A 72,089-nucleotide genomic window follows, 5' to 3' on the forward strand; every position below is an offset into this window, starting at 1 on the left:
TTTCAAGTTATCCCCTCCCCCCTCCGAGGCGCACTTTAGAAATTATAGATGTGTAATATATAAATATAAATCTCCGATTTAAGATGTGTGGAAAATATGCCCGCCCTTCGTTTTTATGAAATTTCTTATTTTTATTAAATAATATCCTCAAAATATTTAAATTTAGGTTATAAAGTGTGTTGAAGCTTTATCACCCGATTAAACAGTATCTTTGAGCAAGAAAATATTCTCAGCTTATCAATTTATTCACACATAAATTTTTGTCTCATAATTATTGAAGATTTATAAAATCGTTCGATGGCCTCCGAATTCTCTCAATCTAAATCCAATAGATTATCATATGTGAAACGAGTTGATGATTTTAGTAAAATAGGCCACTACCTTTTAGTTCTTAAGACTGGAAATATAAAATCGTTAAATTTGGCCTGTAATTTTGCAATTGGTGTTCGATCAGGGGTAGAAGAGATAGTCAGCTATTAGAGAAGAAAAAGGAGGACTGATCCAAGACAAGTTATATTTCGTTAATTACATTTATATTGATAGTTCTATAATTTATTTAAATAAAGATTTCAAAGTATCTCTCAGTTTTGTGATATAATTTAACAGGGAAAAATTTTAAAAATACCAGCGTCTAGCTATATTTCAACACAATGGGAACCCACTTAACTTGTTTTTAATAAAAGAAATATTAAAAGCATTGATTTATTTTTGTCAAATTTTCGTATTTCTCAATTTTTAAAAACACTGGCTTTGTCAAATTTAGAGAATGAGAATCTTAAGTTCCACACAAACTTTAATAAAATACGAAATTAAATCAAGTACGTCACTCATCTTTACAATCATAGGGGGTTCAAAAAATATTTTTAAAATTATTTTCGAAATTACCTTATTTTTCTTATCTAACATTATCCTAAAATACCATTTTTTAGTGATATAAAAAAAGGGACTCTTCAAAATATTCAGGGGGCTCGACCCCCTCATCCCCCTCTATCGACACTACTAAATTAAATTTGAAACGAGACGCGTTTTTTAAAACCAACGATTGGTTCGGGCCACCCAGTATAGTTAGAAATAAAAACGAACACATGTCACGGTAAGTTATGGTAAATAGTAAAAAAATTTGTTTAGAAAAATACCAGCTTTCGGCTATAGTCCAACACAAAATGGAAATCTATCTAGCCCGTTTTTTTAAATTTTTTGTCGAATTTAGCTATCTTTGATCTCAATTTTCTACCGTCTATTTAGAGCTACTTGGCATATTAAATGGAAAACGGATATGATTCTTATCGGCATTAATCCGATTGTACATAGACCATGTTACGGAACAATTGTAATTAATTACAAAGGATTAGATGATGTCAGTAAAGATTATAAAAAAATATAGATAGAATTAAACCCTAAATCGCAATATCTGAATAAATAAGAATGAATTAAAATAGTGCTGAAATGGGTGAAATCGAAAGTAAATAAACAAAACCAAATAAATCAAATATAAAATACCAATAAATTAATATTATCAATTACCTGTGATCATAGAGCACGCTAAAACTAGTGTTATTAACAAAAAACGATTCATTATCATAGTTTTTATTATAAAAAAGTTATATATTAAATAGTGCTTGCTTATAAAAAGAAGCCTATATATATATTTTTACTATAGACATTTTGGCAATTTAGATTATAAAATTGTTATTCATTAATATTTTAAGAAATAAAATTATAGATTACAAAAGGCCATCAATAATTATCATCAAAAAAAGGTATTTGTTTTTCCAAAATTGAAAAATTGGAACTAAACTAGATATAATTCAAAAATAAAATTTACATATCATAGTAATTTTCAGATCATTTTTGAAAATGAAATTTTCTATAAAATAATATTAGAAAATACGCACATAGATACATACCTATGAAACTGAGAATGACGCACATTGATATTTAAAAATTATGGTAATTGACAATATTTATATGTTCCAAGATTTTTTGTAATCAAATTTTTGTCATGCGATTTAATTTCTTTACTTATTATATATTGATAACGATTATTTTATTGTTTTAATAGCAATTTATTTAAAAAAAACTTTATAAGAAAATTTGAGCAAAACATGATTATCCATGAGAGTAGAGAAAAAAAGGAAAGTAGGAATATGTGATCTTAAAGATAAAAAAGAGGGATCGACTAATTTAGAGTGATATATTCTAACAAAAGCAAAATCATCCATTGGAATGGCTGATATCTATGGTTCTCATCGTGCCTGATGAGTTTAAGTGTTTTAGTACCGAACACATCAATGGCTTGGAGACTGTCCCCGTCTCCCGTATTTGTTTTATTTTTGTTCTTTGCTCTAGCAGAAAAAGATATATTTGGTTTGGTTTCGAAGCCGATGCCTATGTAGTCTCACATCATCGAAAAGTCGTTTAATTGAGAGATAAGAGTTATGCTGTTAAAACCCATAATTAGTTTATGAGTACCACTTTCGAAGGCTTATTAACATTTTTTGAAGCAGAAACTCATGGTGGATGGTATGACGACATTCCAATACGATGGATATGCGTAATCGTTCTTGTGCATAAAAAAAGGCTTAAATCGCGATGGCCCAACTAGTGCTGTTAAAAATCTCATTTTTGTCAAAAAATATCATGTATCTTTAGATTTTCCCAAAAGATAGCATAAAGGTTTAACTCTTTTTTAGAAGGATAGGCTTAGGTAATATTGGTTTAAATTCTTGATATTTTTTTTAAAAAAATCGAGATTTATACGAAACTAGACCAGAAACTTTCATAAGCTTGTAAAGTCCGAGGCTCATAGGTCCCTAATATTATATTTTCTTACAGGCCTAGGTTTCTGAAAGAAGATTTTAAATCGGCTTTTGTTTAAAAAATTTTCATTTAAATTTAGCTTATTTAAATAAAAAATATTGCAATTATTTTTTTTCTAATAATAATAAATCTCAATATTGCAAACAAATTGAATGACTAAATACATGAAATATTGTTTATTTTCATTGAATATAATAAATTAAATATTTGGAATATGGGCTTGGGAAAAGATTTTGAAACTTAGTATGGGATTGAACCGGACTTGAGAATTTTTTAAAACATTAAATATGGCCTGTTACTGCGGGTTTAGGCTGAATCAAAAAATAGGTCTAAGAAAGTCTTTGACCAGAACGAACATGCGATATTAAGTTATTAGGATATTTCTCTAAATATAGGTTCTAAATGAGGTATGAAACGGAACAGGTGATCAGAAAGGCATCCCTGTGCTCTCTGCAAATTTTTTATATATATGATTATCTTTAAAATAAGAATATAATTCCCTATAATTGCATAAAATGTGTCACACTTCAACCTTTACTAATATAAAATGGTCCTTATCAGGGATTCGCCTTTATAATATTTGGTTGGATAGAAAACCCTCATTGACCAATTTTTTTGCTATTCTTGCCAAATTCAGTCGTATAAAGTTCTTCTTGTTTTTAGTGTTCAAGAATTTGGTAAAACAAAATATCTTGATTTTTTTATTTCTAGAATGTTTTATTTCAAATTTATATTTCAATTGCTTAATCATTTCACATTTATCGTTAATATTATAAATAACTGAAGAAGTTTTGAAAATATAATATTAATTTTTTCTTAGATTTTTAATTTTTTTAAAATAGAATATTTTTTTCCCCTTAAGTATTTCTTCTTAATTGATGCCTCACCCTTTAATGTTAATAAATCATTTAGATGTTCAATGGCAGCATTGGATGTCGAAGGAAATGTGATACAATTGGGGGCATGTAATTTTTACGGCAAATATTACAAATTTTATTGTTAGTGTTAATATTTATTCTGGTCAATCAACCATATAAGTGCATTTCTTAGGCCTTCACAACGTATATGTTTATCCAAATACTGTTTAAAAAAAAAGAAAAAAAATGCGAATATTAGGAACGCAGTAAATATATTATAAAAATTGACAATAGCAACCCCCCCCTCTCCCCACATACAATTTATTCAATCTATTATTTAAATACATAAAATAATAAATATTTAAAAGTTTTAATTCTGAATATATTACAATTAATGATTTATCAAAATATTTGAATTTTTACAATTGACTAATGATTAAAATGCTATATCGCCTAAACCTGTGATCGGCCCAACTTGATATTTTATATATTTATTAATTAACTCTATAGCTGAAAATAAAAAAATTTGCGATTCTAGTTTTCTATTTCCGGTTTTGGCATTTAATTTTTATAATGAGATAACTTTAATAGCTTGCCATTAGGATATACAAAAAATTTAAATGAAGCTTCTAGCACAATTATATCCAAAGAAATCGAAAATTAAAGGGAGTGCATTTTGCCTGAAATGCTCCATTTTTTCGAATTTTAGAGACCCGTCTCTCAGCCACTGTAAGTAAAAATTTCAAATCTGAGGGAGTGAAGTTGAAAACTCAGGTTATTTAGCTTCTCTACTCTCATACATTATCGTATTTTGCTCAGATTTTCTTATATTGTTTTTTTTAATAAATTTTGTTTTAAAAATAATAAGTCATTGAAAAAAATAAAATCACCGTTATCAATTTAATAATTTTTTTTTTTTTCTCTTTAGCTTTCACCTTTTCTGGTGGTAAGCTCCTTCAACATCTCTCTCCACTTTATGTTATTCGTACAATCTCTTTTATCTATTTTATACTTCTTTATATTGGCTCTAACTTTATGGCCCCATTGAAGTTTTGGCCTTCCTCTTTTACGTTTGCCCATCACTTCCAATCTTTCAACTTTATTTCCTATGTAGTTCATAGGCCTTCTCATTGTGTGCCCATACCACCTAAGTCTGTTTACCATTAACTTAGTCTTAATGGGCACTACCTTTAAACTATTTAGTATTCTTGTACTGCGCACCTTATCCTTTCTTGTTACCCCAGCAATCATCCTCAGCATTCTCATCTCCATAGTTTGTAGACTTCTCTCGTCTGATTCTTTGGTTGGCCATGTTTCCGAACTATATAGAATAGTTGGTTGTACTATGGAACTGTAAATTTTTCCCTTTAATTTGTGTGGAATTCTTTTGTCAAATAGCACTCCAGATAAAGATCTCCACTTTAACCACCCTTGATTAATCTTATTCTTTATCTCTTTTTCTATTGTGCCGTTTGTTTGTATAGTGGAGCCCAAATATTTGCAGCTTTCAATTGCGGATATCTGCCAATCATTTATATCAATACTCTCCGTTTCATCTCCTCCTATCACCATATACTCCGTCTTTTCTCTATTTACTTTTAATCCGTGCGTTTCTAGGATATTTATCCAATTCACTAACCTTTCTTTCATTTCATCCTTGGATTCGGCAAGTATCACAATATCATCTGCAAATATCATATTCCACGGGACTGTTTGAGGTATAGACTGTGCTAATACATCTATTACTGTAATGAAGAGAAGTGGGCTGAGAGCCGACCCTTGATGAACTCCTTCGGCTATTGTGAAGCCTGCTGAAGTACCTGTTGTGGGACCATTGTTGTATGTCCCATATACATATCCTCTATTATTCTTATATATTTTTCGGGAACTTTTTTGTGGCGTAGCGCCCACCAGATAAGTTTTCTTGGGATTCTATCGAAGGCCTTTTCTAGATCGAGAAAGACCATGTGTAGCTTTTTGTTCTTTTCCCTGTATTTTTCACTCATTTGCCTAATTGCATGGATAGCATCGGTTGTTGATCTTCCAGGCATAAAGCCAAACTGTGTCTCTCCTATTTCGATTATATCTCTTAATCTTTTTTCTATTATTTTTTGGTATAGTTTTAGACAGTGTGACATTAGTTTTATGCCCCTGTAATTTTGACAATTGTGTGGATCCCCTTTATTTTTGAAGATAGGAACTAGATAGCTCTGCCTCCATTTTTGGGGGACCTCTTCATTTCCAAGTATTTTATTGTACAGATTTGTGAGGAGATGTATTCCATCATCTCCTAGTGCTTTAAGGCTTTCTATTGGAATATCGTCTGGACCCCTAGCTTTGTTGTTTTTCATATGCTTGAGGCATGTGATTATTTCTTGTTCTGTTATAGGTTGTACAAGGTTTTGACAAGGGGAGTGTTCGTCGAGATGCAATATGTGGGAATTAAAGTTGAGAAGCTCCTGATAATATTCTTTCCATCTATTCATTATTTCTTTTTCCTTTATTATCAATTTCCCATCTTTATTTTTGATTACTTTCGGAGCTCCGTTTATATCCCTAGAGTTCTTTTCTCGCTGTTTGGCTAACTGTATATTTTATTTTGCCCTTCTTTGGTATGTAGATCTTCGTACATGTCATCGTATGCCATAGATTTGGCCATAGCCACCGCCTTTGTAGCTAATCTCTTGGATTTTTTGTATCTTGACTTGTCATCTGCATTTTTGGATTTGTACCATATTTTATAAAGGGCTTTTTTCTCCTGTATAGTGGTTTGTACCTCTTGATTCCACCACCATAGTTCTTTGTGTGATTTGTTGCCTCCTCTTGTCAAGCCTAGGGTCGATTTTGCAGTGTCTATTAATCTGGACGAAAGGTCTGTCCATATTTTTTCACTGACTTGTGAGCAATTTATTGTTTCAATGTTTGCATTGATTGCAAAGGCATCTGTCATTGTTTTTAATTTGCCCCATTTGATGCATGGTTCCAGTTTTATCTTATTTTGAGTGGATTTATTTGAGATTTGTAAATCCATGATTAGTAGCTTGTGTTGCGCGGCGATATCTTCTCCTGGGATGACTTTGCAGTCTATTACATCTTTTAATCTTCTGCGAGAGATTAGCATGTAATCTATCTGTGTTTTCCTAGTACCACTTTCATATGTTATTAAATGACTATCTTTTTTCCTATAGTAGGTGTTGGTTAAGGCAAGGTCGAAGGCTTGCGCAAATTTCAGTACGTGCTCTCCTTCATCATTTCTTTCTCCGTATCCAAAACCACCATGATGCCTTTTGTAGCTATCTCTTGCTTTCCCCACATGCGCATTTAAGTCACCACCAATTATGACTAGGTCATCCTTAGGGATTTCCATTACGGCTTCATCAAGGATAGCTCTAAAGTCATCTTTCTCTTCTTCCTTGGAACCCGTTTGAGGAGCATATACTGATAGGATGTGTAGTATTGATTGACCAATGCAGAGTTTTATCTTCATTAGTCTATCAGAGATCCTGTTGACTTCTACAACTGAGGAGGTTAGATCTTGACTGAGGATGATGCCGACACCGTTCCTATTGCTAACAAGTCCATTATAGTACAATTTATACCCATCTCCAATCATCAAAGTCTTCTGTCCTTTCCATTTCGTCTCTTGTATGCACGCTATATCAACTTTTCTCCTGTTCAACATTGATGCCAATTCTCTCGTCTTACCTTTAAGCGTCCCAATATTCAAACTTGCCAGTCTTGTCTTCTTTGCTTTGACCTTTACTTTATTTTTCACAGGATGGAGGTCTACACCCTGCGCGTCGCATGGAGGGAACGCCCTAGCTTTCATATTCATATTTTCATTTGTGTCCTTCATTTTGTTTATTGGACAGGTATCCTTAGCACCCGGCTGTCCAGGCCTGTCGGTGACCGGGGTGTCATCTCTAAGCTCCGAAATTCATCATACCATATGTCTTTACACATCAGTCATCGAAGAGGATTGAACCCGCGTCCTTGTTCATGCTCGTGTTTCCAAGCCTACATCTTACCCATTAGGCCACCCCGGCGATTTATCAATTTAATAAATATAAAAAAAAAAAAAAAAAAATTAAATCCTATGACTAAAATTTGAATACAAAATATCTTAGAACACATAAATATTGACAATTAAAATAATTTTAAAATATCATTTGTGCGTCATTCTCAGTTTCAATGGTAAGTATCTAGGGTATTTTCTAACATTATTTCATCAAAAATTTCATTTTAAAAAAATATTTGAAAAATTACTATGATATATTATTAGGGTAAATTTTATTTCTTTGAATTATATCTAATTTAGTTCCAATTTTAATTTGATATTCTTTGGAAATTAATTGGTTTTTAAACTATCTTTCAAATTATTGTATGAATTATATCATTTTTTTATAGGCAAGCACCATTTTATATTTAACTTTTTTATAAATAAAAACTATGATTAATCGTTTTTTGTTCATAACACTGGTTTTTGCTTGCTATATTGATAATATTAATTTATTAGTATTTTATATTTAATTTATTGATGATTTGCCATTTAATGTTTCTAGGATCTCTATATTTTTTTACTATCTTTTCTATACTGGTATCGTCTATTTAATCATACGTAAATAAATACAATTACTTTTCGTAACATGGTATATGTACAATCAGATTTATGCTGATAAGAATCATATCCTTTCGTTTCATTTAATATTTTAATATACCGGGTAGCTCTAAACATTGGTCGAAAATTGAGATCAAAAATGGCTAAATTCGACAAAAAAATGGCTAATTCAACAAAAAAATTTAAAATAACGGGTTAGATAGATTCCCATTGTGTGTTGGACTATTGCCGAAAGCTGGTATTTTTTTAAACAAGAATTTCTATTATTTACCATTATTTACCGTGTTCGTTGTTATTTTTAATTAATATACAGGATGGCTGGAATCGTTGGTTTTAAAAATTTATAGCTCTAAAACGCGTCTAGTTTGAAATTTAATCTCAGAGCGTTACAGGGGAGGGGGGTGCGCAGGGGCTCTAGCCCCCTTAAAATTTTAAATTTTATTTATACTACTAAAAAAAAGTTATTTCGAAAATAAATTTAAAAAAAATATTTTGAGCCCCCTGAGATTGTAAAGACTAGTTACGCGTTACGCCCTAATTAATTTCGCATTTTATTAAAGCTTGTATTATAATACAAAACAGAAACATACTTTTGTAATAGATTTTTATTATGTTAGTTTTATGTTTTACTTTGTGTGGATTATTTTAATTTTTCTGATTTTGTTTTATTCATAATTTTAGGAGTATATTCAGTGTCCCCTACATTTTCTGAGAGAATGAAGCAGAATACCCCTTGAAAAGTACCCCCCCCCTCCGAAAAAATGATAATTATTTTATGACACCCATAAATTTCAAAAATAATTTTTATTGCTATATACTTTATAAATATTATTTTTAAATTAATAATTTAGATAAATTAGGGGAAGAGAAAGCGAAAGAATTTATGATTTCATCAATATTTAATTATTTTAAAAAAAATTTCCATTGGTTAAATTATTGAGAAATGAATCTTTCATGGTACTACGAAGTCTTATTTTAATTAATTTAATTTTACTCATGACTCTTTCGGCAGTACATGAGGTTGTAGGAATGGTTAATAAATATTTATATAAAATTCCTAAATTAGGGAAAGCAGAAAAATTTTAAAGTAGACGATAAAGGAAAATAAATGAATAGATTTTCCAATCTGAATCGTAAGTCCCTGAATTATCATCATCATCAGAAGAAGCTAAATAATGTATTGGTAAAAATATTTTAATTAAATAAATCAATTCTCAGAATCTGACAAATCTTTAGATTCTTGAACCTCTAGTCATGAGTAATAATTACATTCCCCATTTCGGCCATCTTGTAAATATATCTAAACTTCAACATTTTTCGAAAATTTGACTTGAATTTAAATTGTAAAATTCACAGATATCCTCGATATCAATTGATTTTTCTGCTATTCCCTTTGGCTTAAAAAATGATGTTTGATGTAAAAATTTCATCGAATCATCATTAAATCTTTCGTTAAACTGCATAATAATTAAATCGAGTGCAGCATAAAACACACCTTTTTAAAGCTAAAAATATTTCTATATTTAATTAAAAAAAATTTTTTTTTAAAAAAAAGTACCCCCATTCAAATTTACTGAAGCAGTTGCTTCAGACCCCCCCCCCTCCCCCCGTTGTAGGGGCCACTGAGTATATTATTAAGTTTTATGTTTCGTACAATTTGGAGGAATATACAAATGTTGATAAAGGATTATATTATATAATATTGCTTTTTATATAAAAAAAGATTATGTTATGTTTTTATTTATAAAATAAAGTTAAATTTATGTTAAATTAATTCATTCAGTTCAGTCCCTATAACTTTGAAAACATACTTTGAAATCTTTATAAATAATATAATTATCAAAATTAAGTATGCATGTAATTAACGAAATATATCTTATCTTGGATAGGCTTTCCATTTTCTTCTATAACGGCTGACTATTTCTTCTTCCACTGATCGAACGCCAATTTTAAATTTACAGGCCATATTTCACGAATTTATATTTCCAGTCCTAAGATTCAAAAGGTTGTAGCCTATTTTTATATACTAAAATCATTAATTCGCTTCACACATGATAATCTAGTGTATTTAGATTGAGAGAATTAGAAAGCCACAGGGCAGATTTTATTAATCTTCTAATTATGAGAATTTATGTATGTATAACGTACTATGCCAGGGAGTGTTTTCTTTCACAAAGGCAATATTTAATCGGGCCATAAGGCTCCAGAACAATTGTTAACATTAATTTTAAAATTTTGAGAATATTATTTAATAAAATACGAAATTTCATAAAAACAAAGGGCGGGTTTTATAGTTATGAAGACTTCAAAAGCGGTATTTTTGGGCACACTCGGTATATGTCACACATATTAAAATTTTTATCGTGGTCGGATATTTATATATTATACATCTGTAATCTCTAAAGTGCGCCTCAGAGGGGAAGATTTGAAAGCGAAGAGAAATATGATTTTAATACAAATTCATTTAATTAAATCATTAATTCTTTGCAATCGATTTCTTAGAGAAAAGGCCACTTCTTGTGATGTTAATTAAAATCAAAAAGAGTACTCCGCCTTAAGGTGGATCATCGTAACTCAAAACGTATTTAAATGTGAACAACATATTACTTTTGAGATTGACATTTGTCATAACAAACCAGCGCGACTAGAATCTGACTCCAGTTACAATTTTAAATTATGACTAACAATTAAACCCAGAAAAATATTCTTAATAATTTTTTAAAAAATTTTTAAAATAGAATATTATGGCTACAATGAACTTGACAAAAGGTATTTTGGAAAAGATGCAAGCCCTTTAGACGTATATGACGAAGGAAAAGGTGAAATTTGGGATAAATCACATACCGGTTATTTTGCAGACCAGAAGAAAAATGATGTAAATGGTTTTTGGGACGATCTGGATAATTCACATGTTGGAAAAGAAAAGGGAGATAAACGAAATCGGGTAAAGAAAATTAAATAATATTATTTTTACGATTATTTACGAATTGTATTATATAAAATAAAGATGTGATGAATTTCTTATTTAATTAAATTTTAGAAATATTATATCATTTATTTTATCATTCAATTTATTTATTTATTAAAATTTTTTTTTTAGTTTAAAAAATGGAAATATTGGTAAATTATTTTATTTCTGATCCTATAGCAAAATACACTTATTATATAAATTATAGGGAATGAAGAGCAATAGTAGATGGCGCTGAATGTTCATATATTCCCGATACTATTTGCGACTGGAGAGGAGAACGACTTAGGGGTCTTCCAGGATCTGGGTAATATTAAAATATTAATAAGTAATTATTTAACAATACTATTTATTAATCTATATATTATATTATATACTAATATAATGTATAGCCTATATACTATATTTGTAGAAAATTTATAGATTGTATTACTCCTTATAAACCGATTTTCGGATGCGGGCCTGGTAGAATCTTTCATCAAGGAGTTCAGAATTGCAGAATGATTAAAAGTAATTTTAAATGCCGCTGTTATACAACATATATAACAACTACCTTGATTGCAACCACCACTACCCCGATCCTAACTACCCCTACTCCGATCGCAACCAGCACTACCCCTATCGTAACTACCACTACACCGATCGCAAGCACCACTACCCCGATCCTAAATACCCCTACTCCGATCGCAACCACCACTACCTCGATCGTAACTACCACTACACCGATCGTAACCACCACTATTCCGATCCTAACTACCTCTACTCCGATCGCAACCACCACTACACTGATTGCAACCACCACTACACCGATTGCAACCATCACTACTCCGATCGTAACTGGTATTACTCAGTTCCATTTTAGTAGCGGTTGCGCTGACTTAACCACCCTTTTTTAAACATCAATTCCATTTGGCAAAATTTATTATCCACCTTACCTTTTTCATTTTTAGAATAGGTGGGCTAAAGGAAAATATTTTAATATATTATAGTCCTATTATTTAAGTCAGTCATAAATATATATATATATTTCAAACTTTAATATCGTTGGTTTAACATTTTTAAATATAATATATTCAATAATAGTTATTATATTTTTGTATTATTGTGATTTTATAATTAATAATAAAAAATTTATATCTAATAATTTTATATTTAAACAAGAAACGATTTAGTTCTGGAGAAATAGTTATCATGGATGAATTTTTTTTGCTTATCAAATCTTAGCACGATCTAGCAACCTCATTTTTAAAGAGCTAAATTGGCCTACTATAGATTTAATTAACACTGTCATCAATTTTTATATTACCTTTATTTTTTTATCACATGCTCTCCGTCTATCCATTAAGTAATTCCATTGAATTAATAATTATTTCATATTATTTAAATGTTGTTTTAATCATCAATTCTCTTTAAATAGGGCAATATTAATTTTTGTTGTAAGTTTCAAGTAAATTAGGCGAAATATTAATTAAGAACTAACATTCCATTAAATATATATCTGACATATTTGAAAATTTTTTTTATACATTTTTGCATGTATGATAAAAAATTTCTAACTTGTTTATATTTCTTTTTCATGTGAAATAGTAAATTAGATAAATAGGGTAAAATATTATATGCAGTGATTCCTTCAGGCAAAATGTTTAAATAATGGAGAAAGACATAAAATCCAAGCGTTATTTCAAACAAAGGGGACATTTTTCTAGAAAATGTAAATGAGAAAGATATGTGGATAACTTCTAAAAGATGTAGATGAAGGAAAACTGATGATGGGAAGAGCTCGACTAAATCTTATAGGTATTAAGCTAACATAGGTTTTTAAGCCGAATTATTCCTAAGGAAACGCGTTATCAACACTAATGTCCATGGTGGGTAGAGATCTACAATCCCAGTGGATGGGGTAACGTTGAAAATAATTTATTTGGTCTGGGGAAAAAAATAGGCAATATGTAAAGATGAACTCCACCTATTAGAGAATAAATAAAAATTATTCTAAAGCCAAATTTTGTTAAAATAATATTTTTTTATTTTGCTTATAATTACAATGAAAAAATACCTGCTACCATGATCATTTATAAATAAGCTTTTCCTCCTTGATCTTTATAAAATTATGAAACAAATTCTCATATGTGTCCATATGAAATATTTCTTAAATTTTAAAAACCGAACCTGCCATTTAAAAATTGAAACCGTGCGGCCGTGGTAATTTGGATGGGCGGGCCTGGTGAAACCTGAATCCCAACCAAGCTGGGCGGATCATAAATATCTTGCTATTTGCAGACCTCTAAATAAGGGTAGGTAGCATTATTTTGTATATTCCTATGTCACAATTATGTTTGTCGGTTTTATAGGTCAGAAAAATTTATAGGGAAATTTGAAAATCTGCGTCATCATAGCGCTTATAATACCGTTGATTAGATTGATTGAGTTGTCAGGAAAAGTAGGCCCTAGATGAATTGTTGAAATATATTTTCTAAGATGGCATATATAATTTAAAATCCTAAAATTAAAAATCATATAAAAATAATGGATTTATATATATTTCAAGAATATGTTTTATTTAAACATAAACACAATAAAACATATTTAACTGTCAATTAGTTGTGTTAGTTTGTTGTGATAAATATTTAGGGGAGCCCAGGGCACATATTCAAAAGGTATATAATTGAGTCTTATTAAAACTTATTAAATGTAAGACTTGAAATTTAATCACATAATAAATGGATCAAATCAACATAATATACATCTATAAAGAAAATAATTGCGGTTACATATTCGTAACTATTCAATTTAAATTTATTTATTTATAAAACGTTAACTTGTCCATTTATATAAAAGGTTTAAGGCGATAATGTAAATAGTGTTATATTAAAAAATAGAATTAATTTTAGATATATATATATATATATAGAGAGAGAGAGATTATTTTAGATAAAGAAATATATGTAATTCTTAATTTATATGAAAAATGCTTATGTTGATATTCTTTTTTGTTAAATAGTTAAATAATAAAAAATACATTTCAATAATAAACTACTACCGACGACAAGACAGTCTAAAATAATTTAACGACGACAATCGACTTATTATTATCATGGTGGAGGATAGAAATCACATAAAGGTCAAGGTTCTACTAAAACATTGAATCTTATATTCCTACCGGAGAATATTGTTGACGAAGCTACAAAAACAAAAACTAAACGAAACAATTGACAAAGAAATGGCCGTTAGTATTATGGACAACCTAGATAGTTATCTTAACAGATGAAAGATTTGATAAAGAAAAAAGTTGAAATAAATCAAAGCACGCATGTTTTTATTGTTCTTTGCAAAACCTGACAGACTTGCTTCCAGAGAATATCTGGATAGACTTAGCTTAAACCATCCTATGTTCCCTCTGTAATATCCGCATTAGGTAACTTTGATAATATATCTCTTACTTAATAAAATATCTCTGGTGACCTAAAAGAGTATTCTTACCTTCATCAGAATAACGCATTACCTCGAATAAAAATAAAGATCAATGGATTTATATGAGCTCATGAGAGAATTTTTAACTGGCTCGTATAAAAAATAAAGTTCGAAGATTTTATATGAACCATGTGTTTTTAAACATTCTCTTATTTAACTTTTATTTTTTTTTGAATTGTATTATTTGTAAAAAACTTATGTCATTTGAGCACTAATTTGAAATCAATTTTTTTTTTCAATTTCCGATTTCTGATGAAAAAAAAAATTAAATTATTGATCAATTATATATTTTTTATAAAAAAAAATTAGAAAAATGGTTTTATCCATTTTTATTATAATAAAAAAAATAGGAAATGGTGTAAAGGGGCGAAATAGCAATAAGACCTAGTCAGTATTTGCTCACGCGGCTGAGAGAAAATTCGATTTTTGAGGCGAATCAGTAAAAAAAATGAAAAAATTGGCAATCAGAAAAAATATACATATATTTTTTTAATACTTATGACTTTCTCTTTTCATATATTTTAAAATTTTAATTTTTTCCAATTTTACATTTAGATTATCATATCAATACATTTCTTGAGGATTATTATTTAGATGCTATTATATTGGTATATTTTTCATTTTCTTAAAGAAAACGTTTACGTTTAAATGAAAGTCAAGTTTTGATTAATATACATTTTTATATTATAACTTATTAATAGAAATATAAAATTCAATTAGCTTTAAAATGCTAAATGAAAAAAGTCGAGAGATTCGTAATAATATAACCATATAACAAATATTTTAGATAGATAATAAAGATTTTATGTTAAAATTTTACGAAAGGATTAGACCACCATGAAACACTAGCAATCTTGAAAATGGCATCTGAATCATGGAAATTTCCTTGAGATGTTACAAATTCCAAAAAATGATAAAATACGTAGCATTTCGAAAAGACTATAGAAGCAAACGTAAAAAAGGAAAACTGAAATTTCCCGATATATCAAAATTCAAGGGAAGAAGTTTTATAATAATTTTATATCAAAAATCGTTTATAGTAGAATGCTGTTCTAGGTAAAAATAGGAATTTAATATTAAAAAAAGGAGATAAGTAGGAAACTAAGTTTGCAAATATAAAGTACAAGACAACAACTACTCCCGATCTCTTCAACCTTATCAGTAGTTAAATCATTGATTGAGAATAAGCACAAATTTAAAATATTAAATCCGCTATGATTTTTGAAATAATGGGCAGCCCTCATTATATATTTAAACTAAAAATTTTAAAGATTTATCAGTTGGGAAAATGAAAATCTATATCTCTTATAATCTTTACCTCCATTCAAAATACAGTCATATAAATGGCTACAAATAATGAAAATACTTCTGATTTAAATCTGCCAGATAACTGGATTCAAAATGAAATGCTAAAAACTAAAATATAAGAATTTTATGAATTTCTTAAATGAATGAATTATGATTATGTAATGGTTCTGATATTGAATGAATTATAATAATTGCTGACAAAGACAAATAGGGTGATGAATGAATTGACAAATGGAAGAAAATAATAAAATAAGAAATAGTATTTGGTACAAATGAAGAATGAATTAAATAATTATAAGATTAAAGGATAATGATTCGGGATTTTATTAATTATGGAAAATATTTAAGAAAATGAAGAGCCATCTGGCATGACAAAAGTGGAATTTATTTAAATATGATTTTAAGATTATGGACAATTTGTGATAATTAATTTGGGGATATAGTTGAAATAAACACGACAATAAATAACTTAAATAATAATCTTAATTTAACCACGTTTCGATAAAAACGAAAATAAATAATAATATTTTAAAAAAATCTTTAATTTTAATATAAAGTAACGCATTACTTATGAACAAATTTTATTATCGTTTCTTTCTTCTTACATTATTATAATACATATTAACTTAGTTTTGCTTTATTAACACTAATTTTAAAATAATAAACATTGTAAAGCAAAGCGATTGGTTTTTTTAAATATTATTTTAGATGATATATAAAGGACGGTGAATTGAAAATAAGTGGCACAAAATGTAATTTATCAATAAAGTATGATTTTAATGATGATATTTCTATTCACAATATTCACTTTAATTCTTAAAATATGAAAACATAGATAATATGATGACATTTACATGGTAATTTGGTTTATAGATTATAATTATAGATCTTAGATAATTTCGATAGGAAAAAAGGTTAATGATAAAAGAACCGAGCCAATTTGAATATTTGGACAAAGGTTACTAATAATATAAGCTGGATAAATAAGGCATTGGGAAAAATGTTACTGATAAAAGATCCTGATTAATTTGAACATTGGGAAAATGGTTACTGATAAAAGAATCTGGCTAATTAGGTATTATAAACATAAAGTTTGAATATCTTGATAAACGTAGTAACCATAGTTTTCAAGATAAATAGAATCGATGTTGTCCATCGAAGATACTTGTGGGTAGTTGCCCAGAAGATTTATGTTAAAAGGGGATAGTCCATCGATGAGGCCCATCGAAAGGACAAGTATGATGACTATTCAGTTATTGATAATAAGGAGGTTTGTGTGATCAATATTGGTTGGGGTTGGTTTGACCATATGGTGGTTTAAGCGATTTGATCATGGGCCTTTCAACGTTTAACACCTCGTGGACTGTCTACGTGGATACTATTGGTGACAATGGCGGGTGAAGAATTCGTTGTCTTGACCGCGATGCCGTCCAAGTGATAACGGGATCCTTAAGAACCGTTCTAAGTTTAATGCCATTGTCACCATCCAAGGTTGGCGATTCAGCGAGTATATTTTGGACTGGATAAAGGAGGTGGGAGGAAAGATGTATTTATTAGCTACTGAACACTTGAATTGACAGACAAAATGAATCCATATCATATGGTTTTGGAGATAGAAGAAATTTTGAGAATGATTTCTAGGGATTATGAAATGGGATGAGGATTTTTATAATGTATTTTTATGGTTGTTATCGAATTAATTATAATTAATATAATTTTTATAAAAAGTTTATTTGATAACAAAAAAAATAACATGTAGTCCAATTTATATATTTATATAAGCTATAGCCTCCATTTTTGGAATAATTAAGTTCCTTTATAGCTAGCAAAGATATTTTGTTAGAATTAATACTCAAGGTTTTCTAGAATGAATTCATGCAATACTGAATGGCTTATTTATTTTTAACCATCTTATATTTTATTTTTATATTCACTCACTCCTTTTGAGTCGCCAAATGATATGCACATGAATTTGTATATACATTATAACAATTTACTTCTGATTTTTTTTATTATAGAACAACAATAATTATTTTTCGCCAAATAAATATAACTCCACTCTACTATTATACAATATATTTTGGTAAAGCTGGTTAACAAAAATTTTTTAAGGTTTACAATTTTGCCAAATTTCTTACTATTTTGTTTTATTATTCAAATTGAATTTAACAATTGATGTTTAACTTAAAATTATTTTCTCTTAACTAGGATTTTATATAATAATCATATTTTATTATTCACATTTAATATTTGAAAAACCTAAATAACCTTATATTATTTTTATTCATTTTATTTAACCTTATTAGTTAATTATACAAAATGTAATACTTCGATTTCAGATAAAGAATGTAATATAATATATAAAAATTTAATATATAAAAAATATATATCTAAAACCCCTCAACATCCTATAATAACTATGCATTCACATATAATATTATACAATACAATGTAAAACTATTTATCATTATTTTATTTTTATTCTCATATAAAACAATTTGCATTGACATTCCCTAAAATTATAAGTAGATAGAGCTTAAGGTCTCTAGGAGCTATCCATTGCATTCAAAAATGCAAGAACTCATAGCGAATGTAAATCATCTACATTTCGATGTTGAAGAAGCTCTTGACACCCAAATGTGGTGCCTACCTTTACCCTTTATTGGAATGGACAGTAAATTTTAATTTTTATGCTATTAGTATTATCGAAAATCATATATTTCTCTGTGAGAGTCTGGATCTGCAGTATGCATAAATTTTCGTGATACAGGCTTATGCAAATTAGGTCAATTATGTCCATTTCGTCACATCAAAGTTTATACTAAGTTTTATATAATTCCTAAAATATATTTAAATAAGGGTGACAAAAATGTTGTTTGCAAACATTGGCTCAGAGGATTGTGCAAAAAAGGTGATGATTGTGAGTTTTTGCATGAATATGATATGACAAAAATGCCAGAATGTTATTTCTTCTCAAAATACAGTATAATTTATGATTTGAATATATTATTCAGAGTTTTTGGTGAATATAACAAATTTTTATAAAATTCTTTATTTTACCATTCTTCTTTATTAGGATAACATGTAAGAAGCTCCATACAATTTTAATATTAAATTAGCCCCTCTTTAAGTCCATTAAATTATTTTTTTTTAATAATGTAAAAGTAAATCAGCAAAACATTCCTTGTTTCTAACACTTTATAGATCTTTCCTTTGTAAATAGTGGTTATTTTTTAATTATTTTTATTGTTAAATTATTAAAATGAATTTTTTATATTTCAAACTACAAATTTTATCTGTTTTGAGCAGTTAAAATTGGCTCTATTCTTGCTATTTATTTAAAAATAATACATTTATATATGCTAGGTAATTATTTACTAAATTATTTTAGAAAAAAGTATATTTTTATTTATTAGTTAATCTACTATATTAATTGTTTAATTATATTCCAAATGAATGTTTACAAATTTATATGTTTTACATTATAAGTTTTGTCACTATTTTTCCTTATGTTCTTATAAATTTTGACTGATTTTTTCATAAATAAAATTTTTTCAGAACCTAACTAATATGATTTACATTTTAATATTTACATCTTTTAATTTTATGCACATGCATTTTTGGTGAGAAAGTTAGTTTTGACCACTGTTTGCCCCATTCTCCCCCCCCCCCCCCAGATTTTGGTTTGATTATATAACCGATGTTGAGTATGATTAATTACTTTTCTTATACATATTTAAAACCAATTTCAATATATAGATATTAATAATTTCCAACTGGGCTAGATTCCTTTTCTTAAAACACTATTTAAAATAAATATAAGTATCATGGGTATTGAGCTGAAACTCTTCACTTGAGTATTTTTTATTAGCCAAAAAGGTATTGACACAATTATGGGTTGATTTAATTTTTCTTATATTATAACAATAAATACTATAATCATCATGGCAGCACATTATTTATTCTAATTGACAATTTGTTTACTAATAATTATAAAAAAATAAGATAAAAAATACAATTTGTATTTTTTTTGAGTAGAACAAGCTAAATTTAAATTTGATTTATGTCAATATAAATATTGGAATGGATTTAGTCCATTATTTACCCATTCAAAAAAGTTCATACTTAGCTGATTTTTAAAAAAAATTTGTATAAATACAATATTATCATTTTTTTGGTTGTTTTATTCAAATGATATATTTTATATTATGCATAATTTCCTAAAAATAAAAAAAAATCAATCATTCATGATAATGCACCAAATATCACCTTAATGATCTGCATCGGGCTAAAATTTTTCTAAAAAATAAAAATAAATCATGTCAACAAAATTAACTCTATTGTTAATTAACCTGATGTTCGCGAAGACAGCCAATCCTGAATGATTTTTATAAAAATTTTCCCTAAGAACCTGTCCTGGAATAAAAATAAAAATTATTTGTCCTCCTGGATCTTTATTTAAATATAAAATTTGATTTTTATTGATTTAAAAAAAATATTCTACAAATATAAAATATTAGCACCTTGTTTCTTTCAAGATTTTAGAAATATATCAATTTATTTGACAAAATGTAATGATGTTATATATAAGAAGACCTGCCCAAAATTTTTTAAAAAAATATTAGGCCCGACCCAGCCTGAACCAAAATTATTTTTAAAAAATAAACTCGGCTCATGCCAGGTATGGGCTGGGCCATCATTTGCAGATCTCTAATCACCTCAGTCAGACGGTATTTTTGTCTCTAGTTTACAGTTATAATTTTTTTTGCATAGAAATTGTCTTTTTTTTAAATCTAATTTAAATTAACCTAAATATCAGATTGGTGAAAAATTAGTGGATCAGTAAAGCCCTAATTTAAGTTTTAGGTAAGATGATATTATTCTACATTTCTTTTATTAGCTATAATATTTTATCATTTATTTCTTATTTCTATTTTTAAATATATATAAATATAAATATTTTCAATATTAAAAGATGCTTGTAATAATAAAGAATGCCCTTTCCTGCATATAGATCCAGAATCTAAGATTAAAGACTGTCAATGGTATGATCGTGGGTTCTGCCGACATGGTAATTTATATAATAAATAACTGCAAAAAATAGAAATTTTTAAATGCAAATATTATTAGCCATCTTTTATGAACCAGTTATAAATATCGCCATTATATAATATAGGTCCAAATTGCAAAAATCGCCATATTAGAAAGGTAATGTGTCAAAGTTATCTCAATGGGTTCTGTCCTGAAGGAAGAGAATGCAAATTTATGCAGTAAAATGATTTGTTTTGATAAATAATTATCGATTATATAAGCTAAATAAAGTTTAGAAAAATTAACTATAATTGGACCTGTGTATCACAGGTTCACGTTGCCCCCGCCACCGATTGATTTGAGCTGCATCGATAAGCTCGCCACCAATATTTAATAAATATATTTAAATATTTTATTGCATAATTCCTAATAAAATAATCATTTTTTTTACATTTGAATAATAAAAATATGAATATTATTTCCCAATCACACATTCATACAATAAATTTTAATGGGTTCAAGCGGATAACATCCTGTTTTATAATGGAATAACAACAACAACGTTCTCTAATAACAGTAAAAGGTAAACTCATTTTGAAGAAAGAAGATAAGGCAGCATAATTACTCGTTTTATTTTTTTTGTGAACCTTGCCCAAAATCGGCTAGCGATGCCTAAGAATCTTATAAACATTATTTAACTATTATATATTAACGTTGTTAAAAGGCTCATTTTGAGCCGATTTTTAAAAACGGCTAACAATGTTTTATTCAGAAAAAATATTATGCAAGCCTTAAGATTTTGCTCATAGGTGGCACAAAGGGTTGGACATCTATTAGCGAATCTCGAGGCTTAGACAATATTTTTTTGGCTAAAATATTGAGTTAGCCATTTTTGAAAATCGGCTCAAATCTAGCCTTTTAACAACACTATTTTAAAATTAATATTTTTGTATAAAGCCTTTCACAAATTTTAAAACAAATTTAAAAAAACTAGAATTTCTAAAAATTGATAGAAAAAATGTGGGTGAGCTACTTTTCTTCAAGTTTTAGACACAGCATAAACTGCGATCAATTAATCTTTTTCTTATTAAAATATTTAATATCAGAATTTATTTAAACTACAGCAAATTGAAATAATTATAGAGGTTTTTTTCGTATCTTCCTTTAAAGGTGTTTATTATATCAAAACATAAAATATCAGGATAAAACACTATGGAAAATTATTTTTATTTTTTGAAATCAAAAATAATGAAAATCAAAACTTAAATAATGCTGACTGGTAATTTAAAACAATGATTCTCTAAGTTGTACTTTTACGAATAATAATTAAAATCAATACTAATATTAATCAATAGCGAAGGTGAATCTATTTAGAGCACGGGTGGAAATATTGCTCGGCTAACTATATATCATTTCCTACTAATTATCGCTTCGCTAATTAATTTATAATTTTTGGGTCATTCCTCGATAAAATAATATGCCCATTTACGGCATACCATTTTTAAAATATTAAAAATTGATGGAATTATTAGGACCGGTAAAAAATTAATAAGAAAGCAGTTTATTTTAGCTCATTGGCTCACCTGGTTTCCAAGATACAGGATCTCAAGGGTGGCGATAAATTACTAGTTTCGCAAATGTAAAATTTTTAAATGGCAAAAAAATCTAAAGGTCTATCGAAAGAATTAAATAAAAATTGGCGCCTATTTCAGTTTACTGCTCTACGCGCGTTTTTAAGCAATAGGGGAGTTAGTTTCCGAAATGCTTTTTATTTAGACACCTTTTATAAAAATATGTAAGATGTGGGAAAATCCATATTGACGCTATCTCTTCCGGAATATGCTTCTTTTTTTTTTACCAAAAATTGAAATTTCATTTTATAAAATATATGGCGCTATATAAAATTATGGTTTTTTTGCTAATTTACCAATAACAGGATATTTATACTATATCAAAATATTTCGAACTGGACTCCATGTCAAATAGATCAAAAAAGGCCCTTTCCAGCCAAAACCTTTTAAAATTGTTATAAATTGCGGGAATTATTTAGATAGGTTAAAAAATAAGAAATCTGTTTATTTTAGCTTGCTAGCACACCAAGTTCCCAAGATGATTTTCTCACCTGTAAAATTTTTAAATGGCTTATATCTCAAAAATTATATAAGGCATGAATTCTATTAAAATGAATTTAAATGAAAGAGAATATATCGTTCAGGCAGTTTTTTCTGAAAATTATTCCCTTGTGGTTCAAGATGAGATACAAAAATTTTACTGAATAAACCGCAAGTTACCATTAATCCTTTTGTGATTTATTACAATACACTTAATAATTTAAATGACTTAAGTTGCGTAATAATATCGGAATCGCTTCGTTCATTTATTCCAAAAGTATTTAGTCCTCTGCTTCACTCCTGTAATTTCTCAATAAAATTGAAGTTAAATTTTATTCTAATTTAACAGAATCGTAAATATTAAACGTAACATTTCATTCGAATATTATTGCGAATCTTATTTATGGAAAAATAAATGGATATATAATATATATCTATGCCGGTAAATGGTGAATGAAAATTCGAAAAAGAGGAGGTGCTGTAATTTTTTGCATCCTCAATTATGCATGCACCTCCCCGACCTACTATTTGTGGATACATAAGTACAAATTTTGAATATGTCAGTCAGTCCTTCAACTCATAATGAGACAATTAAAAAAAGCTATTTATCTTTTAAATTTATTTTCTTTAATATATAATTAATTTTATCTTTAACTATATTTAGTTTTAAATATAATTTAAATTATGGAATGAATTTGATTATCTGTATTTTTATATAATTAATAAAAATAAATAATGAAAAATTTATACGAAAGACATTTATTATTGAAAACTTTATTATTATTAAAATGTCTAAGGTGCATTCTGCCCCCACTGCTCCTCAGTTTAATTCGAACATTTTATGGATATTCGAAATATTTTAGTATAAAAAGCGAAAATAGCCTATTATTGGTAAGTTAGCAACGAATTTTTAACCATAATCTGTAATTTCTTAGAGCCATCTATTCTAACTCTATTTATTGCTAAAAATAAACGAAAAGCTGAAATTAGACTCGAATTGCCGCCAATTTTCTTCTTCTTTCGATAGAACTTTGAAAGTTTTTTTTTCATACGAAATGATATATTTATTTTATTCTTACCTTTAATAGTTTTTGACATAAGAGCAATTTAAAAAATTTATAGGCGCCAAAATCACCATATTTCGCAACTTAGAAATCCTGTATTTCGAAATTCAGGTGTGCTATCTAGCTAAAATAAATGGCTATCTTATTTTTTTTACCGATCTAAATAATTCCAACGATATTTAATAATTCTAAAAGGAATCAGCCAAATCATGTTCGATTTGACATGGAATGGCCCATATCCATATTTATTGTAAAAAAAATTAAGATAAATATAGCATAAAACGAGAAGAAACTGAAAAAAAGAATAATTCTAGAAATCTCTTTGGATAGAAACTGCGCCGTTGAAGCTTATATAATTCGCTTTAAGGATTTCTATTGCCAGTCTCTGTCTTATGAAGACGCTTTTCCAAGATCGCCAGACAATAAAGATGTATAGAAGTAAAGACATGATTTTCCGTTGGTAATTTTGAGCTGTTATTTTTGCTCATATGAGTGGCTGGTTGGGGTAATAGATCTATTCAGGAATTTTCGAAATAAACTACTCGGGCAGGCTTAGGCTTCATTACCCACCAAGATCTAACGCCTATCTTGCTCTCACTATCATTATTTCGAGCAATCTATTTCTAAACCTATTATCAATTTTCACACCTTAAAAAACGACTTTTCCTTAGATGACGCTATCTTGTCATGGAAGGCGCATGTCGGCGATATCCCAGTGGCTGAATCCCTTTGATCTCATGGAAACTGGGCCAATTTTTTGTTAAGGAGTATTTTAGTATAGATCCTTTAACCCCATCTAACTATGACTAAATTCAAAATGAACAACTCAAAATTTTCGAATATTCCGAAATTTCAGAAGATCATATTTTTATTCCAATTCACCTCCTTCGCTAAACTTGCCTTATCCTTCTTCAAAGATTTAGAATTTCATATTTGCAAGTTCTCTGGCGATCCCCGAAAAGACTTCTACTTAAGACATATACTCGCCATAGCGATTCTTAAAACGAATTACATAAACTTCAACAGTAGTCTTCTTTCCAAAGATCTTTCTTATATCTATTTTTCCTTCTTTATTTTCTTTTCGTTTTTCTAATTTGTATTTGTTTATTTAGAGGAATATATTTTTTATAATATAAATATTATATAGTTTTTAAATAGTTTATATAATATTTATTAAATTAATTAAAGCTTATATGCAAAATATATTTTTTAAAAGATTTACAATACAGTCAAAAAAATTGATTTTAGTTATAAATTTTATTCAAAATAATCACTGATTTCAAGATTTCAATCAATACCAATTTATCAACGATTCATCTTTTATATATTTATATACACAAATCAGCGCGAGTTTTGATGCACCACATCCCTCTACCGAAGGTCCTTGCGCACCCCACTTTCATCACCATCTTAATTTTCCGTATCCTTCCGCCATGTCTGCTGCCACCTTACCTGGTTACTCTTTTCCCTCCGCTCCGCCTCCCATTTTCCATCATGGTTATGGTGACCGCGTGCATACTATTTCAGGTATTTTAACAATAATATATATTACCATCCATAGCACGTAATCACATCCTAGTTGGAAAATAATGTTCATTAATTTTTTTTACTACTTTTGGTAAACTTTGACCGAAAAATATTTCACTTTAAATTTAAAAAATGCAAATAAGAATATACATTGTCTATTATAGATATTCCTGGAAACCCCCTGCATTTAGATCTATTTCAATTTTTTGGAGGATAGCTCCGGCCTCTAAATTTATAATTTTTGAGTTCGAACTTGTCCCAAAATTTTTATTTAAAAAAATTAAACGCATTTTTTTTAAATAAAATTAAGTAAATCATGTCGCTTTGTTCATTTACGCCTCATTTATAGTAATCGCGATTTGCCTAAGCATTGCGAAATTATTTGCTGCATAATTTACAAAAACAAATCAATAGGTATAATTTTATAAATACAGAAAGAAATGATGAAATTGCGACAGCTGCTTTATACGTATATACATTAAAAGGTATAGCTGTGGCGAATCAGCTCTGATTTCGTTAATGGTTAATTTAGCAACGTTAGAGCAAATCATGCTTGGTATAAATGCAGCGTTACCCTGCATTCACATTTAGCGCGAATTTATGGCATAATATACAAAATTTGATATAAAAATAATATTTTTACATTCATTTTTGTATATCTCGCCACGAATTTGCGTCAACTTTGAATGCCGAGTTGCAGATAAATTCTAATTTTTTTTAAGCCAGGTCTGACTTGATTTTTAAATTTTTCTTTAGAATCGAACCGAGTAGGTCGACTTGCAGGGGTTCTAGTGTCATTCTCATTTTCATCAATTTTCACTAAGTTTAATTTCCAAAATTCCCCCTTCAAATATTTTATTTCCTGAATGATGGATTTTTTTTTAGATTATTGTTTTTAATTAAATAATTTATTTTTAGGGACAACATTTCAACCAATTAGGGGGCGAGGAATGATAACTTGCCACTATTGCGGTGAATTAGGTCACAAGCTATCACATTGCCCCAAGCTCAAAGGTTTCGTTTTAGTTTTTGCGTAATTAAAATACTGTTTTTTTATCAAAATATGATGGATAAAATATTCATATAATCCAATATTTTTTTTTGGTTTAATATTTTAAGGTGAGAACGAGGACATAAATAATGTCATTTATGATAAACTTTTGACTTATTTATAAGATTTCGACATCCTTTAGTGTTTGAACCATTTTATCTATATATAAATAATTTCATAAATGTTAAAGATATCGGATATTGTATCTATATCTAGTACCAGACTGATGCCTCATCTTAAATATCGACGTCCAATTTTTTCTCTGAAAATAAACGAATCTGAATCAAAATATATATTTTGTTATGTGCGATAAAAAAAATATCACATATAATATTTAAAAAAAACAATGGTGATATTTTTAATTTATCGCTTCATTATAATAATGAAAAGAAGAATGAGCTTATATCTATGTTTGAATAATTTTTTTAAATGCAAATATCGAAAATTCTAGATATTCTTTCTAATCCAGGAAATTTATTATACTTTCTTCTTTGTGTTATTTGTATTATATTCTAAAAGACGGTTATTAAATTTTTTATCTAATTAATGTTTTTTCAGTAAACGCCCAGACCAATTCCTCTTTGCGGATTTAAGAAAATCGACAAAACGCTTCTGCATCATTAGAAGAAAAAAATCCCCCCCTTTTCCCAGCGTTATAGAGCTATATCCACACAGGAATTTTTGTCTGTTAATTATAGATTTAATTGAATTTTCTTAATACCTCCCTAACTTTCCTCATATAATTACACTGGATTTTCTTGTGCAAAACTGAATTATTAATTTATAAAAATAGACGACATCATTTTGAATCTTTAGGCGAATTTAAAGAAAAATTTGCTAAATTAACCCTTAATTTCTCAAAAAAAAAAATCAAACTGGCGTTAGATTAGTGGAAGAAAGTTCTGTTAGCCATTGTTATACGAGAACTTATAAGAGCCAATCGGAGGACGCATTGGTTAAAGTCCTTTTTCCAAAGTCTTATATGATTTTAACTCTTATAAGGTTCTGAATATGTTGAAAACTTTCTACATGATATGACTACATGTTTAGAACCAAATTCTTCGAGATTGGTGACTACCATGATTTTTATTTGAGAATAAGGAATATTCAGCATAGAAAATTTTCCTATCCGTCTTGGCAGATATACTACCACTTCCTTGTTTTCGGAATATGGATTCGGTATCTTGAGGTTGCTTGAAAAACTCTGGGAACTGCAGGTTTATTCCACCATTTTCCTAGAGAATTCACAAATCAAACTTGGGTGCTGAATTGCGGACACTCTTTACTGATTTAATAATTTAAGTCATGTTTTTAAATCAGATCCATCACCCTATATCTTTATTTTTATTTTAAATTTTCGTTGTTAAATTATCAATTACTATTTTTAATAAAAAGAAACGAAAAAAACGGATAATGATGATTTTAATTATCGTCTGATTTTATTGGGTGTTAATCGTTTTATAATCAGATTTGTTGTACAATCTAAATATTTTGTGTTACAGCTTATTGATGAAAATTTTGAAAAAGATCTAAACACCATCTGATTTTTTAAAAAAATTCTTGAGTTATTTTTTACCAAATTTTAGAATTTTTATTTGAAAACAAAAGTCATAAAGATTTTTAAAGGCAGTTTTTCTTTTTGACTCTAGTTAGTTTATATAATATTTATACTTTTTATCATATTACCAAAAGGCGAAGCCAAAATAACCTCATACATGCCATCTTTAAAAGGAGACGATATACGTCATTTCATACCACGAGGTACACATCACTTCCACGCCGAAAGAAGAAACTTAGAGGATGTCGTCTGCTATAGAGTAATATTCCATTTATAACATTAGTTTAATTAAATCAGTAATAGTTTTTCTAAAATATTATCTTTCTTTAGAATCCTTTAAAAAAATTTATCATATATAATTTAAATTTTATATTTTAAAACTCCATTGAAAATTTATGAAATCTATCTTCTTTTTTTTGAATAGGAGTCTTAATTTACAATAAAATTCAGATATTATATAATTTTAATTAAAAATCATTTTTAAATCCTAAATCATATCTCTCAAACCTTTACTTAAACTTTTAATCTGATATCTTTTGATTAAGCTAAAATATTTGATATAAGCAATGACATATTAATAATACCTAAATTGGCGATTAATTTATTTAGAATGGTGTATCAATACAAATCAGCTGGTGGCAGGCCATTTTAGTTTTCCCGTATAAACAATTTACATTTTTTCAATTTTTTTTATTTAAAAAAAATCATTTTTATTTTATAATCTAAAAAAATTATACGGAAAACTAAAATAACATGACACTAGCTCATCTGTATTTCAACGACGCTTCAAAATACATTTTAATGAATGAATCATCAATCTAGGTAAGTATTATTATATGTTTTGGGTATAGGATAAAAACATTTGAAAATTAGTTACTTTTCACAATGCAAATATAATTTATTTTTTAGTGTGGAGAAAAGGGTCACTTCGCTAATAGATGCCCTAAGACGAATGTATCTTACCTACAAAACTCCCAAGACTCCAGCTATGTCACTAATACAAATCTAATAAATACTAGTTTACTTAACATTAGTTAGCTCTCAGAAAAGTTTTTTTTATAATACATTATCTTATAATAATCATATTTAGTCAAATGACCAGTCAGATCTCTTCGATAACACAGCTGCTTTTCAAAAGTTCCTCGTTTTATAACCATACATATATTTTCTCGCGCGTTTATCTTTCAATCACCTTAAATATTATAGTTGTATATTTTGATAAATGATTGAATGAAATTTATAATATTAAAATATTTTGACAAAACCTATGTATATATATATATTATATATTTTTTTATATACATTTGAAAATAAACTATTTTGTAAAATAAAAAAAGGTTGGGATTATATTTTTACATTATGGTGATGCTTAATATTTATTTATGTCGGCAATGATTTTTTTAAAGTTATACGTCATACGTCATAATAAGCGCAATTACCCTTTATCGCTATATGAAACAGCAGAGCTACGCTTGGACTATCTCATCCCATCTAATTGGGTTAAGAAATTTGGGGGTAACCTATGAGATGAGCCCATCCACAGTTCTTGGGCAGGCTGCAGTTACCTGTGCGCGCAAGAGGCGAAACCACTTGCTTAAACGCCTACGGGAAATAAGAAGAGAGAGAAAAGCCCGTACCCGATTAAGTAAAATGTAAATTATAGGGAGGGGTATTGGTAAATTTTAAGTTTATGGTCTATATTGAATTTGTTTATTTAATATAAATATGTTATAGACTGAAATACGTACAATATTTTTTTGACAATTTTTACCACCAATCATTTCAGTGAATATTGAATAAATCATTTACCAATAAAAAATACCCTCGAATTATTTAATCTTAATTTGTTTGAAAGACATATTTAGCCTATAGGCCAGATTATTATTTTTTTACACCTTTTTTCATATTGTAATTCAATATTTAGTAAAAAAAACAATAATAAAAAACAGGTTGATTGCTAAATTAGCTTTTTTTAAATATATATATATTTAAAACTATTATTTGTCTTGGACACATTAATGGATCATATTTATGCATTGACTGAAAAGACCAATAGCTTCGACTAGATTATTCGAGGAAACCTTCGTAGGTTGAGAAGAATCGTCAAATGTGGATTTCTTTTGCTCTTTTCGCATATAATGGTTAATGAGCGAATGAAAATTTCTTAGCTAAATTTTCTTTAAGAATTTGGAAGCTATATGTAATATTTGGTTTTGGGCCAAAATAATTTTGGAGGTGGCGATTGTTTTCTTTAAACGAGTTTCTATTTAAACCTGAACTGAACCAATATTCATTACAGTTTGGATCTGTGATTTAAACGCCTTTGGGTTATTTCATATGTTTTACAAAAAAAAGAAACCCTGCTAGTCGTTCCTAAAAAGTCTGATTTGGGTCTTGCATATATGAGCAAAATCTCTAGGATTATATAAATATCTAAATGTATATATGTAATTTTAATTTACATAGAACTTATTCATATTATCTGACAACTTAGATTTATTACATTGATTTTTAATTTATTTCTTTCACTTATGATTTTTCAACAACTTATTAACCTCATTTTATTTTCTTTTATCGACCAAATTATATTAAATTGGTAACTTCAAATTATTATCTCAAATAAAATTTTGAAGATAATGTAAAAAGATTAATAAAATAAAATCATGGGATAAGATATAATGTAATTCTTTATTAAATTAAATGAAACAGATTGTTAACCAAACTTAACTAAGTATAAAATAAAAGTGGGACTTAAAAACAATTATAAAGAGTGGTTACAATCCACATTTCTAAAAACAATAAATTATGGCGTAAAATAACTTACTATTATTTTAATTTTGTTCATATCGCATTTTTTGGCATATGATTTCTGAAATAAAATAACAATATGATTTATATCTAATATTTTTTTCTATATACATAGAATTTTGTCTCAACATAGTAGAAATTGAAACAATTAAAATTTTCTAACAAAAAGGTTAAATTAAGCTTCGTTTTATTTTAAATTAATATTTCGATACTATGAGTGATATTGATGTTCCATTTTTGCAACCATATATAGCGAATATAATTTATATGTATTAGTCTAATATAATAATGAAAATTCATATAATCTTCTTAATTTTTAAATAATAAAATATTATTTATATCTATTAATCTAATCTAATAATTTATATCACTCATTTAAATAAATTTAGATACTCTTATTAATAATAAAATCAAATCGTAATATAATATTTATTGAAATATAGAAGAAATAGTTCAGGGGTTAATGTTTAGTTTAAGGGCATATTAAGAAGCCTTTAAGGAATTTTTTTTCATTTAAGCAGGCTATAGTCCTTGGGCCCCACTCTTGTGACGAGGGAATTAGATGGTAGTGACTTGGCATGCTAGGGTTTATAATATTATTTGTATATATGTAATGATTATTATAAAATATAATATAAAATTAAGTCTTTTTTTTTATACATACCAGAAATAAGTAATTTCAAATTAAAATAAGAAATCATAACAACAAAATAAAATTTTTTTATGAATTTATAAATTATAAAATAAGAGGTCATTTAAGAATTCTAAAATAAATAATTTGAATATATACTTGTAGATGTTTATATCTTAATTTTAAAAATATTAGAATTATAATTTTACGACATAAGTATAATTACTTAATTGATTGATATTGACAGCCTTATCAAATTTTGTTCTGAATTCTTCTATCTCATCGCTTTGTTACGCTGAATTTTAAACTGCATATGGAAAATATTTCACAAACAGATCTGTTAACATTATCAACACTTTTCAGACATGATTCTAGTCATGATTATGAAGGAATGCTTTGTATACCTTTTTCAGAAATTAGTTTAGGCACAGATGATACTGAAATTAAATATTATATTAAACAAAAATTGAATCATGCCCTTGAAAGGTATCTATTTGATATTGTAAATTATATGTTTATTTATATAATTAAGCTTTAAAATTGCCAACAAGTTTCTTGATGTATTAGGCAAGATCGATGTGGTTTCTGAAGCAAATGTAATTTTTTTACGAATGATATATTTTATTTATTGGTCTTTAGATCATTAAAAAATTATTAAAAATGCCATATTCAAAATCATGTGTTAGTGTAATAATTCATAAAATTGAGGATACTATTTTATTAGAAGATTTTGATTTCACTGAAAATCTTAGGATTTGGGAAAAATTGAAATTATTACTTGAATGTGATTCAGTATCTAATAAATCTGAAGTAATCTATAAATAATTTAAAATAATTTCATAAATAGCATATATAGATTATTATGTGGGCTATTTTTCATCATTATATATATCACAATCTTATGAATTCAAAAGATAAGAGCCAAGTATAATTTTATTTATTTTTTTAAATAAAGTTAAGTATAAAATAAGGTTGCCACTTTTAATTTAAATGAATACCAGAGTGATACCAATGATTTAGATTTTAGAAATTTGATGGCAAAGTTTTTATATTTCAAGTAAATTCATATATTTTGTTCCTACAGAAAATATAAAAAATACATTTAAGGTTTCTTGCTAAAAAGGGGGAATTTCCCAAATCTCTGCAAAATTTGTCAAATATTCAGGAAAATTCCAACACTTTTAATTTTTGGGATAACCAAGATTCATTGATTAAATTTATTGAAACCATGCACTTGGCTAACCATTCATCAAATAATGATGCTGAATATTACTTTTCCTTCGAAAACTTATTGACTAGAGAATTAGGCCTTGATTTATCAAATCTCTTGAGCAACAACATTATAAATAGGGGTAAACCAACAAAAACCATCAAAGATTTGACTTATAAAACTCCCTTATCAATTCCTTGGCCAAATTATGAAGATGAGTCTAAGGATGCTGACTATTATAATGATAAAATTATGCTTAAAAAAAATATGGACATACAACCTCAGCATGATAAAATGTTGTTTACCCACAAAATCAGTGATGAAAAAGATTTAGAGAGTTATAAGTTTGAATCCAAAGCCTCTGAAATGACAGCATTACCCAATGATTTACATTTGAAAACACTCCTAAAGGAAAATGCAAATGAGATGAAGGATACAAGTCAAAACAGCACATTTAATTATGATGAGAATTTTTGGGACCTACCACGAAATTATTTATGGAATTTTGAAGATCTAAGGATGCTAGTTAGATCAGATCTACCTATATTTGGGGGAGGCAAATATCCCGCCATTACCTTGAGATTAAAGTGAATATTTCTTAAAAATGTAGAATATCAAATATTTTTTTTATTATAACTTAAGAATTTAAAATTTATGAAGAACTCAGAATAACTGACTAGAGGATTAATATAAGGGCTCTCATTTAGCAAAACACTGATATGAACCATTATAAATTTAAAAATATTTTATCTTTTATTATGATACATTTGTTAGCAAATTTATAAGCCAATATTAAAATAAAAAAATTAATAAGTGATCGGAGGATATAAATATTAGAGATTTGCAGCCCTAGCCCAAAGAGGCTTTGACTAGGCCAAGCCTATTTTTAAAAAAATTTTGTGTTTGGGCTAGGAAGGGCTTAATATTTTAAAATGATATCACTCCATTTTCATGATAGAAACAGGTGGTAATATTTTTTATAATTTAATAAATTTTGAATTTTTCTATATTTAAAAAATTCTAGGCAGACAAATGATTTTTTTAATTTTGGGTTACACATTTTGGGACAAATGAAGAAAATTATTTCTGGAATTGAATTAGGCCAGATAAATTTTTTTAAACAAATTTTAGGCCAGGCTGGGCTTGAAAAATTAGGCCCGAAACAGGTCACTAACAAATATATTGCAAAATAAAATTATCTTAACTCATTAGACGTTTACAAAATTGAAATATTTGTGTAAAGCTATAGTTGATTTCTTAATGATATTAAATATTGAATTAGGGCAAATATTTACTGTTTATAAAAATTTATATTAGCCAATATTTTCAAAAAATTGAATCCTATATTATTTGATTATTTTACAAATGAATTTATTAATTATATGATATTTTTCTTTTATAATAATTTATCTAATAATAATAAAAAATTAATTATTTTAAAAGGAAAAATAGCTAAAAATGGGATATTATCTTTTTGTTTTATATATTATTTTGCAACAAGGTAAGAATTTAGAAATATTTGAAGAGTTACATTAAAAATCAAAAGCACCATCATATTTTAACTAGGAATAAGAAAATAACACTGTTGAAGGTGGAAATAAATTTTATCATTCAGTATAATACACCATGAATCATCACCTTGGGTTGAAAACCCACCAATTGCAGACCCCTATATGCTCCTAATGATGGTATAAATTAGGTAAACTTGGCCTGTCAACTGAAAAAAAGATCCATCATGTAGACTGTTGATTATCGGAGTGAATTCCTGTATTTTTTTGAAATATCAGATGCATTACTAAATCTGTGAGCCTACCATATATTTAAAACTAGCTAGTGAAGATCCAGGTCTTTGGTCAGGAGTGGACCGATATGACTGGTCATTTAATTATTTGTTATGATGTTTTCGTTTTTCTCTAGAGTCTAATTCTTGTTTTATGATTTTATTATATATAAAAGTATATTACGTTAACTTTATAAATTCAAAGAATATATTTAATTTATAAATGAAATGCGTTTTTGACAAGCATTTTGTTTTAGACTTATATTACTAAATAAAAATGAACTGAAAAAGAAAAAAATATCACAAAAAGTAATTCCTTTAGAAAAACACTGTAAAATAAAATATATACAGAAATTTACATTATATAAATTGAATATAAAGGCAAATTATTTATAAAAGACCTGCCTTTGTATCGGTCCAGTCTGGTCCCGTTCTAAGATCGATAGGTCCGGACCGTTGACCTTCACTACCACCGGCACCATCTAATAATGCTAATTTAAAAAATAAAACTCAATTCACTGATTTATTTATTGCTATCTCATGTTTTACTAACCTCTTACTAGTTAGGCAATGTCGTGAAAACCCATTCCCTTTTTTCTTAAGGTGAAGGATTGATTGGTTAATAGAAATTACCTTCTAACATTTCCCTTTTAATTGTTCAATTATTTATTTTTAATAATATATTTTTTGTATTTGCCTTCAATCTATATTTGCTTTTTTTTTATAAAACGGTCTTCAGTTCATCAGAACGCCTTAGTAAGCATTTGATTGATCGAAAAAAAATCCTCATTCATAATATTTTACAAGTTAAATCATATTTTTTTTAACAATAGAATTATCCAAATAGTTATTGCGATGCCTAACATTTCAGGTGGGGAGATAAAAACTTGTTATCTTATTTTTTTGGTCTGACCCGAACAATCTCACTAAAAACAATATTTGCATGGGTTACGATTACATTAATAAAGAGCATATATATGACCAACTTTTTTATTTTTAAACAAAACTAATATATATATATATATATATATATAAAATTAGACAAATAAAATTTTTAAGAGGGTACATATTATCTTTCAAGGTTATATAGCCTTAACTAAATAAAACTTTTAATATTTTAGCGTTAACTAGTACATTGCAGCGTTATTATACAAAAATAATAGCTTTTGGTTATTATTTTATATAATGAATAAATCTGGCCAGATTATAATTATTATATTGTAAAATCTCAGTCCAATGCGAAATCTCTACTAATTAAAATTTATCTACCCTGTTTTGCATAGCTCATGGTATTCGTTAAACTATGTGACTCTTTGAGATTTTTCTTCTTCTTTAAGCTTCCATTATAGAATTACCCTATTGAATAACAATATCGCAAATGTACACATTTAAGCATCAATTTTATTTTATAATTAATCCTATATTAAAACTTAAAAACGAACAACAGGGATATGAATCAACCTGGAATAAACGTGCTCACTGGACTTGATTATTGGCTCGATAATCTCATGTGTAACGTGCCCGAATTGGTTATGTGTTATCATCTGGATGGTATGGTGAAACGTTACGAGATGTTCAAAACAGGTGAGATCCCTGAACTTCCGTTTTGCTCCGCTTCTCCTAATAACCAGCCGGGGAGTGGGATCGAATCGGAAGTGCCAACTACCTTCAACCCAGATTTGATACGCGATCTGGCTCGAAACCTGTTATCCTTCGTAAAAAGTAAGTGCGCCAAGCAAGGCCACACATACTGGCTTTTTAAAGGGGCCGGCGATGAGGTCGTCAAGCTCTATGACTTGACTAGTTTAATAACAGAATTTAACGTATCCAGCCGTGATCCTGACCACTGCCAAGCACGCGAATCTGCAGACCAGATTATCCAGCATGCTGCAACTAACTCCATACGACAGCAACCGTTTAACATAAAAAATCCATACACACTTCCCGTTGCCTTCTTACTTTACCGCCTAGCCCGTCCTGATTCTGAGGCAGACAGTCGCATTGCCCTTCTCACTAAATGCCGCCGACTTCTCAAGAATTCAACTAAGGCGCTCAACAATTCCAGGGACGACATCCCACTGATCGTTAAACGAAAGCGACGCAAAGCAGAGAGGCGTTATGAAAAGCTTGCTCGTCAGGATTTTAACGCTTTTACACCTGATTCATCAACAGTTTGTGGAGAAAATTGGACGCGCCTCTTTGTTTCTGCATCACTTGCTCTTTCTGAAGCCTATATTCCAGCTAACAGTGATCCCTTTGATCATGACGAGTATAGTACTTCTCAATCTTCTCCTTCCACTCTCTTACTGTGTGAAAGTAATAAAAAGAATAGGAACAAAAAAGAGGAATGTGTTTCTCGCCCTACTATCACAAAAGAAGTAATCGGACATGAGTCGAATGAAGGAATAGCTACACGCGAATCCGCGCGCGTATCTTTGACTAAGCTAATGCAGCCACGGCGCTTGCGTGGTAAAAAGATTTGTCCCAATGGTCTCGTCCTGGAAGATAAGCCTTTGCTGAGTCAATTTCCTCTCCCCCCTTCCGATGTTATAGGGAAACGATGCGAAGCTGCTTTAACATGTGTTTTGGAAGTTTGTAAATTACTATTGTCATTAATCTAACTAGTTACAACTAAGTTTATCGGTAATTAGTTACTTTTGAAAACTGTAACTGTTAAATAGCTTTTGGAGTATAACTGCAAAAACAACTAATAACATTTCGAGTTACTTTTTAAAATATATACCCTCTTCCTTTATATTTGATTAAAACTTTGTTAAGTATTTTTGAGTATCATCATTCTATAACATAAAATTATTATATGTATATACATATATATATAAAGGCTTTAACCTGCCTAGTCAATGAACAGAACAATTTGCAATTAACGAAATCTTCTTTAGTCTCCCAAGCTTTGTTATTGGAGAAGTTGTTCCTTCTTTACGTCACTATGGCAAACATAGCCATGGACAATTTCAACTTCTATTCATCCATCCAATACCTTCAACTTTGCGCCGAGTCTTATGGTATAACATAACAATACCCTGTGTATAGCAAATATAATTTATTTTTTTGAATAGATGCATTGTATAGAGATCGCATACCCACTTAGGCCCAGGGCGGACCCTTAGAATGGGCTAAGCAAACATGGATAATTTTTTTAAATTTTAGAGCATAAAAATTTGGTCTCGGGTTTTGGTATGGTATATTTTTTTTAACGTGGTGTCCAAAATCAAAAAATTAAATTCACAAATTTTGGAAGCTTAAATACTATTTTAAATATTTAAAAACATGCCCAAAACATTATTCTAGATAATTTCAAATATTTAACATTACATTTTTTTTAAAATTTGTGAAAGAAAACTTTTCGAATTTTTAAAAAAAAATTTTAGACATGGCCTTAAAAAATAATTGTAAATTATTTGAGCAATATACGATATTTTACTAATTTTTCTCTACATTTAGTAATTTTTTTCATAATATTTTAAAAGATTTAACTTTTTTGCTGAAGGCATTTATCGTAATGCTTTCTTATCACATTTCATAATAAAAAAATTATCTGGGGATCAGTAATATTTAAAATTAAGTTGGGTTGTTTTTCCCTTTTGTGGCCCGCTAAAAAAATATGACACCAAACCTACTTTTTGGCTAAAAATTATCACTTTCTCAACCGCGTTTTTTATGGGGGAAATATAGCTTAACTTGAAGATAGAATAATAAATAAAATAACTTGTGCCTCAATGCTTAACTAAATATTTTGGCTCGCGTAATTCGCGCCAAATTGGCTTTTTATTCATAACCAAAATTATAATTACGATATAAAAATAAGTGATCTGCATCGGGCCTAATTTTTCAAGCCCGGCCCGGCCCGAAATTTTTTTAAAAAAATTTTGCCAGCCTGGTCCTTATTTAAATATAGAAATTAATTTTATAATTACTCAAAATAAACGATATATGTTATATGGCGTCAACCTTCTATAAATAAAATCACATATTTTTATTTTACATAAAAAATTCAACATAGAATTGATAAATTTAGATATTTTTTAAAAAATTTCTAAGACCCGACCCGGCCCGAATTTACTTAAAAAATATTAGGGGCATCGGGCACGGGCCGTGCTTACTTTTGCTGATCTATAATAAAAATAACTATTAATAGAATTTCGATGAATTTCGACTTATTTTCTGGTAATTATAAATGATTTATCTTGAAATCTTCTATTTATTAAACAAAATATATCTGGTCCACTATACAAAATAATTTTTTTAAATTTATTTAAAACATTTTTAACTTGAAGAAATCTTGAACTCTGCCGTTGATCATTCCCTCACCTCGAATCAGAGTTCTTTTTTCCCTGTGGAACCAAAAATGTTTTTACTTCCGCTCTACGAATCCATTGGGGATCACATGATCCGCCCAGATAAAGTTTATTTTAAAATAAATTTTTTTTTTATGAATCTAAGGAAATATTATTTTGCAAAATGATGTATTTTAGGAACCGCATTTTACCAATAACAATTTGGTTGTCAATCATTATTTTCAAAATTCATTACAATTGGCTCTGGATTTTTTGAAGCGATTTGCTCTCAATTATGAAAATTTCGTTGAGAGAAACTTTGCCATGGTTGAAAGGGATGAGTTATTAGGTAAATTTATTATCAATAGCCCTTTGCATATATATTACACAAAAAATAGAAAATGAAAATAAAGTATCTCATATTTTAGAATCATATAAATGATCTATATTTTTTTTAGTAATTATCACTTTATTTGCTCTCATTAGGTTTTAACGCCACTTTTAGCCTAAATAAGTGCCAGAGTTGAATACCATCCTCAGTGACCCTTATCCTTTTCATAATTTTTTTTTTTAGAAATTATGTTAAACCAATTGTCATTAATTTTTTTTTCGGAATTATTTGAAATAGAGTTAGAACCTTATAATAATCTAGCTACGATTTGAACTTTGGTTTTTTTAGAGAAAGGTATAATAATTGTGTTTTTTTTTCGCTACATATATTGTCATTTCATATACAAATTAATGAAATGCCTGAAAAGTTGCTATTGATAAATTTATGCCTTTTCGGATATTTTTGTTGAAAATATTGCTAGTAATACATATCAAATCAAAATTTCATTGTCTTATTAACTCACTCTATGATTGACTCACGCTTATTCTGATTCCTCCTCCAAGTAGCATAGCTTTAAAGATTGCTCATCCCAAAACTTCCCATTTTTCTATGGACACCAATTTCTTATATCTTATGCTATGTTAAAAATAATTTTGAAATATTTGTGTATAAAAAATTTTAAAGAATTTTATTATAGATTTATTTATTACCTAGGATAGTTTAAAACAATCAACCAATGATATAATAGCATATCCATTTAAATGAACAAAATTATAAGTGGGAGATAGGATAATAATAAATCTAGATATTATTATTTGGCCAGGAAGATAGAGCCAAGCAATAAGGGGGCATAGAGTATTGGCTAGCTTCATAACTATATAGTGTTTTTTTTTAATTTCAGTTTTTAGGCACCTGAAAATACTATATTTGTATCATAAGGCACCTTTATATATATATAAATTTGTTTTTAATACCAATTGGTAAATTATGGATATACCTTTTAAATTCGCCAAAATTTTATGACCTCTTATCATTTATATATTAATTTTACAATATTTTCAAACTACTATGTGTATTCACATTAACTTGACGTTTTTGTTTTTATTATCAGCGTATATACTATTTTATTTAAATTATAATTATTATAGAAAAGTTTTTATCAACATTTTCTGAAGACACTATTCGGAGAGATACAAATGAACCTAAAAGTTGCATTACTAGAATGTCCATCACTTCTCGTACCCTGTCAACTAAAATATCGTAAATATTAAGTTAAACTTTTTGATTTTAATATATCAACTTCTTCTTAAATCTTATTTTCCTTGTTAAGTATATTTTATTATCTGTTTTCCAATTATAATCATTTATAGTTACATAAATACACCAGTTTTCCTTCAAAATTATTTGGCCCGTCCTGCCCCTAAATTTTTAGAAATATAGATTTAACACCTATTTATAGAGTTAAATAAAATTTCATATTACTATGCTTTTGCCCTACAGGGCCAATTATCATATGATTTAATAATATGAAGAATGGCAGTGTTTTAAAAAAAATTTGAGTAAATTCTTTTTATTTTAAAATTTTTGATTTCATCTTGAAATATATTATAAAAGATTTTGGCATTTTTAGGTTAATCTTTTTCTTCGAATACAAATCTTCAAAGATTTTTGCTCAAAAATTCTAAGATTTTTTTTAGAACTCTGATGAATAGGATACCACCAATTTAATTTTTTGGGTTCCTTTTTAAATGTTTTTAAATTATAAATTTTTTATTAAAAAGCCCTGTATCTTATTACGAAAAGGCGTTAGAAATTGCCAGGGATCTTGAACGCCCTACCAACGTAATACACAGGATTTCCAAAAAATTAGCCAATTGTCTCAACGAATTAGCAAATTCTAAGATAAATCAATGCAAAACACTGGTAAATCATTGCGCCCAACTATCAGATGAACATGACGTACAAGAAACATATGGTAAAATTTTCTTTTGTTATTTTTAAGTGGAAACGAAAAGATAGAATACATTTTTATCTATCTTTTTTAAAGATTTAATTCAGTCCATTCTCGCCAATTGCGAAAACGATTACTCACGTGCTTCCACTATTTTTGAGAGTTTAGGTGACGATCAAAACTCTCTGTTGATCGCTTGCAATATGGCGTCCCTACCTCTCATCCATCTAGCCGCAACCGAGTTGCCACAAAATCGCGTAGTTCCTAAAAATTGGGAAGGATTTTACAAAAAAGTTTATAAAAAAATTAAAAATAAGTAAAACGATATTTCCCCTTTTAATAGTATTACGAAAAGTTACATCGAAAAGAAATATATTTTAAAATAAAACAATAATAAAAAAGCTGTGTTTTAAGGATTTTAAATGCTTAAGTTTATTTATTTTGAAATCAGCGTTTGTTTAAAAATTAAAGAGTTTTCTGATTATAATTTATATAATTTTTTATATTATAAAAGAGACCTACTTTAGGAAGATAAACATTTCCTTGACCCACTCTGAGCATTTAAATTCATTTCTTATTCCTCGCCCGACCTAACCAGGAAGTCAAAATTATAAAAATTAAGCACAATTTCCTAGTTTAGTCTTTGGGTTAGATTTTTGAGTCGGGTTTTGCAGACCTTTAATATGAATGAAGACATATAAAAATTAATGAATATTTTTAAGGCTATCAAATTGTACGAATCAGCTTTGCGGAGGATAGATGTAGCAATAGGAGGATACTCTAGCGATAAATTTAAAATAGGTAAATATATCAAAAAATTTATTTTGACCATATACCCCCTCACCAAGACAGCCTTGTAGTTAATAATTTACCATATGGGCGAACGCGGAGTTGACCTGAATATAATTACTCAACATTTTGAATGACAAGAGCTAGTTTTTGAAAGTTTCCTTTGCATGTGTCTACTGAGAATTAGGTTATTTCATCTCCACTTTTTGTAAATTTTTCAGAGCAATTTTGAAATTAAGTTTCTATATTTATGATAGTACAATCTTATATTGGTTATAATTTAACTAATTTTTATAAATATCTGGGATTTTTTTTATGTAAATAGATAGTATAATTATATAAATTTAAAAAGTCATTTTTGATAAAAAGTTTACATGGAATAATCTGATTCAGGCAGCGATATATAAAAAAATTGTCTTAATTTCGGGTTTTTAGGTATTAGTTACAAGAGTTATTGAAAAATTGAAAGGTTATTAAGGCTAAATTTAAGTATTTATAATTTTTTTTAAAAAAAAAGCATTAAAGTTCTTCTTAGCATGATCTATTTTATGAAATTGATTGATCAAATAAATGACATGTATGTCATGTAAATTTTTTTTTACCGAATTTTATATTACATGTGGATACTTTATGAAGATTTCTTTTAAAATAGCTGGCCACATTAATCCCCTCACTCTCCAAAAACTACAACAATATTTTTTGCGGTAATGTGTCTGATTAAAAAAATTTAGCATTTCGACAGCATTCTTTTTTATGCATTATGCTTCTAATAGTAAAATTTATATTTGTTTATAAAGCAACTGAATAATTTTTATTATCATTTTTTAACTCAATTGTATAGTCACATGAAAGACTTAAATTTTTATATAATCCTTACTTTTGAGATACTCTTTTATTTTCCAAAATTCAAACTTTTATTTTCTTTTTAAAACCAATAAAATAAAATCAATAATAAATTTAATACATTAAAAAAATCTATAATATTTTAATAATCATAAATAAACAAACTTATGCCTAGAACACCTCCCTTATTTTTAAGAGGCATTCTCAGGACACGAATTCAAAATTTTTTTAAAAAAAAACTATTATTCTTTGTAATATGTCAATTTTCATATTGTTGTTGACACCATTAATTGATCGGTCGTATTGTTCATCATTTTTTCATCGTCGAGTTATCGGGCTTTAGCAATTTCGTTAGTACATAATAGCATAATGGATCATTTGCTTTGGATCATTTGCTTTGCATCATCTAAAGTTATCGTATTATCGATCACTAAGTTGGTAGTTAAATGATTGGCTGCATCCGAACTTGAAAGTTTTATCGCGTCATTGTGGATAGTTTGATAGTTGGTCTTATTATCGCTTATTCTGAATCATTGGTGTAATATTCTCGAAATCATTGTAAATAGAATTTTCCTCAGTCATAATCAACGATTATATTTTTCCTTGAAACAAAATAATCTATCCTTCAATTTTCATTTATTTTTATTATTAATTTAAAATAAATAATATATTTTACCATTTCAATTTTTCACAAACATACCTTTTTAATCGACTCGCGAACTTCTTTTTTTTTAAAAAAATGTACTTTACCATTTTTCAATTTTACTAACAAACTCCCTTATTAACTTTTCTTTTTATTCCAACTTATATTTAATTATTATTTTCACAATAAACAATTAATTTGATAAACAAATAACATTTTTTAATCCACTCACCACCCTCATTATTTATTTCAAAACATATATTTTCCAAACTTCTTTAAATCAACCTCTTGCTGCATAAATTTCATTTTTTCAATAATAATCCATAAGTTGTTTAATTTATTTTTTTCTTTATCGATTCTTCACCAAATAAATTGATTTCTTATCTTAACATTCTATCAATTTAAAAAGTTAACCCAATTTACATTACTATAAAATAATTTCCCTCTTCAACTTTTCCTTTTATCTCTCAACTGTTTTTTTTAACACAAAAAAAAAACTATTAACCACGATATGCTTTACTTCACTTAAGAACAAATATTTAATAAAACAAAAGATGACCTGCAATATACATTTTTGTTAAACCAAACTAATTATCAACATATTCAGTTATATGTATCTCATATACTAAGATAATTCTTACTTTTACCTTTACATACTTCTAACTATTCAATTATATATATATACACGTATACCAAATTACTATCTTCTCATGGTTACTACATCCATTTTATTCAGCTTAATTTCCTCCCATGAACCCTACCCAATTGAACGAATATTATAATAATCATCACCCGAGATGGACTAAGCAATCCATATTCCTTTTACCCCACCAATCTTATAATACAATTTAACACACTTACCAAAATAATTAAAAATACCTATATCTATATATATCCAATTTCACTTCTAATTTTCTCTATTTCTTTCCCGTGGACTAAGCGATCCATATCTTTTTTACCCCACCAATTTTATAATACCCTTCAAAATTTACCTCCTTCTACCACACTTTCAATCTAAATTTTTTTCTTACTAATTTCGCTGGTATAATCTCTAACACCGGATATTTATCTCTTTCAAACTTTCTTTCCTCCGACTTATTAATATCCAAATATTTTCTTGTATACTCAAATTTTTTCCTTACTAATTTCACCGGAAAATTTTGTGATGCAGGTAATTTCTCCCTTTCTAAATTTGAGTCTTTATAAATTTCATCACCACTCATATAACTATCCTCCAACCCCGATTCCCTTGAAATCAACTTTTTGTCTACCTCAAAATTAAAATTTTTATCACTTGTTTCCAAAATATTATCCATTTCTACATCAACAGACATATTATCAATATCCAAATCAATATCTTCCTCAATTCCTGAATCATACATTATACCTCTAGGATTTTTATTATTCACACAATCAAGTTCCTCCTGATCCATTTTTTCATTTATAATTACTTCCTCCTTCTGAATTTCCTCAGAATTACTTCTCAAATTTTTAATTTCATCAATTTTTAATATTTCAATTTCCGAAATTCCATTTATTTCATTATCACAACTTTCCTGATTATCATTTTCCATATTCTCCATTTTACTATTCTCCAAAATTTCATTTTCCACCAATTTATTTTCCGAATTTTTAATATCCACCTCCTTTACGGATGTTTCTAACTTTTCAATGCTTTTATCATCCATTTTCCCTTGAAATATATTCAAAAATTTATTTTCTAATCCAAATTTAGATATCCAATTCCATCCCAAAATCGCACCAACCTCTTCTTTTATTATCCACAAATCCAAAAATTGTACTACCCCTTTAACTAACACTGGTAAATTCACTTTCCCCAAAACCGAAATTACAGTTCCATTTAACTGTTTAATTATCATTTTATCATTTATTAATTGCTCATTCGGCCATAAATTTGAAAATTCTTTATACCCCATTACCGATATAGTTGCCCCCGTATCTAATAACATTACAATTTCCTTGTTTCCCACATTAATTTTCGCGCGCGGACCTTCATCATAATTAATATCTTTTTTCATCGAAACTCATAACACAAATTTGTATATTCGCCCTGGGCCACTCATTCCCCTTATTTTTCATCACTAATTCATTACTATTTTTCTTTTCTTCAATTCCCAAATTATTTTCAATATTTAGTACATTCCCTAATAATAAAATTTTTCCCTTGTCTGCTGGGTTTTCCGATGCAATAACCCCACATATTGATTCCTGTCCACCATATAGTCATGTGACCGGACAATCTCTCGCATAATGTCCAATGTTACGACACTTGAAACATGTTACATCTTCGACCTTCCTTTTTTCATAGGCATTTTTTTCCCCTTTTTTTATATATTCTACCGCCGGAAATTCTTTAGAATCTTCTTGTTGATTCTTAAAACACTTATCATGACCATGACCAAAATTTCCACAATTTCCACAAGCTTTTTGAATTTCATTCACCAATTTATACGTAGGAACATAACATTCCTCAGTTTTATGCCCTTTATTTCCACACCTTTTACAAATTATAGTTAACACATTTGGATTTCTCCTTTCATTACATCCTCTACTTATATGTCCAAACTTCCCACAATTATAACACTTTTTATTTTCCCTTTCATCATTCCCATACACTCCTTTTCCTTCACTTTTCTTTTCCAATTCTTCTATTTTAATTTTCATTTCTGTCATTTCTGTTCTCAACATCTCTTTTTCCCTTTCAATCAACTCCATTTTTTCCCTTTTCCTCCTTTCTTCCATTTCTTTTTTCTCTATCTCTTTCCTTTCATTTTCCCATTCTTCCCTCATTTCTCTTCTTATTTCTTCAATATTAATCTCCTTTTTTTATGTTCCATTTTTCCAATTTCATTTTCCTTTTTTTTTCATTTTCTCCAATTTTTCCATTTTCTCTTTTTTCAGACTCTCTAACGAAATCTGTTTTATTAATATCAATTTCACATACCTTTTTTTCAGAATCTCTGACGATATCTGTTTTTAATATTTCCTTTTTTCATTTTCATTTTTCACCATATGTATTTCATTAAATAAATTTTCAATATTCCTCTTAAATTCTTCAATTTTTTTATTTTTCTCCCTTTCCACTTGCTCTAACATTCTTACTCGATTTATATCTTTATTTCCATTTCTTTTCTTATACCAAAAATATATTATAACCTATAATATAAAAACCACTAATATTCCAAAATACATTTTTAACGGCTCAACATTTTTGACCTCAAAATAATTGTTGGTCTTAATATTTTTGCGATTTAACATTTCCTTAAAATTATTTTTATTTTAAATTCTTAATTTTCAAATTTCAAATTCTTTAATTCTACAATAGACTTATCAATAACTTTATCAAAAAAATTTTAACTGACTTAAATGATAAAATATACAATATCGAAATTATTACAAAAATCCCTAATACACAATAATACATAAAATTTCAACAAAAATATAAACTTTTACCTTATTTTTACGAATTTCCTTTTTCCTTTTTATAAATCTTTGGCCTGTTTCGTAATAGTAGTCATTGTTGTTCCGAATTAATTTTTTTTTATACAGGTTTCTTTTAAATTAGAGGCACCACTTTTGAGATACTCTTTTATTTTCCAAAATTCAAACTTTTATTTTCTTTTTAAAACCAATAAAATAAAATCAATAATAAATTTAATACATTAAAAAAATCAATAATATTTTAATACATTAAAAAAATCTATAATATTTTAATAATCATAAATAAACAAACATATGCCTAGAACACTTACTTTATATTATATTATTATAATGATGAAAAAATCTGCAAATGGAAGATATTAAATGTTATCGAATGATCCATAAATAGTTTTCAATCTGAAATAAAAATTATTTTTAATTTTATTATGTGATTTATAATATTTTATAAAATTATTAATGGATATTTACCATTTTACGCCTTTATAGGTCTATTTATTACACCCCTTTTATAAAAATATATATATAAACCAAACCTTCTTACTATATTGAAATTTTGATAAGAAAAGGCAGATTAGGACAAGCATAAATAATTACTGAAACTAATAATTAAATATTTAGACATGCATCCCTCTTAGGTGAAATTAAACTATTAACTTTTATATTACATACAAATAAGTAATATTTGTTTCTCATTTCTCTTGGAGAATGTGTCTATCATTTTTTTCTGATATGTTTAATAGCTCTCAATGACATATAATCAGGGTTGCCAGATCTCCCGCTTTTGACATAATTTGCCGACTTTTTACTTTAGTTTACGCCAAAACACGATTTACGCTTTCTCCTGATTTTTTATTATAAATTTTTAAAATATAAAATAATTAAAAATAACTTAACCAGAAACTTAAGCTACCATTTTTTATTGTAATTCAATCATACATTTAAAAAGACATCTTGTCTTTGTTTATTTTTTTTATATCCATATTTGAGAAAGGAAAGAACAAGGAATTCTAAAGATAAAAATTATTTTTTTTCGATCTCCAAAACTTTCCAATTTTAAAATATAATAATATTATTGAATATCTTTTAATTTTAAAATAAATTATTACGTTAAACCATAAAATAATTACTTTCTCTGATGATGAAAATTTATAAATGTGAAATAAGTATTTTATATAATTTTAGAAATCAGTTTATATAAAATGTGATATTTGTAAGCAATTTATTTATAAAATTTTAACAGTTTTATATAGCCTAATAATAATTTTTGTTTAAATAAATTAGATTTTCTCATGATATTTCATTTTTTTTCTAATTATATTCATAAATTAAAGTTTAAAGACAAATTTAACATTCAAAAAAAATGTAAATCGCAATATCAAAACAACTGGAATTGCATTTATTCATGGGTCAGAAAAGATAAAGAATGTAAGTAAATTCAATTAAAATTTAATATCAGCCATGGAGGAGTACATGATGTAAAAAAACATTCAACAAAGGCAAAAACATATTTCCAATTTAAAAAATATCATCAAATAATCAAACCATACTTCAAAAACATTAATTTGTGTGATGACAATTCATTTATCATACTATAAAACATTCGTTTAATTATCTATCTACAGATTGACTTAGATATTTATTGCCTATACTCTTTCCTGATTCAAAAGGTGCTAATGCATAAAATATAGAAGAACAAAAGCCTCATAAGAAACATATCTTAAAGGATTTGAAGGAAAATCATCTATTTTTAACGGATGCATCAAATAATGGAAATATTAAAACATTCCCAATAATGCTTCGCTATTTTAATAAAGAAAGAGGTGTTTCAAGTAAACTTATAAAAAATTTATCATCTGACTCAGAGAAATAGAAGGATATTGCGTCTATGTTTGTGCAGACCCATGAAAATTGCAACCTTTCACTATTAAATGCAACAGCTTTTTGTGTTGAAACACCAATTGACGAAATTATTAATTTTGAATGAAACTATTATCCCTATTAGTTTACCTATACCATACAATTCACAATGCAGGAAGAAAGGGGCATGCTTCATTATCAATGGACATAGAAATAATTGCTTGCCGAATTCAGCAGATCCACATACAGAGGTTTTAAAAAACATATGGACTCCCAAGATATTTAGTTATTAATTTAGGGATGACTTTAAACAACATGGTTAAAAAATTGCAATCCTAAAATTCAATTGCATTGGAGATGTTTCATTATAAATTAGTTAATTTTGAAAATATATGCACTATTATAATTTCGTTGTAACATTCAAACTCTGATTCAGAGCGCATATTAATGAAAAATTCCTGGCGGAAAAATCGTAATAGGTTATCTTTATCAGATTTAGAAGCAGAATTAATGATCAAACATAATTTTAATTAATACTTTTAAATATTTTAAGGAATATGTAACAAAAAATTAAAATTTAATTAATAATAAATATTTTGAAAAAATTTAAAATATACTAATTATAATAACATCTATTAATTTTATATTAAAAAAAATAATCCTATGTTTATTTATATTTTTAGTTAAAGAAATCATCACCTGGGAAAAAATTAATAATATTTGTTATAAAATTTTTTTTTTTTGAATTATAGTTCTCCCGCTTTTTGTTTGAATGAATCTGGCAACCCTGCATATAATGCTTATTTCGACTGATAAAATGCGATTCGAAGCCTTGTTCAATACAAATTATCTCATGACACGTAATTTTTGTTACCCGGAATAGAATTTTAAGAAATAATACGGTTTCATAAAATTTTACTACACGGGAAACCAAAATTGGGTGTCACCTGCGGATTTGTATACATTAGAAGGAATCGTCTAGGTAATATTCCTTTAGAGATATGTGGCTAGATATAGCCACCCCACCATTACCCATTTATCATTTTTTTCGAAAAAAAATATTTTATTTATATAGCATTCTTTACTAAATCAGCATCCCCTCTGTGTCAGTTATTAGCATTTTGCCATTAAAAAAAAATACGCAATAAATTTTATTTGAAATGTAAACAATAATTTTCTAGATCGACACTGGTTCTTGGATCTACGAGACCAATCACGAAATGCCTTGTCGCGAACCAGTGCAGACCTAGCTAATCATATTCTTTTATCGTCTCCTAATTCTGCGCACGCGCTAGATTCAGCCATCTATCACCTGGAATACGCGCTTCGAGTCTCCGAAGGTCACGACGCCCGGGTAAGGTACGAAATTGGTGCCGCATATTTTGCCCGCGCTATTTCTAAGGAAACGCGGGAAAATAACGAATTTGAATATAATGGAGGAGCAAGTTTTAGGGTACAATTTTTTTTATAAACAAGTAATTAAAAGGAACAGAGTAAAGGTGAGATAATAGTTATTAGTATAATTGGGTAGCTAAAATAAAGTAAGTGCGTTCTGAAGAAGATCAGCTAAGCATTCGAGGCCAGAGTTATTTCTGCTTCCTTCAAAGTAGGTTGTATTTATAACAACAAAAATCTAATAGCGGGTGATACTTTTTGGCTTAAAATTAGATTTCACACCATTTTTAATTCACCTAACTATAACTCATTAGTCAGTACTTTTCTAAATAAATATTAATTTATAGGTTGCCGAATCCGAAGACTCGAATCGCCTTATACCTTCAAGAAAACGACGAAATGCTAGTGAGCGTCTCAAAAAGCTGCCTATTTATTTAGCTAATTTGCATTTAGATAAAGTTTAAAATAGCAAAAAATTTACCAAACCTTATTTATACATCTTAATTTTTTTTTTAAAAAAAAATATATATTATTTAAATATTTAATTATGTAATATGGTAAAATATGATTCAATTTAAAATGTACATATTTTTCTATTATAGGCGGTAAGTTTATATTTACAACAAGGCACTTGCGAATGTATAGTTTCTGCCTTTAGGGTCGAAATTCAAAGATTGAGTTTTTTTCAGCATTTAGCCTTCGATAACGATGAACAAAGGGACTCCCCGCCTAAACTTAATTTTGACAATAAACCATCAATAGTGAAAAATGTTAATCGAGGTAAAAATTTTCATTTATTTATTTTTATTTTAAAGTGGGCAGTTTAAATTTTGAAAAATGCATACTGACAAATCAATAATCTCTTCATTTATTAATTTATACTGAAACAAATGAATATAAGCCTTTTTTAATACTATTATTCAAATATTATATTTAGCATTTCTTTAGAAAAATTTTTGAACTTTAGTTAAATCCATGTTTTTGAACTTTAGTTAAATCCATGAAATACCTCAAAATTATGATCTCAGTTTTCCTCCATTCTATTCTTCCCATATTACATACCTACCTTCAATCCCTGCGAAACTCCTTAAAAAATTTTGACATCAACACTAAAAGTAAATAATTTTTTTTTGAATAAATTGTATCTCTCATAATCCAAATTCGAAATTGTTCATAGTTATCGCTTTTTTTAATTATTGCAAAATGATATTTCACTATTTTATTATGAGTTGTTACTATTGTATTTTGTATATCAAATATACATTAAATATCTATAATTAACCAAAATATTTAATCCATCCAAACATTTGATTATTTTTTTTAAAATTTAATCAGAAATGAATTTTACAATAATTATCCTTGATAAAATGGATACAAAGGAGTCACTTGATAATAAAAAATATCATAATGTAAAATTAATATCACCCTTTTTTCGAATATAAATTAGGCACAAACGTCTACTAATGTTAAATAAAACTGACATATACAACAATTACTTTTATACTCTTTATTTTTATGATTTAATAAAGCATATGGGTTAGATAGAGATTCGTTAAACTCCTTCCTTAGTATCCTCAGGTCCCTATATTCTGTATCGGTCAACCCAATCATTGTTAAAGATTTAAGCAGGGCTAGCAATTCAACCGATAGAAATAGCAAAGAAGGCGACAAATTATTAGCTTTGAAAAATTCTTTAGACAAATGCATCAATAACACATTCCGAATCGATGTTGATTGTATTGACGAACGAATTATAACCGATGTCATTGTTTTAAAAAGCGAAATTGCACGAAGTTTAGACTTGATTTCGCTATTAAATATTATCGAAAACATATATTGAAAGGAGAAAAAAACTCGCTTTAAAAAAATAAAATAATATATTGCGTTTTACTGTCTACGCATTTTTTTAAATAAAGAAATTTATATATTGTATACTTAGCAAGCGCGTAGCCAAGAATTTTCTACGGGGAGGGGGGATTTTATAACTAAAATCCCTGTAAATTACAATAAAATATAGAATATGTTTTTTTGCAATTATGCTAATTTTTCAATAATTTGTTTTGTAATTTATGATTAAATCTCTATCTATGCTAAGTAAAGCTATTTCATTTTTCTGTCATAACCTTTTATTTTCCATAATGAAGAAAAGGCACTCTCATTTGTACTTATACTAATAGGTAATGTTGCCACTATATAATGATATATTTGTAAAAAATTACAAATATATTTTAAAGTATGAAATGTTTCCATAGCGTTTCTTGGAGGATTATTTATTAAAATTAATCTTTCAATTAATTGGCTATCGGATTTGCATCCTTTGAATAAAATTGAGCAAAATATTTAATTGCAATATCAAGATTTAATATAAGACGGATTTCTATGTAATAGTATTCTTAATTTGTTAAAACCATTTGATGAATTATAAATTGTTCATTGATTTGAGTCAAAAAATATCTAAGTGGAATAAAAACGGTTATTCTATGGTGATCCTCAATTGAGTCCAATTTAGTATTATAACGATTGTTTACCTAGGTGCAAATTGAGGCTTGCTAATCTTAAAATCATATTCTGATTCTGCTTAACATTTACATAAATTTCTTGAAATTATTGGTTAATATCATCTTTTAGTTTTATAAGTTGTAATATATATTCATGTAACCACATTTTTTTGGAAAATTTAGCATAAAATTGTCTAATTATATAATTAATTAATATAATCGATTCAGATAAAATATTTGGTTCAGACTATTTGAATATATATCTAAATCAAAATAAACTCTTCTAGATCCAAAAATACTGTAACAGCTTGATGAAGGTTAAATCTTATCGGGTATGCTTTTTTCGGCAAATTCTGTTTAGTAATTACTAACCCTATCTTTTTAGATTCTTCATTTTGTTAAATAGTTTATTTATCATTGTGGTGATACAAACTTTTATTATTCATTTATCTTTAAAACATGTAAACAAAATATAAAAATAAAAAATGAATATATATATATATTAAAAGTGAATGTATATTTTAAAAATATCGATAGCTCTAAAAAGAGCTTATAGTAAAAATGTTCCTAAAAAACTGGTATAATTATGTTAAAAATTTCTAATTGGAGTTTTTGTTTAAGAAAAATTGATTGGCATTTTTCGTTTGTAATGTTAAAATTTACATGCTAAAATTTTAAAAAAAAATATGTTGATTGTGAGAAATTGCCATTAGTGAAATGAGTATGGGTTGAAAAATAAAGTTATTTAGTATTGAGTATTTATTAATTTTTTTATTTTCCCCGCTAGTAAGAGTGTTTGAATTAATTGATGAGGGAAAGGAAGAGACAGGTTGCGGCCCAAATTAGGGATTTCCCATTGAACCATGGGGTGCAGGTTAAACCGTCTGGTCTGAGACTATCTTGCAAAGAGAGATTAGTTGGTTCAAGGATGTTAGGTATTTTAGCTTTATTAAGAGCGTTATGGATGATTATATTTATAGCTTTATGCCGGAGGTGGCGACCTTGGCTGCGGGAGCAGTTTAGGCCGTGTCTTGCGTTTGTTTGAACGGGTAGGTTGCAAAGGCAAGTGTGTGAATATGTAAGCGAGCATCCAAGTCTAAATCCTATGGTAACTCTCAGTTGGTCATTGGTTAAGAGATTATCAAGGGTTAGGCTTGAAAATGCCTCGAGCCATTCATGCCCGCCGTATTTATCGTTTAGTTGAAGAAGTTGTATGTCGCTGATATCGGAAGGGTTAAGACTATTTTGTAGTTTCTTTATAAGGGGTTCCAAGATTGATTTATTAAAAATTTCGGTTGGGAATGTTTGACTGTCTGGGGTTAATAGATTCCATCTTTCGATTGCTACTGTTAAGAGATCGTCATTGAGGGTTATGAAAGATGAGATCGCGGAATTGAGCGAAAGGCGATTAGAGATAGGGAGAGTAATTCTAAGGGGATCAGGTCGATACCACCAAGTTTAGCCGGTAATTGAGCAAGGTGCCAATTAAAGTCTGATAATGGAAGATTAAGGATCCTTTCCATAAAGGTCTTTAAGCGAATATTATGCTGGGTGAAAAATCCTGAGGAGGATGAGTGGAAGAGGTGCGAGATTTTAGGTAAATATGGGAATTTTTTTAATAGATAAAAAAGTTGGTGCGATCGGATATGATTGATGAACTTTTTCAAGTTTTGTAACTCGGAGAGGGTTTTATCGATAGTTTTTTCCGAAATTTTATTATTAAGTAGTGGGAAGCCCAAGAGTTGGATATCTTCGATTTCGATAATATTGTAATCTTTAAATGAGTCTAGGGGAATCTCGGGGTTGATATGCAGATTTCTGTTTTGGTTTTGTTTAATTCTAGGCCTATTTTGGGACATTCTCTTTCGAGGTGGTAGAGGGCTTTGCTTATTTGATGTTGGTTACCGCAGGGTGTGCTATTGTCTAGGTACCATAGATTAAGGTCAAGATCAAAATCAGATTTGAGATCTTTCATCATATTATGGATGGCTAAGCAGGTAAGTATAGGGCCAAGGAGGTCGCCCTGTTGAACACCCTCTTCGGAGTATATAACGCAACCATTGAAAATGAGGGGAGTGCTATTGGTATAGCAAATGTCAACGATGCGCGAGTATTGGGGGAAATTGTCGTAAAAGGATTTGAGTGCCGAGGAACGAGATATAGTATTGAAGGCGTTCTTAAAATCAATTTTGCAAAGAACGGAGTTTATAGGTGGATGTTGTAGGTAGATTCGAAGACAGTGAGAGGCTATATCTTACACCTCCTTTTGTTCATAGCCTAATTGGTAATTGCCAAGCAGGGAATGAGTATCGGTTTTTATTTTTTTTGCGATAATTTTAATAATCAGGCGTCTGAAGAAAGAACCGATAGCAATTGGGCGGATACTTCCTTTAGGTTTCTCAAATGCAATCAAGTTTGCTCCAAATATTATTTGATGAGCTAATGTGGGGATATCTCTAGTGATTATATTATTGAGGAAGGTTGTAAATGAGTTAAAAAAAACTATTTGAATTGGGAGATTTTAGGAATGTTTGGAAGTAGGAAGGTCTACTGCTGCTGAAAATTTATTAAATTCGCTTATATTGTGTCGTATATCTTGGTTTGATATTGTGAGAGGAGGGATATTGGGCGGAGGATTTGGTAAGCTAGTATAAGAAGCTCGTGGATGAAGAGATTTTAGGTTTTCAAGGGTCGCATCATTAGATGGGGCTAGTTTTGTTTGTGAGGAGATTAATTTTTGGGCACCACATACGTCGCCTTCATTTATTTTTTTGGAGATTTTGTTACAGGTTTTATTGAAACTTTCATTAGCATTATTGGGTTGGGATATTTGATGTGTTGTAGAAATTTTAATTTATCCATATTTTTAAGTCTGTCTTTTATAAGGTTTGGTAGTGTGTGAAGATGAATAAATAATTTATAGAACTATTATTGGGTTGTATCAGTGTTTTTATGATATAATTAGAAAAATATCTGTTAATGTGTCGAAGCCCAGAAAAATGTATTATAGCCTATATATTAATAAACATTAAGGTATTATAGAATACTTTTAATAAAAATAAAAATTATTGCATATTTTATTGCAAGGCATATTATATTCAAATTATTTTACTAATAAGTTTTTATATTCTGCTTTTATCGTTTCTCGCATTTCATGGTAAAAATTCTTAACTTTAGGAATTTTAAAATATATCGATTTTTAAAATTTTAGCTATTATTTTTCCATAAAAAAGACATCGATGCCTCTATAGTGTTGTTAAACGGCTCATTTTGAGCCGATTTTTTAAAACGGCTAACTCAATATTTTAGCCAGAAAAATATTGCCTAAGTCTTGAGATTTCGATAATATATGCCTAGACCTTTGTTCCTTCTATGAGCAAAATCTTGAGGCTTGCGTAATATTTTTCTGGACGAAATATTAAGTTAACCGTTTTTAAAAATCGGCTCAAAACGAGCCATTTAACAATACTATGCCTCTATTATAAAATCAAAGAAAAAGAACGAAAGATCTATATATATAAAAATATTTATCATATTTTTTAAAGTAATTTGAAAGTAAAACCAGAGTGGAGAGTAGGGATCTCCCCGCCAAATATTTTCTTTAAGATTAAAAGGATTCCCAAACTACACATAATTTAAAACAGTATTCACTTTATTGTAGCAATTGACCTTAATCTTAGGATACAAGATAGAGGGAATTATTTTTTTAAAAGATTTAAAATATGGAGGGAAACGAAAGAAATTATTCAGAGAGGTCTAGCTAAAGGAAATTACCGTTACAACCGCTGGCATATTATTTTCTACAAGTGTTTCTTTGATATCGTGATTAGTTAGATTTACAATAAGAAATGATTAAAAATCAAATTTAATAAATATCCTAAACCACATAATGTCATTTAAACTCATATCTTTTAGTTCTTTGATTGACCCTAACCCCTATATTATAACATTTAATCTTGTTCCTTACTAATTGCAATAGCTGCATTTTTATACATGGATCATTAAGTCAAGCTTACATTGCTTAAATAGTTTGTTTTTTATGGGTATTTTAAAAATTTTTATATATAAATATGTTTATTGTAAGATTATGTTCAATTGATTATTATAGGGAATGTAAAATTATTGTTAATGTTATTATATAATTATTTTCTGATAAAATATTAGTATATTTCATTAAATTAAAAATTTCCTTTAAAACCTTGAATTGAGCTAGGTAGAGCTATTAGTAAATTTTGAATCTGCTTTAAAATTTTCCTAAAACTTTTGTTATTTATAAAGATTTGCTTATAAATAAATAATGAATCAATAAAATTAATAATCATATGATTCAGAATCTATATAGTGCAGTCATGCATTAAATGCTTGCTAAATGTCTCAAAATTTTCAAAACACGAATCAGGTTAATCAAAATGTGATCAATGTACGAGATCGTTTGTTTCATACACTGTTTGTTAGATTTGCTATTATATATGCTAGAAATGTTCCATTAAATTATCGAAGATTACTAGAATTTCTTGTCTTAATCAAGGTAATCCTTATTTGCTATCATTTTTCATATAATTATATGATAGGCAATAGTTGCTTTATCTGTACTTTCGTATATCCACATAAAATTCGTAAAATCACATGTTGGCTGTTTAGATCATGTTATAGATAAATGGCCTAGAGATGGAATCTTAAGAGTTGAAATTATTAAAAATGCCCCTGATAATTATAAGTGATTAATGTTATGCTTGTTTATTTTATCTTAGATATAGCATAAATGATTCATATAGAAGAGAAAGAGAGATATTGCATATGATATATAAAAATGGATCTCAATATGATGATGATGAAAAACCTATCATGAATTATAGGATTATTGAAGCAGAAAACAGTACTATTAAAGTAAATAATTTAAGGAAAAAGTATATATTTTTTATGAAATAATTTTTAGAATGATAACCTTCCAAATATAGAGAAAGGAAAGTTAGATGTGTGGCCACCTTTAGATCAACCATTATCAACTTTATTATTATTTTTAAAAACAAGTAACAGTTATATTTATGTAAATTTTCAAAATGTATTAGAATATAATTATATATTTTAATTTTAATAATATAAAAATATTTAGTTTGGCCAAGTGATGAATATATAGTGGAATACTCTTTAGAATATGGATTTTTAAGATTATCACCTGCAACCAGAAATAGATTAAATATATCTGTTATGGTAGTAACTTTAGGTCTTTTTTATATTATAAACTATATTTTAGTTTGACATCATTTCAATATCATGATAATATATATTTCAAAAATAAATCTAACCTCTCTCACATTTTATTTCCATTAAGATATGGTAAAAAAAAGAGAAGTTTAATGAAGATTTTATATATAATTAACAAATTGAACATTAATATTTTATAATTGTTAAAATATATATAATCAAATCAAACAAAGTTACTGATATTATATTTTGCAATCAATTGAATATTTTCCTTCTTGAAATTATGAAAAATTATATAGATTATTAATTTAAATTTAAATATTTAAGATCCAGACAAACATTCATGCTTTGGCAATAAATTCACTCGTTTTTTGCTTGAACATTTTCATGGATATGATGGTGTTCTTATGGGTAGCATCAAGCATATAGCAGAAATTGAGGAAAATAAAGGTTACAATCTATATTAAAACATTAGATAATAAAAAATTGAAAGGAAAAAAACAAAAAGAAAGAGATGAAAATGAAATAAATAAAATATATTTTAACAAACTTATTAGGTTATCTCTGCAATGTAATATCTGGGCAGCATTACCGATATGTTAAAATGTTTACAGCTCGCACTGCTTACATTGTCGCATTCTTCATCATGCTCATATTTGTATATTATACTTAAATATAAAATTTTAAATAAACTTCATCATTAATTTACATTACATAATTTATTCATTCCAACTTATTATTAGTTTGATCTTAGCACTGACAATTTTATTTTATTGATGCATATAAAAATTAACTTTAACTACTTATACTTTTAAAGTTATGTTGGAATTGCGTCAAATAAATACTAACCTCATGATGTCTTATTCTAAAATTAAACTGTTATTTTTTATTATTCTTAAATTAATTCTTAAGACGAAGTTTTTTTTAAAAAAATTTATAATACACTTTTTTAAACCTTATATTATATATAATATAAACTAACCATTTTTAGACAATAATCATATCAATGATATTGAGGTATTCCCATCAACAACTCTTCCTTTTTATCAGTAAATTTTTTTTTATTATAAAAAAAAGATGTAAAACTGTGTCTCAAAATAGTATCAAATTTTTTAAACTTTAAGTAAGGACACATTTTTATTTTTTTAATTAATAAAAGCCTATTTTTATGTTTTTCGATAATATTTTGAAGTTTTAAAATTAAATTTTTTGATGATTTGGATACAGTTTTATTTTCATTGTATTGATATCAGAGACCTGCAGGCCTGCCCTTAAGCCAGACCTGGCATATTTTAATTAATTTTTTTTTAAATACCCAGGCCAGGCCGTATATTTTAAATCAAATATTTGATATCGCCATTATTAGCTAAAAAAAATCAAAATAAATATAATATATTTTTTTTAAAATACGGGTAAACCTGATTTTTTTTTAAAAAAAACAGGGCCGGGCCTATAAATATAAAACCCAGGCCAAGCCGTGTAAATGGTACCTCTGTAGGTCTCTAATTGATAAATATCTTTTATGTCAAAAATAGAATATGACCATTGTGAACCTCATAGAATTAATTGGGGTAAAAGGTGATAAGAACTGGTTATATTTTTCAGTTTAATATTGCCCCCGAGGTTCTCTGGGTATTTACTAATCATTATATATATGATGTAAGGATATCATGAAATGATATTATACGATTAAAAAAATTATTTGTTTTTATTTTATAGTTGAAGTTTTTCAAATGCTAGAAAATAACGTTAACTTCAGTTTTCCCATGGCCTCGTTGCTAACCGGTGTATTAGCCATAGTCGGTTAAATTTTTTAAAAATTAATTTTTTTAAAATATGTCTGCCTTACATAATTATACCATATAAAAATATTATCTTTTTGCATAATAGTATTTAACCTGTTAAACTCGTTGCAACTATGCTGTTATTTAACTTTATTTCTAATCATCGAGTATATAACTTAATAAATATTCCTTTTGATTAAAATACCAGAGGTCTGTCAACCTGGACCTGATCCACAACGCCATGTTATCATTTAAATAAAATTGGATCAATTTATCAATTAATAATACAGGCGAGTCGGGCTTAAATATATAAAAACTACACTAGGATAAAGAAGATATCTGGGACGGGTCAGGCTATATATTGGATTTTTGTTAGAAAAAAAGGTATCTGACCAATATCATGCACTTAAATTATTTTGACACGTTATTGCTTCTAAAAATCAAGATTATTGAATTTAGGATTTTATTCCCCCCACCCTACATTAAGAATATATTTAATTTATAATAAAAAAAAATATATTATTCTTAGGGCTGGAGTCAGTGATGGGCGAGTTTTTCAACGACACCACCACAACCTTTTATATTATATTAGTCGTATGGCTGGCCGACCAATACGATTCTATTTGTTGTGTGACTTATCTCTCTAAAAAACATTGGCTCAAGTTTGAAATAAATTTGTATATATTGCGCCCCCTTCCCATTTCCTTGAATAACAATATGGTTTCAGTATTGGAAGTGAGAGCTGGACTTAATTACATTGGTCGTTTTTAAAGACACGCCAACATTTCAAATGGCATAATTTTTAAATAAATTAGATGTTACTAGAGGTTACCTAATCTTAGGAACGAATTTTCATATTTTAATAAGTTTTATTTAAGTTTTAATATTATTGTTTTTATTTTAAGTACTCAATTTTATTTGTCACGGGGTTGTCTTAAGAAATAATAAAAAATTAAAAAATACTGCTAATTTGTATAACTCCATTCGTTACTTTAAACAAATATAAAATATATTACCATTTTATTGTTCAGATAATGTTAATCTTTAAAAAGTAACGATAACACAATAGTTTACACGCTAAATAAACCCTAACTAACTTAACATCTTTATAAATGCTATGTATTAAAATAGTTCTTAAAATAGTTATATTTAAAATTATCTATTAATATTATAAAAATAATATTAAAATTTAGGAATAACGATTTTTAAATTTTATTTTTAAATATAGCAATAAATTTAGTTTTTTTAAATAGGCAAATTGCATTATTACAAAACCAATTCTAAAATTATTTAGTATCTGTATTATTTTATTTTTTAAAGATTTTTCTACCTTTACCATTACATCTTTTACGCTTACCACTATCGTTTCAATGGACAATACAATATACTGGCTTTCGTTACTTCTTGGCTTTTTATACAAGTTTTAAAAATTTACATAGATTCAAGGGATAATATACCGACCATTCCTACTTACCTTGTACAGATATGCCTTTACATAGGAATTGTGTGATGGAACCTACTAATTGTATAAAATATTTGCTTTTGAAAGAAAATTGGTCATTAGTTTTAAACATCAACTAAAAAATAAAACAATTCCGCTAGTCAAAGGGTTAAAATTATCTTAATTACTTTAGAATATTCAGGACATTCTCATGGAAAAGCTGAATTATGGAAATTAAAAGCTTTATTTACAAGAACACTAGCGCCCTTCTTACCCTTCACACACTTTTAATTGACGCACATCGCTTGCAGACTTCTCTTCACACTAATATATTTTTGCGAACTCTTCAAATAGCATACATTTAGATAAATTTCTTGCATCATCTTTGCTACGCCACATTTTTCTCATGCAATAACCACCGGGATATTTTTCCTGAATTTACCTTACCCTTAAATTTATGCAGAAGTTTTTGTTACAAGCAATTTCTTATGATAGTTCTCATAATTTTAGTCACATAATAAATAGTAACTGAATTGAGATACATCGCAGGTGCTATTATTGTTAAACGGCTAGATTTTTAAAAACGGAACCTAATATTTTAACCAAAAAATATTACACACGCCTGAAGATTTTGCTTATAGATGAAAGAAAGGTTTGGTCATATATTAACTAAATCTCGAGGTCTGCTTAATATTATATTAGTTAAATTCTTTATTTAAAATGGCTAAGTCGATCCGTTTATAACAGCATTACTTGCATCCCAGCAGACTTCTATTTGCCGATCGGTACTCAAAAAATTCTTTAAAAATCAATATATGTTTTTATTTTTTTGTTTCAAAATTTGTATTATCAAAAAAATTTGAGGGTTCAATATTTGGTCTGGACTCCCCTCTCCCCCCCCCATTACTAATTACTTCATTGGTGTAACCTCACCTTCATTTTAAAACTTCCATTATCCTCATCTATCAGATGTCCTAATTGACTCCTCGTATATCGACCATGTCAGCACTAGCTATCTTAACTTTTTTACACCCTAGCTTGTCATCTCAAGCAACATTCTGCCAAATGCATAAAATGAGGTGTTTCTTTTTGATCAATATTTATCTTGTATTTATTTCGCAACAAAAATGGATGAGTCTCTTCTCGAAATTTAAAACCATTCAAATATATCCCTAATTCTCTTATCCACCACCTCGATCACCACTCAGCATGGCATGACTTCCTACATCACAATAATGCATCACCTCCTTTATAAATTAGTATAAACCCAATCCCTGCAAAATGTCCTTAATCACGACAAATATACCTAGTATAAATCAATATAGCTCAACTAATTTCATTTATTATCTTATAATTTATTAACTCTTCCTCCAAATATGTTTTATGTAGGAGTTATGAATTGTGAAAAATTCATTTACTATTCTAGGGAGAATTTGGGCAATTGATAATATTATGATTTTTGTTTGGTTTGATTTAATTAATAGTAAGAAAAATATGCAATTTGCCTTTTTTGGAAATTTATATATTTGGTTTGGAGAACATGATTGACAACCTATCTACTCTGAAAATCATTAGATTTCGCTTATAATCTCTCATTTTTCTTTACATATTAAATAAGGCCTGGGCACGTAAGTATGTACCCGCCTAGTGTTCAATTTCTTGAGGTTTTTGGAAATAAAAAATTTGGTATCGTGTTTCTTAGCATCAACCTCTATAGAAAATTTTTTTTTAGGTAACTATTGTGAATATTTCATAGATATTTAGCACATTTCAAGACTGCTGCATTCAGCAGGTTTCAAAACTTATATCCCATCAAAGTCTTAATCTATCATGCATTGAGTACCTGCCCTAGGGCCCTGCACGGGCTGTCCAAACCCGATCTGAGGCCGGGTCAAGCTTCAGACGTTGAAGACTTTTTTATCGGACTAGGCTGTAAGAGTCAGCCTGACACGAGGCTCAAATTAAATATTAGAAATATCCTCAATTCATCGAACTGTATATTCTAACATTTAGCCAAAAATCCAGAATATTGATCTGCTATAACAATTATAAAATATTTTTATTCAATAATTTTTGTTTTATCTAAAATCTATTCAATTAAATAGCCTCATATTTTTATATTTATTTTAGATTGGATCCAAATTTAAGAATAATTAATAATAAAATAAAATAAAAAATTGGTGCTCTTTAAGCTCGGAGACACGAAAATTTTTTAAATTTGCTCGGGCAGCGAAAAAATCCCTTTGCAGCTGACCTTGCTGAATTTGCATTTTTTATAAAATTAAGATTAAAAGTTCACGTCAAAATTATATAAAATTATTCGCAGGATGCGTTTCCGCTAAAATCAGATCTCTTGAAATTAAAAAAAAAAGAAGTACGCTAGAGATAATTTAAATTTTAAAGATTCCAATATGCCCTCCCCCCTACTACAAACTAAATTGAAATTATACCATTTAAAAATATAATATAGCATTCGATGATATACTTCTTTCATCATTACGAGCTGCCTAACATCCTTCGATACCATTTCGGACCATACCGTAACAACGAGCCCATTACAAACAACGATAATCTGAATGACGTAAACGACAATAACCCCGATTCCGACCCGAATTCGTCTAATAATAATGAAGAAGGGAATGGGGGCGTTGTGAGGAATCGATTCAGTAATCTAAATTTGGAGTTAAATCCAACCAATCTACCCGAATTCAATATGTTGGGACAATTTGTGACTCCCAGAATTGAGACCAACTCTTCTCAAGAAAATTTAAATGGAGATTCAAGGGTGTCCGGCGGAGATGCCATAGTAAGTCCTAATACAGATGGAAGTATCTTTAATACCGAAAACATCTCTTGTTCGCCTTCTACAGCATGCCTTTCTTTCGTATCTACAAACACATTCGGTTCTCATAATTGGATTCCTGGCATATATACACACTCCTTCAGTTCTCATAATTGGATTCCTAGCATATTGTTGCCTAGAAAGCGACGGACTAATATTTGATAAAAATTTGATAAAAAAAATAAAAGATTGCGCCATCACCATCGTTATAAAATGAACTTATCAAGCTTCGTATGTGATAGTTACTTGCCCAATTTTATCACATCTTCGTTGAATATTAAATAATTTTAAATTTAAGATCTCTTGGATTTTGAATAATATCGCTTTTAACGCTGTGATTGAGAAAATACTAATATTACAAAATATCAATAGCAAAAAATTGTAAGGGGTGTTTTAACCTTATTTATTAACGATATGTCTAATCTCAAAGGTTATATAGGGTGAAAACCTTAGTATTCGAAATAAATCTATTTTATATTTTATGAATTTTTAATGTAAAAGTCCTTGAATATCGATAAAGTTAATTTATTTGCTATAATAGAAGATAATTTTTTGTTGAAATTAAGCTATTTAAAGCCATAATATCGATGAAATACAGATATAATTATTAATATAGCTATTAAATATTTGAGAATATATATTAGGAAAAATTAATTGAAATATATAAATTGTCAAACAATATTTAAATATATGAGTTATTTTTGCATAATCTATACTTTGGGAAAGTTAAACTTTTTAGCATATATATATATGCAAACACATTTGAAAGAATCTGAGGTAAAAGCATGAACTACCCAATTGTAAGTAAGAAATCTTTAGATTTAACCATAACATCAAAATCATAGAAGTTGGAGAGAGGGAGGGGCAAAAAGGGAATTCGGAAATTTGTTTGTTCTATTAAATGTCATTTTAAGATAATAAAATACTACTATCTCCCTCAAAATTGTATGCTATATATCAAACAATTATTTGAAATAAAAATATATAAAAGTTAATTATTTTTTAAAACAATTATTCAAATTTTTTAGAAAAAACATTTTATTTAAAAAAATGGGAAACTAATATTTGCAACCATAGGCCTGAAATAGGTGATCTAAACGATATTCTATAAAGATCTTGAAGAAAATCAACTTATGTTTCCCCTCCCCATAAAAATAAAAAAGATTGATTTATTCCCTATAAGCTTTTTTAATAATTCGAGCCATAGGCCGTAATATACCCTAGCCTTAAAGTTTAGGCCAAAAAAATTTACTGCAGTTTTTTATTTTCAATACAATATTTAATAAGTTTTAGATAAAAAACAGCAAATATTATCCATAAACCTTTTAAAAATTTAATAAATAACTCTTAAAGGGCCAAGATATCTATATTAAGGTCCCTTTGATTTTAATCCACTAAATAAATACCAAAAGATTATGTGCATGGCAATTTAAATTCACTGCTAATAAGAATTTTGAATCATTTTTTGATCGCGTTTCTTTAAATTGACATTAACCTTTGAGGCATTTATAATTTATAAAAAAATTTCGTAAAAACGAGAATATAAAATATATTAAGTTCAAAAGTTTAATACAAAATTATCTGAAATTTATAGGATAGGCATTCTAGTGATCTGCATCGGGCCTAATTTTTCAAGCCCGGCCCGGCCAGAAATATTGTTTAAAAAAGTTTGCCGGCCCGGCCCGAATTTATTTAAATATAGAAATTAATTTTTATAATTAATCAAAATAAAAAACATATGTTATATGTAGTTTAGTTTCATGGAATAAAATCAAATATTTTTATTTTACATAAAAAATTCAATATAAAATTGATAAATTAAGATATATTTAAAAAAATTTCCAAGGTCCGACTCGACCCAGCCCGAATTTCTTTTAAAAAATATTAGGCCCGGCCCTTGAACCCGATTATTTTAAATAGAATTAGGCCCGGCCCAGGCTTAACTTTGCAGATCTCTAAGGTATTCCATGATGGAACACATTTCCGGTAAAATCAGATTTTTAAATTTAAAAAACTCAAAAAATAAAAAATAACACATTGCCAATATCTAATAGACTAAATTAAAATATATAAGGTTTTAAAAAACTTATTAATTTTTGCTAAATAGTACTATCAATTTTTATGAAAATATTTTCTATATCAAACTATAGCACTGAGGGGCATCGCTAACTAGTGTTTTGGGTGCCAAAAGCACCAACTTATTTAAAGTTAAAAACAATTTGGGAAATGTATTAGCACCCTATTTTATAAAATGAAAGCCTAATTTAAATAAAATAGTACCTGTAAAGACTAGCTCCCTAACACTCGTGATAATAGAATCATTACCCATTATTATGATTCCTTCCGTTGAATTGTGTGTGGATTGGTATTGTGACAAAATATATTGAGAATGTTTAAATAAAAAACACTATATTCCGTAAAAGATACTTAGAGCTACTGAGCAGCGCGAAGAGCTAATAAGCATTTTAAGGTTCTACCGAACAACGCGTAATGTTTAAAAGCAACCAATAAGTTTCTGTTAATGTTTACCGAACTATGCGACTGAGGATAAAGCCTGATTCCATGTGAACTGGATGCGGTTAGTATAGGATGCAACAAAGATTAGGGTTAATGTTAATATAGACATTGGAAAATACTAATCTTTATATATAAGAATATTTTTATTTAATTATTAATTAAACATGCTCATTATTTTGCTCAAATAGCACAATTTTTTTTATAAAATTTTTTTTTTGATTTTTATAAAAATATAGATCTATTTATATGGCAACTGGTTAGGGGATTTAAATACAAAATGATTGGTGGTGCTGGTTTAATCTAACAAATTTGAATGAAATTGCAAAAGAATGAAGTAAATTCTGAGCACAATTTTAAAAATGAAAATGATTGGAATAATATTATTTTGATATAAATATTAATTTGATATATATATGGAAATTTTGGGAGATTGATATCGCTTGAAATGGTATACATATTGGATATTAATTTGGAAAATATGATAAAATTTAAATTATTATGTTGTTGAATAATTATAGAAATTGGGAAATGTTGTATTAAGAATGATTGAAATTTGTTATACTAATTCTATGTTATGAATATTTTGAAATCTTATGTTTTGATAATAATTTAATAATGATTTTGGGATTTATTTGAAATAATTATTGATTTTGTTGAAACAATTATGAAATTGGGGAATAATTTGGTGATTTGTGGAAATTAGTTGACTTTGGGAAAAAATTGATATTATGTTGTAAAAATTAAATTAAAGAAATTGAAATTATTTAAAGATTTATATAGCAATCACGATTAGAATATAGGTATGAGACCAGGAAAATTGTCGAAAAATGCATATGAATTTGTAAATAATATAGAAAAAAAAGTATATATTGATTAAAAATCTAGTTTAATTGGGACATAATTTAAAGAATTACAATGGATCTATGGGCTAGCAGCTAGTGTTTGGCCCAATCTTTGAAACAACCCCTATTAAGATTTTTACTAAAATAATATTATCTAAGCCTCGATATTTTTTAATAGGGGTCCAAACCATTCTGCCTTTTATCAGCAAAACTCCGGGTATAATATTATTTTGTCTAAAATCTAAATAAGACCGTTTTTATAAATCGACCCTAATCGGACCGTTTAATAACACTCTTAGCAGCCATAGTCACGATAGATGACAAATTTAGAAATATGTGGATGAGGGCTATAGGTTAGCAAGTCATTTGAGGATTTTTTATTAGTCATGATGGTAATTATATTGTTTAGCTAATACTTGTATTATACAATTAAATGGAAAATAATTATATAAATATAAACCCGACCGACGCCAGAGAAAAACGGTGGATGGTCCGCCAATGGGCAAAGCCTCCCCTCTCCCGTAGTAAAAAGTTGATAAACACTTAAAATAAATTGGCTTTAGCACCTCCTTCTGTAACTATAAACCAAAATAACCTTATGCAAGCCTAAAGATTTGTTTAAATTAATTGGCCAGTTGAATTAATTCATATGTTCTAACACCAGTTTAAGTCTATAAAAAAATTACTAAATTACATAATTATAAACTATGAGTTAATAAAATAAAAATAATTGCTCATATATATTACGTATTCAAATACTTTTTTATTGTATTTAATATACACTATATTTTCCCAAAATTAATTTAAATCATTCCTCGATAAGTATTTTTGGTACTTTGCTATTTTGTGAAGAACATAGCACGATACTTAAAATTCTAATCTTGCATTACTACATGAATTAATAGATTCTTTCACCTCTACAATCTCTTTACGCGATTTGAAACGTTAAGTCTTATTTAATATACATATCATGTCCATGTTAAATTGGGAATTTGAAATTGTATAAAGTTTTCAAATGGTGCACTATACCAGAATTAGGTTAATATGTTGTTAATATTTTTGATAAATATTTTTATTTAGACATATATCATGAAAGAAATAAAAGAAATTTTTTAAATGTACCTTTAATTACTATACAAGACAGTTATAGCTTTTCCCTTTTAACTATAGTTGAATGTTGCTATAGTTTATCATTTTATCAGTGACGAAGAGTCCATAAAAGCAAGGGAAGAATTGCTTCCCTTGAAATTTTTCTTACAAAATTTTTAAATAAACTTAATATAATCTTTATGCTAAAAAAACTAAACTGACTTCGTTAAAAAAATTAATATAACGTTAAAAAAATTAATATAACGTTAAAAAGATTATTATAATTTTTATAACGTTAAAAAGATTAATATAATTTTTATAACGTTAAAAAGATTACGTTAAAAAGATTATAATTTTTAAAAAAATTAATATAATTTTTACTATATTAAGAATTACTATTATTTTTAAAAAAATTAATATAATTTTTACTATATTAAGAATTACTATTATTTTTACTACGTTAAAAAAGTTACTATTATTTTTACTACGTTAAAAAAAATATACATGAGCAGAGTTGCCATGTCTCCCCCCATCAGCGGGAGACTCCCGCAATTTTTTAGTTTACATGCAGACATCTCTCTCCCGCAATTTTTTATTTTCTTCCGCAATTTTTTTTAAAAGTATTTTAACGTTTTTAATATATAAAAATGATTTTGAGAGACATTAATTGATTATTTTATATATTCAAACTAAATTTGAAATATTTATTCGAAAAACATGTCTAATTTGTAAATTTCTTTCTATCGTTTTATTTTTATCCAATAATAAATCAACATCATTTCATTCATATAAGTCAGTACAGGGGAATATATCAACATCGATTGCAATACAAAAATATTCTCAAAAATAATAAATAATACAGATGCAACTACATTTGCGGTAATCGTATACATCTATCATGTAGTTTAACATTCACAGAGCTATATCATCACAATGTGGGTCAAATTTTTTCTCATGATATTTAACAACTATATAAGTGCAAACCATACTTGTGGCAGAACAAAAATGAGCAAGCTATCACAAGTGTTTTAGTATCTGAATCCTAGAGGTCAATTCTAGATGATTTGAAAGATGGGCATCCATATGCAATTCTCACAGATGCATCTAATAAGGGAAATATTAAAACATTTCCCTCGATCCTTCGCTATTTCAACAAGAATAAAAACATTTCAATAAAACTGTTAAAAATTTTTCCTCGGATAGTGAAAAATCCAACGATATAGCTAGCCACTTAATGGTAAATATAGCTGCTTCAGGGTTATCAATGATTTGCATGTCAGCTTTCTGTGCTGATAATGTCTCTGTAAATTTTGGCAAAAACCAACGTTACTGAATTGAGGCAGCACAAAATTGAATTGATACTAATTGGCTGTATATGCCATATACTACATAATACTTGCAAGAAGACAATGAATGTACTATCTGTGGATGTCGAAATAATTGTGATGAAATGTTTTAACGAATTTAATTCATCAACTAAAAGAGTTAATGAATTAAAAGAGTTGGTGAAGTGGTATGACTTGGAATGGTGTGAGTTGTTGCGATATATACCTATCAGGTGGTTGTCATTAATACCTGCCATCGATAGAATTTTAAAATTTTACAAACCCTTAAAAAAATACTTTTTAAATAAAGATTTTAAAAGCTGTCCTAAAATTTTGAAAAATTTTTTCGATTATGAAATAGCAGAAGCATATTTGGGATTCATTTCACATGCAGGATATCTACTTCATGCAGTTAATATTCAGTTGCAATCAGAATATTCTTTATTAAAAAAGATTCACAAAATCATGCTACAGCTCTGTTCATTTCTACAGTTAAAAATTGATAATAAATTTTATGGCGCTATTGCTAAAGATATTATATTAAATGTTCAAATAATACTCTAATTAATACATTTTTAAATGAAGCAGGTATTTTTATTAAGACAAATTTAGAATATTTACAATCAAAATTTGATTATAATAACTCTATTTACAAATGTATAAATATTATAACCTTGGAACAGAAACCATCAATTGATGGCTTTTATAATTTAAAAAATATATTAAAAATTCCCGGCCAAAGCCCCGCAAATTTTTTTTTTAGCAATTTTTATATTTCTACCGCAATTTTCATATTTCTCCCGCATAATACCAAATTTCTCCCGCAATTTGAAAATTGTGACCTGGCAACCCTGTACATAAGGGAAGCAAATTTAATATTGCTTATTTTTTTTAATAAATAAAGAGAAAATCACGCCATGGTATTGTGTAATTTTACCATTAAAAAATAAGCATTGGGGAAGCAAATAAAAAAATGCTTATCTTTTTAATAAATAAAAGAGAAACAAATTTTTTTATATAATATTTTTTTCCTTACTTTTTTTAAATAAAAAATTTTTCTTTTTTAAAATCCTTAATTAATGTTTAATAATTGTTATTGTATTATTGAAAATTTATTAACATTATCATTTAGTTCAAGAAATTTTGATGCGAAAAAATTGATTATTGAAAAAGGAAGACCAAAACCAATTTTACAAAACTTAAAAAAAGAAATCAAAACTTGCATCCTTAATTTTATCGATAAATATGAATCGTTCACTGGATGTGAATTTTCTAATTCTCTATATTGTTGGTCATGCCTATTATTCCCAGAGGAAAAATATGTTTGGAATGATAAAGGATTTTCGGATATGAATAATTTTTCAAAGGCAGTTAAACGGCAAAGAATCAATCGCTCATTTGCAATCGATGATTCAATTAAAAACATTTGGCCAAAATCATATTGAAAATATGATAGATTCGATGCGCAAAATATTAATCGAACATCATAATTCTAAAGTCAAATCAGATAGGAAAATATTGAAAATATTGATCAACTCTATATGTTTTCTTGGAATTCAGGAGTTCGTATTCCATGGTGTTGATGAATCTTCTAATTCAGTAAATAGAGGAAATTATAATGAATTAATTTATTTGCTCGCGGAAGAAAATTTACTATTGAAACATCATTAAGAAATAATGCAGTTTTTATTGGACTATCAAGCAATATTCAAAATGATTTGATTAATTCTATTTCATATGTCTTACACCAAAAAATATTAAATTCGTCGAATTGTTAGATATTAGTATATTCCAAATAATCAAAATTTTCCAAAATATTTATTAGATAATTTAAACGACACTTATTCTCAATTTTTCGACTTACACAAGCTGGAAACCGAATTAAAGGTTGTGTTTCGGATGTTTAATTTAGAAAGAAAAAGAATGTTAATGAAATACTTGAATTTTTATATGCACCGATTTGATGAAAAGTTTTAAAGAATTTTTTAAATTATGAAAATTCATCTTAACTTTGGCTTCAACAACAGCAAGTGCAGAACAGAGTTTTTCATCTTTAAAAAAATCAAATCTTATTGCAGAAACAGGATGCGCCAAAATCGATTATCAAATATATCTTTGATTTCGATTGAAAAAAAATTATTATAAAATTTAAAATCTAGCGATAACT

The 72,089-nt window shown here is 27.7% G+C and overlaps 4 protein-coding genes and 1 long non-coding RNA gene across 10 annotated transcripts in view; 4 read left to right on the forward strand and 1 right to left on the reverse strand.

Moving 5' to 3' along the window:
• The window catches only part of LOC135928998 (mucin-2-like), a 3,738-nt gene extending 2,058 nt beyond the window's left edge, over positions 1–1,680 (reverse strand). The window contains exon 1 of the mRNA XM_065465483.1: positions 1,525–1,680. Within this exon, the coding sequence (XP_065321555.1) occupies positions 1,525–1,582 (58 nt within the window). The 5' untranslated portion in view covers positions 1,583–1,680. The remainder of the gene's footprint in view (positions 1–1,524) is intronic.
• An 8,930-nt stretch (positions 1,681–10,610) lies between these two features.
• On the forward strand, positions 10,611–12,266 carry LOC135928433 (uncharacterized). The gene is made up of 3 exons (XR_010572325.1): positions 10,611–11,239; positions 11,472–11,570; positions 11,676–12,266. It is a non-coding gene; the product is annotated as an uncharacterized LOC135928433 (long non-coding RNA).
• Positions 12,267–18,563: 6,297 nt separating this feature from the next.
• Positions 18,564–29,643, forward strand: LOC135927906 (cleavage and polyadenylation specificity factor subunit 4-like). Of its 3 annotated transcripts, XM_065464159.1 has the most exons (10): positions 18,564–18,716; positions 18,774–18,856; positions 18,902–19,025; positions 21,018–21,113; positions 21,219–21,312; positions 25,594–25,775; positions 26,694–26,789; positions 28,519–28,643; positions 29,294–29,433; positions 29,475–29,643. In XM_065464159.1, exons 1-9 carry the CDS (start codon positions 18,614–18,616, stop codon positions 29,420–29,422), a joined length of 1,032 nt encoding a protein of 343 aa, XP_065320231.1. In that variant the 5' UTR covers positions 18,564–18,613; the 3' UTR covers positions 29,423–29,433; positions 29,475–29,643. The 3 variants fall into 3 exon arrangements, with proteins under 3 accessions (XP_065320231.1, XP_065320230.1, XP_065320232.1); XM_065464158.1 differs by having other exon boundaries at positions 29,294–29,643; XM_065464160.1 differs by lacking the exon at positions 18,774–18,856 and having other exon boundaries at positions 29,294–29,643.
• A 2,542-nt stretch (positions 29,644–32,185) lies between these two features.
• LOC135927739 (uncharacterized) lies at positions 32,186–52,258 on the forward strand. 4 transcript variants are annotated; one of them, XM_065463890.1, is made up of 19 exons: positions 32,186–32,309; positions 32,356–32,419; positions 32,463–32,633; positions 32,680–32,748; positions 32,795–32,880; positions 32,931–33,620; positions 36,261–37,404; positions 37,656–37,836; positions 39,109–39,236; positions 39,307–39,457; positions 40,588–40,699; positions 41,221–41,414; positions 41,487–41,683; positions 42,113–42,191; positions 50,166–50,437; positions 50,727–50,837; positions 50,982–51,159; positions 51,372–51,494; positions 51,909–52,258. In XM_065463890.1, exons 1-19 carry the CDS (start codon positions 32,215–32,217, stop codon positions 52,217–52,219), a joined length of 4,356 nt encoding a protein of 1,451 aa, XP_065319962.1. In that variant the 5' UTR covers positions 32,186–32,214; the 3' UTR covers positions 52,220–52,258. The 4 variants fall into 4 exon arrangements, 3 of the variants coding, with proteins under 3 accessions (XP_065319962.1, XP_065319963.1, XP_065319965.1); XM_065463891.1 differs by having other exon boundaries at positions 32,825–32,880; XR_010572168.1 differs by lacking the exon at positions 51,909–52,258 and having other exon boundaries at positions 50,727–50,784.
• Positions 52,259–57,246: 4,988 nt separating this feature from the next.
• Positions 57,247–64,543, forward strand: LOC135928586 (membralin-like). Its single transcript, XM_065465042.1, has 12 exons — positions 57,247–57,405; positions 57,449–57,594; positions 57,635–57,764; positions 57,814–57,907; positions 57,991–58,101; positions 58,410–58,532; positions 58,640–58,740; positions 59,074–59,131; positions 59,802–59,885; positions 60,396–60,528; positions 61,187–61,286; positions 63,778–64,543. Exons 1-12 carry the CDS (start codon positions 57,247–57,249, stop codon positions 64,309–64,311), a joined length of 1,773 nt encoding a protein of 590 aa, XP_065321114.1. The 3' UTR covers positions 64,312–64,543.
• Positions 64,544–72,089: the final 7,546 nt, after the last annotated feature.

This window comes from Gordionus sp. m RMFG-2023, chromosome 4 (genome assembly GCF_954871325.1).
Source record: "Gordionus sp. m RMFG-2023 chromosome 4, tfGorSpeb1-WG-v2, whole genome shotgun sequence".
NCBI lineage: Eukaryota > Metazoa > Nematomorpha > Gordioida > Chordodea > Parachordodidae > Gordionus > Gordionus sp. m RMFG-2023.

Coding starts and splice junctions, on each gene's coding strand:
- LOC135927906 (XM_065464158.1), top strand. CDS start 18,614: ATGCAAGAACTCATAGCGAATGTAAATCATCTACATTTCGATGTTGAA. Junction 19,026..21,017: donor TTATTTCTTCTCAAAATACA/GTATAATTTATG, acceptor CAATATTAAAAG/ATGCTTGTAATAATAAAGAA. Junction 28,644..29,293: donor AGGATGTCGTCTGCTATAGA/GTAATATTCCAT, acceptor TTTATTTTTTAG/TGTGGAGAAAAGGGTCACTT.
- LOC135927739 (XM_065463890.1), top strand. CDS start 32,215: ATGCTTTGTATACCTTTTTCAGAAATTAGTTTAGGCACAGATGATACT. Junction 37,837..39,108: donor ACTTTGCGCCGAGTCTTATG/GTATAACATAAC, acceptor TTTAACTTGAAG/AAATCTTGAACTCTGCCGTT. Junction 51,160..51,371: donor AGTGAAAAATGTTAATCGAG/GTAAAAATTTTC, acceptor TTTGAACTTTAG/TTAAATCCATGAAATACCTC.
- LOC135928586 (XM_065465042.1), top strand. CDS start 57,247: ATGTCTCAAAATTTTCAAAACACGAATCAGGTTAATCAAAATGTGATC. Junction 58,533..58,639: donor AGAAATTGAGGAAAATAAAG/GTTACAATCTAT, acceptor CAAACTTATTAG/GTTATCTCTGCAATGTAATA. Junction 60,529..61,186: donor TCTAAAAAACATTGGCTCAA/GTTTGAAATAAA, acceptor TATTTTTTAAAG/ATTTTTCTACCTTTACCATT.